The following is a 69,605-nucleotide window of genomic DNA, read 5'->3' as shown; positions in this document are numbered from 1 at the left end:
AGGGAGGCACTATTTCTGGAAGCTTGAACCCTGTGATGATACCCGTGGTTTTCAAAACACACACACACACACACACACACATCTTTTATTTTTGCCTCTATTCTCTGGGTTTATAAGCCCCATGTGAGGGGAGCAGGCTTAGAGAAAAATGTAGCTAGCTGCGTGGGAGAGGGAATTTGGGGTGCAGGACGTGACTCACCCCGTAAGACACAGACTTTGCTATACCAGAGGGGCCAGGTCTGAGCTTCTGTTCACATGAGAGCACCATGTAGAGGAAGCTTCAGAAATGATAGAGAGGTTCTCTGATGTCTCTCCTCTCTCTCTCTCTCTCTCTCTCTGTCTCTCCCTCTCACCTTTTATCTGGATAAAAAAAGAAAAGAGCAGTGGAATCTCATAGGCACAAAGCCCCCAGTGAAGCCCTGGCAACAAATAAATAAACAAATAAAGGGGCCGGATGGTGGCACACCTGGTTGAGTGCACACATTACTGTGCACAAGGGCCAGGGCTCAAGCTCCCATCCCCACCTACAGGGGGAGCTTCATGAGTGGTGAGGCAGTGCTGCCGCTGTCTCTCTGTTTCCTATCTCCCCTCTTCCCTACAGATTTCTGTCTCTATCCAATATGTAAGTATAAATAAATTATTAAAAATAATAAATATTAAATAAAATAAATGAAAGCACTGTCAGTGGCCTAAGAGGTGGCTCAGTGAGTTGAGTGTATGCTTTGCAATCCTGAGGTTCGATCCCCACCACTACATACAAGCATAGAAGTGCCCTGGTCTCCCATTCTCGTGCATTAGATGCCTTTTAGAGATAAAGTAATGATAAAACAGCCTCCAGTCCCCTGAATGGAAGTGGACTGGGGAGGGAGGTTGCCAACAGAGAAAAGAGGGTGACTGCATGCTTGGGACATGTCCCCTCTCTGACCACCCCCGGTCCCTGACTCTGAGTACCACAGAAAGGGATGCATGGAGAGAGAGAGAAGTGACCCACTCAGTCTCAGTAGAGAGGCCAGGATGCCGGTCTGCGGTGCAGCTGGGACTGAGCTCAAGCCTCTCCAAGCTGGCTCCCAGCCTCTAACCTCATTCACAGCCTCACTCATGGCTAGGGGCTCCCAGAGCAGAAGGGGAGAGGGGACCCCAGGGAGGCCGGAAGGCCCCGAGAGCAAACAGGGCCACCTGGCGTCTCTGAGTTGGTGGTTTGGAGCTCTCACAGAGCATCCCACAATCCTGTGCAGCACAGGAAGGCATCCAGAGACACCTGTTCTCCCAGGGTGACACAGAAGTCATGGGGGCACCTGGCCTGGGACCCAGCACACACAGGGTTCAGGCTCCGAGGTGACCTGCATAGACAGACACCTGTATATTTTTTTCCTTACATCTCTTTCAAAGGAGATTTGTATTTATTGGGTAGAGAAATTGAGAGGGAAGGGAGAGATATATAGGGAGAAAAACAGAGAGGCAATTGCAGACCTACTTCACTGTTCATGAAGCATTCCCCCCCCCCCCCCTGCAGGTGGGGTCTGGGGACTTGGACCTGGGTCCTTGTGCTTGGTAGCATGTGTGCTCAACTGGGTGCACCACCACCTGGCCCTTGAGTGACGACTTCAATGAGCACCACTGATAGGTGACATCAAAGACTAGGTGGCCTTCCTCCCTGACGCTCTGCACACCCAGCAGAAGTGGCATCTCGGGGGACACTGGGAGGCAGGGTAGGGGTGGCAGACTGAGAGTCATCAAGTCCTCCCTGACCAGGCCAGAGACTTGAAACAGAAAAGGGCTGCCTGTCTGTCCCTCTCCTAATCTTACAGACAGAATCGTGCATGTTACGAGTGAATGAGCGAACACAGAAGGACCGCAATGATGGCTGGAGCTGTGGCAGCCCTTCATGACCATGCAGTGGCCTTGATGGTGAAAGCCATGCTTGAAGGAGAGAGCAGAACACAAAGACAAGGAGGGCTGGCCCCTTAGGGGCAGGAACATGAGCAGGAGCCACCATGCCAGTCCTTAATTATCAGTATCACAACTTCTTTCACAGCACAGAAAAGTGAATGCTTCTCTGTCTTGTCCAAGCCACTAGGATCCATCAGTGAGCTGCCTAAGTGAGACACTGGAATTCTGGGTAAAGGGCTTAAACAGGATGTGTGTGTGTGTGGGGGGGGGCTCAAGATGCCAGGGCCCCTGTATCTTTTAAGGGACACTGGGCCTAGGAACCCCACCCTCCGCCAAGCCTCCCTGCTGCCCCCAGTGGCTGGAGGGGACACAGCAGCCGGCCCAGCTGGTCCTCTTCTGAGCTCAATGCTACCACATCCAGGACCATTTGGTCCCTCCCTGGCTGTCCTTCCTCCTCCAGGGCCTCTCTTAAAGGGACAGAGGCCCTCCCTCAAGGAGCACACCCCCTCCTCCAGGAGCAAGGCCAGTTGACACAGAAAAGGTCAGAGTGGGGGTGGGGGTGGGGGTGCTGATAGTGGCTGATCTATTTCTAGCCAGCTCCGAGCACCCCAACTCTGAGGAGATGCCCCAGCTCTGTGCTTCACTCTCTTTGAAGCCCACCAACCCACCCCAGAAGAGGGTGGAGACACTGTCTTTCCAGGAGCAGGTGGGAAATGAACCCACTTCGTGAGGGAGCTGAATAGGGCAGATATCCTTGCAAGAGAGGCAGAGAGTGTTCTCTGTAACCAGGCCTGCACGCCTCCTCTCATTGGCCAAGCCAGTGTCAGCCTCCCACTGGCGGGCAGGGCGCTGTGGGTGTGCACGGATGGGTTTCTACAGAGACTGTCGTCATGGCAGCGGGGGTGGGGGGTGGGGGATGCTGTCTCTGTTATTTCAAGAGAAGAAGGAACCCAAAGGTCAGAGGCAGAAGATACGCCCTCAGGCTTTTCAAAGTGAGGCTCTCCTTCCTGCTGGAGTGTGTGTGCCTGCAGGAGAGCAGACCTGGTTGGGGACTCCCCCCTAGGCCCCCAAGAGTCAAGTGCCAGGCTCAGCTCCTCTCTCCACAGCCTGCAAAGGGCAACAGGAACCCCGCTCTGCCAGGGGGGATGGTGACACTGACATCGGCCACCTGGCATACCCAGGCAAGGGCGGGGTCAGGAGTGGGGAGGGCAGACGGGTCCCCAACGGAGGGAGGGGGTGCCCGAGGAACCCGGAGCACTGCCAGGTCTGCACGTGGCGGGTGGGGTGGGGTGAGGCGCTCAAGGGAAATAAATCTATTTATTTCCCCACCCCCACCGGCCTGAAGGTGGAGCAGAGGAAGGACTGCCTCGGCTCAGAGCTGGGGCGTCACTAGTTCACATGCCCCTGAGGACCACACCTGGCCATGGTCTCTTCTCAGGTGGTGGCAAACCCCACCCCACCGCCCCTGAGAGAACAGGAAGGGAGTGCTTCCCTGTGAGCACTGGACATTACTGTGCACGCCTCTGGGCCCTGGGTTCTGACCCATGTCATGTGGGGCAGTGTGTGGGGGAAGCAGGGGTGTCTGTAGGGGCAGCATGTGGGGACAGCATGTGTGGGGGGCAGCGTGTGGAGGCACTGCTTTGGTGCCTCTCCCTTTCTCCTCAGTCTCACGAAATCCATAAAATTCGGACCAGGCAGGTGGCTCAAGGCACATGCAGGAGACCCTATGTTTGGTGCTCAAGACGGGGTGAGACCTGACAGATTCTGACGGTTGGCCAGTCAGATTCACCCCCTCAGGACTGGGGAGGAGGCAGAAGCCTTGTTGGGGAGAGCCAGACACTGGGGTGGGGGTGGGGGTGAGGGGCTATTTACCACAGCCCCTCCATAGGCGAGGCTCAGGGAGGGGAGGGAGGAGGGAGAGCCCTGCCGACCAGCTCCACCATCCCCCCAGGTCCAGGTATCCCAGTAGCCTTTGAGCTGGACCTGAGGGTGGAAGAACATTCTATGTGCTAAGTTTACAGAAGCTCCTTTCCCAAGTACCTGGCAAACGGGGACCGAGTGGGAACAACATTTAGCAAACCTCATTCTGCCTTCTGCAACTTGTGAGATGTTCACACTCAGCTGCTCTGTGCCTCCTTCAGTCCTCTCCCCCTGAAAGACGGGTGACAAGAGCTCTGACAGATATCTGAGGAGAGCACTTGTGGCTGTGCAGAATCCCAGTGCAAACCATTGTCACCGCCTTGGAAAGACGGGCTCTGCAGCGCCAGCCTTGCGCTTTTGCATTTTGTTCTGTGAGACACAAAGAGGAGCAGAATGTCACGCTGGCAGATCTGGTGCCAAGGAAGAAGCCGGGGGCTTGTGCGTGATACAGAGATTCTCTCCAAGCAGCCCACTTCCTTCTCCAGAATTGGGGCTGCAGCGTGGGTCTGACAGGCTGCAGCTGTGTCCCTTGCTCTGGGCCAGATTTGGGGGGGAGGAGACTAGTGAAAATGGCACACAGAGCTCAGCAGGGGCAGTGGGCTGCGCTCCAGGACAATGGCAGCCCCCCCACCCAGTGTCCAAGAATACGTGATGTAGGTGCCCTGGGAGAATCACCTGGAACCCCGGGCAGGTTGGGTTCTGGCTTGTGAGCGAGGTCTCTGCCCTCTGGAAGCCAGTGACGGGTTGGTTTTAAAGGGGCCTAGGGTCTGGTCCAAGAGCTGTTGGGTTTCTGGCTGAGTGCTGGGGGTGCAGGCCGGCACCTCGCTGAGCAGATGCGGTTACAGGCAGCGATGCCCAAGCTAGAGAAGGCCTGCCTCCAGCTTTCAGAGGCTCTGGCCCAGGCCTCACCTACATCCGGGCCTCTGGCTGCTGCCTGAAGCTCAGGTTCCGAGGCGGTGCTAAGCTGAGTTCTCCACCTGCCCCCTTGCAGCTCTGAGATATAAGCAGGCCCTGGTGGCCCCTGACACTGTCCCCTGGCTCTCTCTCCCCTGTGCCCAGCTCCAGCCACACTCAGGACTGAGCCAACACAGGCGACTCTGACCTTGGCCCTTTTGCTCTTCAGCTCAGGGGCTGCTCCCAGGAAGCAGAGCTCTGAGCTGCGCTGGCCAAGGTCATCTTTGTCAGACTGGGAGACAGCCCGCCATCCAACTACTTCTCAGAGCTGGAGAGTTTGGGACCCCAGAGGGACGGGTGCAGAAGCCAGCTGTGGCATAGCCGGCTCTGAATCCAGGTGCTCTGGGGTCTTTCTGTCCCCAGCCCCCTACCAGCATCATCCCTGCACGCTCTGGGATACAAACTATGTCCACACACATCCAGCTCCATAGTGCAAGGCTGCCTGGATTTGAAGCAGAGCAGGGAGCTGGATCCAGAAGCCTCCTGCCCTGCTGGGCTATTGTCCGCCTCTCTCGTGGTGCATTGTGGGTAGCTCCTCTGAGCCCTGGGAGGCCTTGGCAGTGAGCATCCTCCTGGAAGGCTCTCTACAGTGGGAAGGACGTCAGTCACTGCACCTACATTTCAGTCCACCCTTACACACCTGCCAAGCTGGAGGCCCAGGGCTCCCCCCCTCACAGGGAAGGGGAAAGGGAGGCAGGGCTTAGGGATTGTGAGAGCCCTTCTCAGGCACCCAGCTAGCCATTCACCAGGAAAGCCACTTGTATTATGCATGTTCTCCTTCTCCATTTATTTTTTTCTCTAAACACAGACCTGAAACCTGAACTATCATCCAGACAGACAGGCTTTTTTTTTTTTTCCCCAGAGCACTGCTGAGTTCTGGTTTGTGGTGGTGCAGGAGATCAAATTTGGAATTTTGCAGCCTTGGCATGAGAGTCTCTTTGCATAACTATTATGCTAGCCCCTATCCCAGATGAACAGTATTTTACCTACAAACAAAACCAAACCTAAAACTGGGCCAGGAGACACAAGATGGGAGGGGGAGGAGATACAGGAGACTTCAGACTCAAAAAGAACCGAGTTCAAGTCTCAGCTCTGCTGATCACCGGTCCTGAGCCCCTGAACACTATCCTGCCCAGCTTGTGGCCTCGGTCTACCCACCTGTAAAATGGGCACCAAATGCCCAGCTCGGGAGATGTGTGATGAGAAAGAGCTCTCACCACTCCTGTCAGCCGGGGGGTCACTTCCCAGCAGCATTTCAGGCTGCTTCTGCCCCAAGGAGGAGCCCTGAATCCTCACTGGGCCCCCAAACCTTGTGTTTCCAGATGAGGAAACTGAAGCCCTGAGACACAAATTAGAATAAGCATGGGGAAAAAAACAAGCATGAACGGTGCAGGCTTCCACTCACAGCGTCAAGCCCTGGAACACCAGCTCTGAGCCCCAGAGGCTGGTGTGGCCGGGCTGCAGGGCCAAGAAAAGCCATGGAGGCAGGTGTCCCTGAGGTGATGTCCAGGAGGGAACATTACACGGTCCCCTGAGAGGTCTGAGGCCAAGAACTGAGGAGAGAGCTCTGGGTGCTGCTGTCTGCCAAGGGAGGGTGGCTTCTGCCCGCCCAGCTCTGGGCACGGCCCTTGGGAGTCTGCGTCACTGGGAGGGGCTCAGTAAGGACACGGGGGGGGGGGGGGAGAGGAAGCGCCCAGTGACTCAGGTGTGACCCCCTGACCTAGAAATGCCAGTCTCACGTGTTTCTCCCTCCCAGCCTTCTAAATGACATACACAAACTTAATTATCACGGAACTCCCTGGAAATCAGAATCAACCTACATGTCCGTCCACTGGGGTCTAACCTGGTGGCAGAAGAGTCCTTAGAACAGATTGCACCAGGTGGAATCCTCCACCAACCTTGGGGTGGCGGGGGGAATCAGACCAAAAGAAGGCACCTGGCATCGCAAGCTACAGTTAGTGCAGGAATGAATACATGACACATGGGTGTGCACAGAACATGGCTAGAAGAACCCAGAAGCACTGACAGCACCAGCTGCCTCCTGACACGCCCCTCCACCCTCCATACACACATATACTTCTGGAGTAACCATGTCCAGAGCCACAGGTTTAAATCCTAGCCAGGGATATCCACCCTGGCTGCGTGAGGCACTGACAGGGAAGTATTCATAGCTCCCAGCATGCAGCCGTCACAGACCAACCAGCTTTGTCACTCTGCCATGCTCTGGGGACTCGGCAGCACCCCTCCCCCCTGAACCCACTTCTTCTTCTAGCGTTTGCCCTTCTTCCGTAGCCAGTCAACAGCGTCAGGTTGAGCCTGATGTAAAGTTTCGAGACCTCCTTTGAATCTGGAGAGGTGGCAGTCATTGACTATGTGGGTCATAGTCTGTCTGTAGCCGCAGGGGCAGTTCGGGTCGTCTCTGGCTCCCCAGCGATGGAACATAGCAGCGCACCGGCCATGGCCTGTTCGATAGCGATGGAGGAGGGCCCGATCATAGCGTGCTAGGTCAAAGCCGGGTTGACGCTTGCAGGGGTCTGTGATGAGGTGTTTGTTCTTTACCTCAGCTGACTGCCAACTCTGTTTCCAAGAGTCTGGAACAGAGAAGTTCAGTGTAGGCGTAGGAGACCAGATTGGGTGACGAGACGTCAAGCGTTGGACAGGGTGGGCGAAGATATCCGCGTATATTGGCAGGTCCGGTCGAGCGTAGACGTGGGAAATGAACTTAGATGATGCCGCATCCCGACGAATATCTGGCGGGGCGATGTTGCTAAGAACTGGCAGCCATGGAACCGGGGTGGAATGGATGGTTCCAGAAATTATCCTCATGGAGGAATATAATTTGGAATCAACCAAGTGGACATGGGGGCTACGGAACCATCCTGGGGCACAGTATTCTGCAGTGGAATAGCATAATGCCAGAGAGGATGATCGCAGTGTGGAAGCGCTCGCGCCCCATGAGGAGCTGGCCAGTCTTGCAATGATGTTATTCCTCGCGCCCACCTTTGCTGCAGTTTTTATGAGATGTTCGTGAAATGACAGAGTGCGATCGAGAGTAACGCCAAGATAGACTGGCTGGGCTTCATGCCGGATTCTCGTATCGCCAAGCTGCACATTAAGCTCACGCGAGGCCGAGGCATGGTGTAGATGGAAAACAGATGATACCTGAACCCACTGGTGGGGCTGGAAGGCAGCTGGAGGCAGGAAAAGAAGGAGGAGGAGGAGGAGGAGGAGGAGGAGGAGGAGGAGGAGGAGGAGTGAAAGGCTGGCAAGTCCCGGGGACCCTGACAACTTTGGTGAGGGTGGCCATGATCAGAAGCAGAAGATTCTGGAATAGTGTGAAGGCAGAGTACACAGACACAGAGTCCTCCTCAAAAGGGCTGGAAGTGACATAAACCAAGGATGAGGTCGAGGTTTCAGCCTGAGAACCTGCAAGGGAGGTGGGTCACTGGAGTTGGACCGGTGGGTGGTGAGGAGGCTAGTCTTGGGGGAGGGGGTTCGATCACCATGGGGTATGACAGTCATTGACTACAGTCCTGCACATCTGACACTGAGACAGCAACCGCCAAGAAGGATGGATGACTAAAGGGGCAGTGACAGTGGCGTCCTTGGATGGGGAGCCAGGAGGTGCCGAGTGGGGAGCACTGAGCTCAGAACCTGCAGAGCTGAGGGGGAGGACCCAGCACCTATTTGCAACAAGAAGCAAGTGGCCCTATCAGCCAGGTAATGAAGAGTTTCGAGTTCCCAGCAGCTGTGACCCAGCCAGGGACCTTCCCTCTCCCCAGGAGGGGCGACACTGATCTCCAGTCTCTGCCACCCCTGGAGGAGGGCATGGTGCCTTCAGCTGGCTCTACCTTCCCCACAGTCCCTGAGGAGCTCTGGTCCTGGGGCACAGAAAGGCTGGGAGGCTGGAACCAGGACTCTTGTTAGCTGCCCGGGACAGATAACAGATGGTCTAGAATTCCCCAATTTCTGGAGCTGGGGAGACAGTACTATGGTTCTAAAAAAAAAAAAAAAAAAAAAACACTTTCAGGCCTGAGACTCTGAGGTCTCAGGTTCAATGCCCATAACCACCATAAGCAAGAGCTGGGCAGTGCTCTGGTGTCTCTTTCTCTCTACGTTTATCTTTGTATCTCTCTCATTAAAAAATAAACAGGGACTGGGTGGCCGTGCACCTGGTTAAGCTTACACATCACAGTGTGCAAGGACCCAGGTTCTAGCTCCCAGTCCCCACCTGCAGAGGAGAAGCTTCATGGTGAATCAGGGCTGCAGGTGTCTCTCTTTCTCTCTGTTTCCCTCTTCTCTCTTGATTTATCTCCATTTCAATTCAATAAAAAAAATGAAAATCATTTAATATAATAAAATATTATTTATAAAAAATTTTTGAGTTTCTGGCCAAGCCCCCAGCCTAGGTGGAAGCTCTTTGATGCCTCAACTCTGAGCCCAGCCTGGGCTAGAAGGAAGCAAAATATGCAGAGAAGCAAAACATTCTCTTAGCTTACCTTCCCTGTTCTCCATCTATCCCTCCCTCCCTTCCTCCCTTCCTCCCTTCCTTCCTTCCATTCTTCCTTCCTTCCTTCCTTCCTTCCTTCCTTCCATGTTCCTCCTATGTCTTTGTTCCCTTCAGGGGTTCAATTGACTCAATGTACAGAGTAGCCATTCTTTGAATTCCCAGGGAGAATAAGCAGAGACCCCACTGCCCTCCCCCATGTTTCATGAGCTCACTGACTGGCAGAGGGGACAGGGCAGTGCTGGGGATGGACAGGGGCAGAGAGAGCAGGGGATGCCACTGTGATAGTCACAGTGTCACAGAATCACATCAGAAGCATAAACAAAACCCTGCTGGAGCCCAGATGATAAAGTCACACGTGTCTTGGGCAGTCAGAGAAGGCTGCGCAGAGAAGGTGACAGGAACCAGGCTTTGGAGGGTCCAAGGGAGTTTTCTAAGCAGGTCATACATGGCACTGGAATTCTGGGTAGAGGGCTCAAATATATACAGAAACGCACAGTCACAGAAATGTCCTTTGAAGGAGTGAACAGGACGGAACCAACCAAGTTCAAGGAAACAGTGACAGATCCAGCCAGTGTCAGAGTGACGTGTGCCCCTGTCAGTCCCCACAACACGCCACAGCACGGCTTTCCTGTTGTGCACATCACAGGGTGGCACCCTTGAGACTCAGGACCGTGAGGCCACTTGCCACAGGTGGTACTGCTGAGACCCAACCCAGGGCTGCTTCCTTTGCCCCTGCCGCTCCGTGTGCCAGGCTGAGCTGTCAGGCCCCGGACAGCCATGCCAAGGGATCCTGACCTCTCTCTCCCAGAGCCTGATGTGGTGGGCAGCGGCTCTCTCCAAGTTCCTCCCTTTTGTTTTCAACTCTATTTTGTTTGATAAAGCAAAGAGAAATTGAGGGTAGGAGACAGAGAGGGAGAGACAGAGAGGGAGAGAGAGAACTGCAGCACTGCTTTGCCATTTGTGAAGCTTTCCCCCTGCAGGTGAAGACCGAGGGCTCGAACCCAGGTCTTTGTGCACTGTAATATATGCACTTCAGCAGGTGTGCTACCTCCTGGCCCCTCTTCTGCAATTCTTTCCTTTGCCCTGCAGGTAAGGGCTGAGGTCTCGGACCTTGACATGGGCAGACCTCCTCTCTCTCCGTCCCTCCCGTCTGTGCTCTTCAGGTCTGGCCCCAAGTGAAGGCGGGCCCAGGGCAGAGCCCACACAGCTGGCTTGGTTTCCAAGGATGTCCCTGCAGAGAGGAGTCATCAGCCGGCAAGGGGCCCCTCAGAGGTGGGGCAGGGCGGGGCACTGACAGCCCTGGGTCTAATTACAGGCCGGCTGGTAATGAGAGGCGCCTGGCGGGGGACCAGGCATGGCCAGGGAGCTGGGAGGGCTCGGCAGGGCCACCAGCTCAGCGTCTAGTCTGGCTGCAGACCACACACAGGAGGGTCTAGAGAGGGGGAGGGGAGACAGGAAAGTGAGCGAGCCAGGCAGCACTGGCCCAGCCAGGGACTCTGAACAGCACTGAGAGACAGGTGCTGCGCTCAGCTTCCGGCTGCCGGTGGGGAAGCCACCAAAGTGCTCAGAGCTCAGCCTGTCAGAGCACCAGCTTGCACTGCTGAGGCCCTGGGAGGCTGCAGGTTCTGTCTCCGGCAGCACCTTACACCGGAGCTCACAGGGAGGAAGCATGTCCCTTTTAGAGTGAGAACCCCGTGAAGGAAAGTGGAGACTCCTTGCCTTCAGGCCAGGTGGGCAAGTCCCACCCCCATACATGCGGGGCAGTAAACAATAAGTCTTTAAAAATATCAAGTCCAGGGGCTGGGTGGTGGCACACCTGGCTGACTGCACACAAGACTCTGGCAAAAGACCAGGTTCAGGTGCAAAGACCCCGATTCAGGCCGCCCGTCCTTTCCTGCAGGTGAGGAAGCTTCATGAGCAGTGCAGCAGGTCAGTCTGCAGGTGTCTCTCTTGTCTCTCTCCCTCTCTGTCTCTCCCTCCCTTCTCAATTTCTATCCAGAATAAGTAAATACATACATACATAAGTAAACAAATAAAAATATTTTTAAAACAAAATCCAGACACTTGAACATGTTGCAATGGAGGTTGAATACAGGTCTGGGAGAAGCCCTGGAGTCGGTCTCTTTCCCAGCAGGAAGTGACGGAGGAAGCACGTCCCTTTCAGAGTAAGAGCCATGTGAGGGAAAGTGGAGACTCCTTGCCTTCAGGCCTGGTGGGCGAGCCCCACCCCCATACACGCGGGACAGGAGTTCATGACATCAGTTTTGGGTATTAAAAGCACAGGGTAGGGGGACCATGCAGTGATGAACCCAGTTAAGCACACATATTATCAAGCAAGAGCACCTGGTTCAAGCCCCTGCTCCCTACCTACAGAGGTGAGGCTTCATGAGCGGTGTAGCAAGTCTGCAGGTGTCTATCCTCCTCTCCATCTCCCCCTCTTCTCTCAATTTCGTTCTGTCCTATCTAATAAAAAAATTAGAGTGGCCAGACAGTGGCGCACCTGATTAAGCACTCACATTTCAGCGCACAAGGATGCAGGTTCAAGCCCCTGGTCCCCACCTGCAGGAGGAAAGCTTCACGAATGGTGAAGCAGGGCTGCAGGTGTTTCTTTGTCTCTCTCCCTCTCTATCTCCCATTCCCCTCTCAATTTCTGGCTGTCTCTATCCAATAAATAAATATATATTTTTTTTAATTAGAGAAATAAAATGGGGAAAATGGTGGCAGTGGATTCAAAGTGCCAACACTGAGCCCCAGTCATCACCCTGGTGGCAATAAAATTTTTTAAATTAATTAAAAAGTACAGGGTAGGGGCCAGGTGGTAGCATACCTGGTTGAGTGCATGTTACAGTGCACAAGGACCCAGGTTCAAGCCCCGAGTCCCCACCTGCAGTGGGAAAGCTTTGCAAGTGGTGAAGCAGGGCTGCAGGTGTCTCTCTGTCTCCATTATCTCCCCCTACTCTCAATTTTTGGCTGTCTCTATCCAATAAATAAAGATAGTAAAAAAATTTTTTAAAATAAGCACAGGGTAGCACTAAAAAGTCTGAATGGTCCAGAGACATCAAGTGTGGGGGCATCTCTAGTTTGCCTTACTTTGTATTTTTCTTTGCTCTTCTTTAGGACATCAGATCCCAAACTTCTAGACCCTCAAGTCAAGCTGCGTTTCAGGTCACTGCCCTCTGATGTCTCAGAAGACCCCCTCCCTCAAGTGTCTGGCTCCATGGAAGTTCCAGAAGGTTCTCTGGCTAGACAGCTCTGCTTTCCCACCAGGCCGGCATGGAAGGGACTCCAGTGGCCTCACGACATGTGTGTGGGCTGCCAAGTGCCGACTGACATCCCCTGGAAGGCTGGGGCCCCTTGACACACACAAGCTGCCACCACGCACAGCTCCTGATTCACTGAGGGGCCTGCCCACACCCTCTTGGGCTCAGATGCCCCCACTCCAGGTCTCTCCCTCCCCAACCCCACAAGTCCAGTAGGACTCTTCATGGTGAATTCTGGGCCTGTTTTAGAACCAGAGCAGACTTCCTGCTTGAAAAATGCTACTCATGGCTGGGCAGCACCTTTCGGTGCCCAGAATGTTCTTGCTTCCAGGTGCCCTGAAGGCCTGGCAGGTGAGCCAGGAGTGGAAGGCAATAGACTGGAGTTTCCGGCCTGGCTTTGAACTTCTTAGGCGACTGACTCCAAGCACCTGGAGGCCCAGCCTGAAGCCTCTGTTTCCTGGAATGTTGCCAGGCTAGCATGGGGGTGCCTCTTCCCGGATGCGTACTCTCTGGGTTGGAGAGAACTCGGCCAGAGCCAGCCTGGGCTGCTACTCACTCAGCCACGTGAGGGAGATGATTCAGGAACCAAACAGGTGGTGCGAGGTAATGCAATGTCTTTATTGTTCAGAGAGACAACGCTTTTATAGGATGGTACCGGAAGTGGCAAGTCAGAAACGGAAATGGCTAGGAAGGGGGGTGGAGAAAGGCAAAAGTGGGCTGGGAAGGTAGAAACTTCCTTAGCAACTGTTAGGAGGGTTTTAACTGGTGGGATTAATGTTACCCTGCAGGCGGGGAGGGTCTCAAGGTAGAAGGAAGATAGATCAAAGGAATGGAATGGGTGGGGACCTTTCAGGCAAAACAATGATTGTGTAAATAGGCCATAGTATCAGGAATGCAGGGTGGAGCAGGGGGAGCTGGCTTAATGCCCGACAGAATGTAACAGCCACCACTGCTTGTTGCTTATGGCTCTGTAAGCTCGAGAAAGATCTCGGGCCTCTGGACAAAAACATCCCAGCTGCCCTGCCAGCTGTGCTCTGTGGGAGCTCTTAATGGGTCTCGTCAAGTGTCAGTTTCCTCATCTACCTAGTGGGCGGAGTGGGGAAGGTCACAGGAGGGGATTCAGGGGCCACCTGCTGCCCTCCATGGGCTGACTCCAACTCAGGGCCCAGCTGAAGACAGACGCCTGAGAGGCCCAAGTCACTCCTCTGTCAGTCATTTCTAGGAATAGCCTCTGTTCAGGCACGAGCTGTAGTTCTCTTGGCTCCCAGGGATCATGAGAGAGGCTGTTGCCTTCTCTGCACAACAGCTCTTATTTTAAAAGGGGAACCTTCCTGCCATCTAAACGATGACAAGGCATGGGCAGCCCCCGGGTTTGGACTCCCCTGAACCAGAGCCAGGACAGAGCCTCACCTGTGCTGAGCCACAGAGCAAAGGAGGTGCCGTCTGCTGGGCTCAGGGTGAGCTGTGGAGTGAGGGGCTCGGGGGTGGGGTTCTGTGAAGCTGGCACTGGCGTGGCACTCCTGACGGCTGACATAAAAGTGTCACACAGCAGCTACACGGTGAGGGGCACTGGCAGATCCCCATTTTCACCCAGCTGAGTGTGCTAGGTTGTTCCAGAGTATTCCATGTAGGAAGGCACGTGAAAGGAGCAGTGTGTGTGTGTGTGTGTATGTGTGTGTGTGTGTGTTGGGGGTGGCAGGGGGGCTGCTGGGAGAAAGTCGGTGTGGAAGACCCCTTGTTGTCAGAGACTCAGATCACACCACAGCAGCCCCAGAAGCTGTTGGTGTTACCAGGGCAACGGAGGCCCATCCACATCCAACTCCCCCCCCCCCAGACCCCCTCCCCAGAATTTTCTATAACAACAGCAGAGCCACTGAAAACATGTTTGCCGAGTGGGAGCCACTCACATAAAATAACACCAGGGCCCCGCAGAAAGGGAAGCGTGCTCACGTTTCCTGCCTTGTTGGTGAGCCAAGAATGCAGCCAGAAAAAGATGACAAGACTCGGGCGCCTCCCAGGTTTGGACTCACTTGAGCAGAACCATGGCCGGGCTGAGCCTGTGCCGAGCCACAGAGCAGAGCAGGAGCTGTCTGCTGGGCTCAGGGTTAGCTGTGGGGCGAGGGCCCGGGAGACAGAGGCGAGATGGGGTCAGTTTGTCAAAGGGACGAAAGTGCCTGGAACACCTAGGGCTGGAAGGAGAGGCCTCCCTCCTTACATTTCTGAGACCCTACTTCCCAAAAGGTTCCAGGAGCACCCATTAACCATGGATGACAGGAAGGTGGCGCCACCCCATCACCCAGGCCACCTCCCAGTGGGTCCTATGTTCTCCTGTCATTTTACAGGCAGCCCTGGTTCACTTCCACCAGACGCCAGCAGCCAGGGAAGGAGGAGCAGGTGAAAGTCATTGTCACCGGTGACACTACAGAACTGAAACCAGCAGTCGTCAGCGACCAGCAGATTACGGCGTCATCACGTCAGCAAAGCCATGGCATCCCTCAAGCCCCACAGGACACCTCGGTTTGGAGGAGCACAAGCCAGGCACCAGAGGTCACACATGGATCTCAGACTGGACACTGCGGCCGCGTGAGGGCCCAGGGATGCTTCCCAAAGGCCTTCCCCTGGCCTGCCCACCTCACCTCCTCCCCAAGGCCCAGGCCACGTGACACGTGTCAGGCCCCCCAGCTGTCTCCTGCACAGTCAGTTTTGCTCTCCTCCAAGAGCACACACTTGCTCAAGCCCACCTGTGGCCTGCAGCTCCCTTCCCAACTCCCACAGCACCCAGGAAAGCTCGTCTTTGTCACCTCATCCATCTTCCCGGACTTGGCAAGAAAAGGGACTGACTCATTTGTAGGCAGGCAGGCAGGCACCAGATCATGCATGCCGGGTTCAGAGCTGGGCTGTTGGTTCCAGAACCTGGGCACCACAAGCAAGTGCCAGTTCACAGCCTTTGTCATCTGGACACTGTTTCATTCTACAAAATGAAAGCAAACCTGTGATCTTACGAGGGTGTGTGTGTATGTGTGTGTGTGTGTGTGTGTGTGTGTGTGTGTGTGTGTGTGTGTGTGCGTGCACATGCTGGAGGCTTGTCCTGGAGTCTCTGGGTAACTTACCTGCTTAGAGTTCACAGCCTAAATGGAGCCTGGGGTCAGGAGGGTCTGGGTGAAGGCCCTGACTTCAGCACCTTCCATCCAAGGATGGTTTCATCTCCCTCCCTCAACCCTCAGAGAGCTGGCAACATTCATTGCCACCCACGCCTCCAGGTTTCTCTCCGTCTGGTTTTGATAAACACTTACTATGACCCCTGTGACTTGCATTCTAGAAAGAGTGTCAGACAAACCACAGCCTGGGTGGGGCCAGAGGGCTGCGGAGGAGTAAAGCACGGGGACCCTGAGGAGCACGGGAAGACCCTTCCCTTGGGTCACAGGGCTCCCCCCCTCCAAAAAAAAAAAAAAAGGAGCGGTGCAGATGGTGTGAGGGTTGTGGGGGAGAGTGCCAGGCTCAGGCCAGTAAGCTCCTAGCACCCGTGGGCTTGGGGTGCACCCTCACGGTTAGCCTCCCCCTCTCTCCTTCCTGCCCACCTTTTGGGGTCTCCAGTTCCCCTCTGTCTGTCTGCTCCCTCTTCCCCTGGGAAGCGGGCCCCTCCCAGGCCTGACTGATTAGAGGCTTCCTGGAATCAGCCCAGATGCTCTCTGTCTCTGGCCTGAGGGCCAGGAAGGAAACTCATTAGCTGGGCAGAGCTGGTGGCCAGGCCCATCTGTCCAGGCATCTGTCCTCCCTCTCCTGCTCCCTTCCCTTCTCCACCTGCAAAGATGTGGGTGGGGGAGGGACATGATCTGATTGGTACCAGGACCACCAAGGCAATGGCTCTGCTGAGTCCCCAGGGTCCTGGGGGAGGAGCCAGCCAGGGAGGATGGGGGAGCTCCCAGGTCTGCATCCCAGCCCCCACCCCCCAGGCCTCCTGCCCCGACCCAGGAAGGAAGTGTTTTCCATCTGGACACAGGCAGCCACACAGAGGGGCTGACGGAGGGACTGGCCCTGTCCGCTCACACACAGAGGGTACCGGATCATCGGGCTGGGGACTTGAAAGCAGAAGGCCAGACCGGAGGGGGTTTCTGAGGCATTTCCATCTTCCACGGGCCGAGTCAGATTATCTGATGCTTTCAAAAATATGTGCCCAATTTTTTTTTATCCCTATTGCACCAGGGTTATCGCTGGGGCTCAGTGCAGGCATTATGAATCCACCGCTCCTGGTGGCTATATTTCCCTTTATTTTTTTTTCTACTTTATTTGATATGACACAGAGAAATGGAAATGGGGGAGGGGGAGGTAGAGAGGGAGAAAGAGAGACACCTGCAACCCTGTTTCACTGCTCACGAAGCTTCCTCCCCACAGGTGGGGAAAGGAGACTAGAACCCACGACCTCCTTACATGTGGTACTGTGTGTGCTCAACCGGGTGCCCAGCCCCTATGTTCCCTTTTTAAAAATTTTTTAAATGGGGTGCTGGCGGATGAACCCAGGGTCCTGCAAGTGTGCGGTAACACCCAGAGGTCAATCCCAGACCACATTTTCTGCCCTGTATTCTTAGAGAAGCCCCCAGACACTCTACCTTCTATGGAGCCCCCCTGGTTCTGTCCATGGTGGGCCCCTGTGGTGCCGGGGATGGAGCCCAGGGCCTCATACAACTTGCAGGTGGTTAAGGTGTGGGCCCTACCCACTGAGCTATCATCCGGCCCTATATTAAGAATTTTTAGTATAAGTTCATACCTCCCATCGCCTGCATTATGGAAGACGGCATCGCTTTGAATGACGTTTACATAAGTGTTGTGGACATTTTTCAAAGTGCAATTTGAGGGAAAGTGCTAAGTTAGAGTCAGTTACAGGAAGTGCACAGGTCCAGGAAAAAATATGCAGTTTGGGGCATGATGCTCTCAAAAGCAAGGAAGGGGCTGAGGGGAATGGCACAGTGGTTATGCAAGTGTCGAGGACGGTGAACAAACCCACTGTCAGGGCTAGACTTCTGCTGAGGCAAGGTCAGCCCCGATGAAGCAGAAAGCTCCACACAAGGACACAGCAGCCCTGGACCACGCTGCCCCACTCTGCGCGTGCGTGCACACACACACACACACACACACACACCCAGCAGGAAGAAGGTGCTGGAACAGAGATCACATGTGCATGGAGACCCAGGGGGTTAAGCAAACATGGCCTCAGGCCTTGGTAAAAGTTTAGCCTCAGTGGCTGACAGGCAGGGTGCCAAGGGCCCAGGTGTTCTGACCCTGACAGCTGGCACCATGAGGGCCAACCACTGGGGCGAAGGGGACGGGGAGAGAGGGCCTGGACCATCACCCCACCCCACCCCTCTCCTGACTCAGGGGCCAGAGGAACACAGAAAAGTCTGCAATTTCTTCAGAGATGGACACACACAGGCTAACCTGATCTATGTGTACCCCAGTACGTGGTTTGTACCTCCACACAGACATGGGACCAGACATGGGAACACACACAGAATTACCTAACAGCAACACATGTTCAAACACAGGCAGATGAAGAGACAGAGGCGGGGAGGTGGGGGGACATCCAGCATCAGACTGCCACACTGACACATGTTCCTGCTGACCCACCAGGACACACACAGATGAACTTGCATGTGTACACACGAGATGCAGATGCGTATGACAGAACACACACACACACACACACACACACACCACTACAGCAGGAACAGTCGTCCCTCCCCGCCCCCCAGTCCAAACTCTGCAGCCAAGAACGAGCGTCACTGCTGCCGTTGCACTCGCCATTGACCGCAAGGCTGCCCCATAACCAAATGAGCCTTCTGTTTGAGCCGAGCAGTGTTCCGTGTCCTCACCACAGAGCAGGTGACAGAAAGCGTCAAGAGAATCGTGACACAGGCTGACAGCATTGGTCTGCCTGCACTGATAGTGATAGCAAAAGCTTCCAAGGCCTGTTTACAAGGAAGTCAGGAGAGAAATGGGGGCGTGGAGCCGATGCCTAAATTGTTGAAGGAGCATCTCTAGTGAGATTCCCCCCTCCACCCTTCCATCCCCTGGGTGAGAGCACCTCCAGGTGGAGGGACCCCATCTGAGGATACAGACCACCTCCCCAAAGTGCTCCCTGAGGCCTCAGAGAGGCCAACGCCAGGCTTCCTTCCTCTAAAAATGCTATGTGGATTGCCAGTGCCTCCACACTGAGCATTTATTTGCTTCTTTATCATTTTATTGGGGGGGGGTAATGGGTAATGACTTACAGTCCAGCTGCTGACACATGGGGACAATTTCTCATCACGCTGTGACAGCTGTCTGCTGAACATTCTTTCCACCATCCTGCACCAGGACCCCAAAGTCCCTCCTCTCCCTAGCTCCCTCCCTGCCCTCCTTCCCCAGAGGCCTGTGATATGGTAGATTATTCCCTGTCCCTCCCAAGTTGCACTCAGTGATGTCCTCTTCTGTCCCTGTTTCTTAAGCTCCATCTAGAAACGAGATCATCTGGTATCAGCCTTTCTTTCTCCTTCTGGCTCATCTTACTTAAAGCAATTCCTTCAAGTTCCCCCCAAGATGAGACAAAGGAGATGACTTTAACAGCCGAGTAGTATTCCACCATGTGTAGGCCACAGCTCTCTTAGCCCCTCATCTGTCGCTGAGCATCTGGATGGCCTCCAAGTTGGGACAAATTGTGCTGCTGTGAACACTGAGGTTCACCGATCTTTTTAGAGGGGTGTTTTTGCTTCCTCTGGATAATTCCCAAAACAGAAATGAGCTTAAGAAAAAAAAAAAACAGTCTGGGGCAGGGTGGTAGCACACTCAGTTGAATGACCAAGTTACCATGCATAAAGACCTGGGTTCAAGCCCCCATGCCTGCAGGGAGGGAGCTTCACAAGCGGTGAAGCAGGATAGCAAGTGTCTGTCAGTATGTCTCCGTTTTTGTTTTGTTTTTCTTTTTACTGGGAGTTTATCATCATCATCATCCACTGCTCCCGGAGCCCCGCTCAGCTCTGGCTCGTATGTCTCATTTTTATCTCCCTCTTCTATCTCAGTTTCTCTCTATCTCTATCTAGTAAATAAATTTTAGAAAGAAAGGAAGGAAAGAAGGAAAGAAGGAAGGAATGAAGGAATGAAGGAAGAATGCAGAGTCTCAGGTCTGACACCACCTGTCTTTACTGAGAAAAGCAGGCCTCGCCCCAGCACCGGGGGTGAATCAGCACTCACTGCAAAGCAGAGTCCTCAGATGGGCCTGGTGGGGTCTGAAGATGTAGATGGCGGAGGGCCAGGCAAGCACGGAGATGCTGGAGGGGCACGCACGCGGGGGGGGGGGGGGGGGGCAGGCCAAAAGGGAACACAGCTGCTATCCCGTGGGCGCCAGACCCGGTGTGACCAGATCTTGATACTTTTAAAGAGAGGCCTAAATTTGAATTTTTAGAAGATATATACATATTTATTTACTTTGTATTTGCAGAAAGAAATTGAAAGAGGAGGAGAGATAGGGAGGGAGAAAGCGAGTCTCCTGTAGCACTGCTCTAAGGCTCGTGAAGATTCCTCCCTTGCAGGTGGGGAATGGGGGTTTGAACCTGGGTCCTTGTGCCTGGTAATGTGTGCCCTTAGCCAGGAGTACCACTGCCCAGCCCCAAGACTCTGCATTCTATCGAGTTCCCACGGAGGGTGCTGTGCTGGTCCCCACACGTCCGCTCCACGGCCAATCTGTAACATGCCCGTGACAGGCCAGGGAGGCTCACAGGCTCAGTGTCACCACCCCCTGCATCTTCCTGGCCATCCAGGGATTCTAGGAACCATTTCCTGCTAAAGGCATGAATTGATGTGTCAGCTGAGGGACCCCCAGCTAGGGGTCCCTGTTTCCACCCCCCCTACAAAGACCCCCTGGAGCCCACAAGTGGGGACCTCACAGGATCTTGGATTAACCCCATACAGCGGTGGAGGGGTGCCCAGAGTGCCTACATACCAGGCCCCAGCCAGCCCTCCTCAATAGCTCCCGCCTGCAAGTCCCCTTCTCAAAACAGCCTTCCAGATCAAGTTTATGTCGGTAGAGGTGGGTTATTTTTCCAGGTGGTGGGAAGGGAGTGGGCCTGTGCCCTCGCACGCCAGGGGATTTCAGAGGAAGCAGAGAAATCAAGAATGACACATGCAGAGCTGGCCCCAGGGGCTGGTCAGGCAGAGCTTGCTGGTAAACAGGAAGCTGCAGGTACACCCTGGGGTGGCCCAGCAGCCCAGGGGCTCATTCAGAATTCAGATAAACTGAGGAGGGCCCAGCAGCTAGGTCTGCTGAGAGCCAAGATTTGCACCCCACCTGAGGAGGGGCCAGGCAGTGGATACAGCCCCAGCTGGTGGGGTATGCCCCTCGCTGACTAGCCCACTGCCTCCCCCTCCCCTCCAGACCACCCTATCCCAGAGAAGAAACATTTCTCAGGGCCATGAAGGGTGGCGATGCCAAGCCCCACAGCTGCAGGCCCGGAGCAGCAGGGGAAAGGAAGCAGGGAGCAGGCGGGCACATTTTCAAAGAGTCCGAATCCAAAGGGACCCGGGGAGGCCAGAGGCTGGGGTCTGCCCGGCCTAGATGCACTGAAAGAGCCACAGACAGAATGTCCTTTATCAGCCTCAGCCTCTTCCCAGGAAGCATGGAGCAAAGTCTTCTCAGGGCCAGATGAGAAAAGAACGGCCTCACCCCACCCGGGGAGACAGCCCTCTCTTTCTCTCTCTGTCCCGGGCACGAACACTAGGATACTGTCCCTGTGGCCCACTGGGAGGGTCCCCGCTGCAGGACTCAGGCAGATGTCAGCCGGAGCCCAGTCTTACCCAGCAAAGGGGAGATGGTGAACAGGCGAGGTGGCAGTCCTTGACCACATAGGCTACAAGCCAGGGGTTGGCTTTCTGGGGTGGCAGGCAGGCCAGGGGGAAAATTAATGTCAAGTGGATTTGAAATCTGTTTTTTTTTTTCTTTTCCCTCACCAGAACCAGGAAAAGGCATTTCTAACTATTCTGTCAAGCAAATCTCTCCTGCTGGTTTATTTTAAGACTGGTCTGATTGGTTCTTGGTCCAGATGGCTTAAGACACCCACAGTAGATATGTCTTTTCTCTCTCTCTCTCTTTCTCTCTCTCTCGCTCTCTAGCTCTTTTCTTCTTGCTTTTGAGAACTGAAGTCCTTCTCATCTGCAGCTGTCTTGTTTTCTCTCTCCTAGTTCCGACTGCGATAAAAACCGTGACTTTCAAGGGCCATGGAGACAATCTACATCCCAGGAGACGTTAAGATTCCTTCTTATCAAGTAAGGCATAGGGGCTGCCCGCAGCCAAAATTAGCTCGTTTTATCGGGTGTGGACAGTGAGGGGGATCCTGTGACATTTGCCAGGGAATCTTAAAGCTGACGGGGTTTTGTTCTGTTTGGAAACATATTTCTGCCACTGAGTGGGATGAGCTCTTTATATACTTTGAACATTCACCTATTTTCACATGTTTGAGCCACCGCCTTTCTCTCCCAAGCTGCAAGCGGCACTCTCCCCATCAGCTGCTTCTCTCACTGCTCAGAAACTTCACGGCTTGAAGCACTGCCAGTCACTGGGTGTTACTTACCAGCCACTGGTCCAGAGGGATGGAAAGACAGGTGCCGCCAAAACCACCCACAGGCCCACGTTCACAGAAACATTATTTCTATCTTTATATGATATATGTCAAAAAGATGCACAATATGCTCTAGCCAATCCCGAGAAGGAGGAAGAAAGATGTGGAGCGGTGTCTACACAGGCACATGGTGGAATATAACTAAGCCAGGAGATAGAGAAGGCCATCTGTATGTGCCATAAAATGGCGGCATCGAAAGAACGTGACACTTGCAGACTTAATTCAAACAGAAAGACAAACAACACGGGAATTCCCATCCCATTATCGGAAAAACAGTATGTGCGAAGAAAACACAGATAGAAGCATACACGCTAGCAGAAATTCACTGGATAAGATTCGGAAAGATACGACCACTAAAGGGATGGGAAGCATGACATCTACATGATGTGAAACAATGAGAATGCACTGCTCCTGGAGGCCATTTTTTCCCATTTTGCTGCCCTTGTTGTTGTTATTATTGTTGTCATTGCTGTTGTTGTTGTTGGATAGGACAGAGAGAAATGGAGAGAGGAGGGGAAGACACAGGGGGAGAGTAGTGCAGGCACCAAACCCCAGCAATAACCCCAGAGGTAATAAATAAATAATAAATAAATATAAATAAATAAATCAAAATCTTGGGGCTGGGTGGTGGTATACCTGGTTGAGTGTACATACTACAGTGTACAAGGACCCAGGTTCAAGCCCCCGATCTCTACCTGCAGGGGGAAGCTTCACAAGCGGTGAGGTAGAGCTGCGGGCGTCTCTGTCTTCCTCCCTCTCTATTTCCTACTCCCCTCTCAATTTCTCTGTCTCTATCCAATAATCAATCAAATTTTAAAAATTAAAATAGTAAGAAAAAAATCAAAAAGAAGGGGGCAGGGCAATGAGAGGGAAACCACTCAGCCATGGCATGAGATTATGTAAGATTTAAATGAACAGGGGGCCAGGTGGTGGCACACCAGGCTAAGCACACACATCATTATGCACAAGGACCCGGGTTCAAGCCCCCTCGTCCCCACCTTCAGGGGGGAAGTTTCACGACTGGTGAAGCAGAGCTACAGGCGTCTCTTTTCCTCTTGCCATCTCTCTCCTTCTTTTCCTCTCAATTTCTCTCTGTCTCAACAAATAAACAAAATGACTAATAACAAATTTTAAGAAGACTTTAGTGTACAGAGCGGGGACCCTACCGCTATGCCGGTCACATGAGCCTGCAGTGGGTCTTTGGGCTGAGAAGCAGTGATGTGTGTTCTGAGCCCAGGTTGATCGAGCCAGGGGCACGTTTTCAGACACACCCTGTCGCCTCACACACCACCTACTCCCCTTATCTAAGCTGTATCCCTGGTCCCTGTAGGACGCAGTGACCCCCAGCCCTCAATCTGGCACTAGGGGTTTCCACATTGTGGGGGGGGGGGGTGCGAGGCTCAAAGGGATAGCTCCCACTTGCAGGCAGAGAATCCACACAGATGTTTGGGATGAGCTTACACAGGCTGACATTCCATCCATCTCCTTCCCAATGGGTCCTCCACCCCCAACCCCACCCCCAGCTATTTTTAATTGTCTGTGCAGAAGTCTGAACTGGGAGCCCCTGAAGATCCTTTCTGAGAAGCAGCAAGACAGGATCTTGGGGTTCTGTGCGTTCCACAAACTGACGGTCAGTGTGTCTTCCCTGGAGCCACGTCAGGAGCACCAGGCCCCGCCCCGCCCCGCACACCCCAGCTGTTCTGTTTGTCCTGAGTCAGCACTAACTAGAGCAGCGAGGGGGTTAGAACGAGCCCTGCCTGTCCCCACCCCGGACCAGCTGCGCCACCTGGGTCACCGTCACCTTGGCTTGGAGATGGCCTCCTTCCCAGAGTGAAATGAAGACATCGGTCAGATGTCAGGGCATGGTGGCAGTGGCCCTCCCGCCCCAAGGCTGTGGCACAGAGGCCATTGCGTGACGAGGGCTCAGCAGGCAGGTAGCGGGCTCCTCCAGCTAGTCACCAGATGAACCAGCACCCTGGCAAGGTGAAGGCTGTCTCCCAAGACAACATCCCTCCCCCTGCTTCTCCACTGGGGGTCTGCGTCCCAGATGGGGCCACCCCTCCGGGCAGTACCTTATGCTCTACAGTGAGCCCCCAGCGCCTCTGCAAACCCAGCCAGTGTCCATCTCTCGTGAGATGCTGAGGCGGCCCTGAGTCCTTCCTGGTCGGGCAGGGCTTCCTGCAGGTGACCTGAGCCCTGGCCAGTCAGCGAGCTCCCAGCCAGCTCCAATGTGATGCCATCTGCAGTCCCTTCTCTGGGCTCTGGCGTTCAAACCCCCATTGATCTAGGCAAGCCCTCGCCTCCCACCTGCCTTTCTCTAAACTGTCATCCGGGAGTCACTGCAGCCCCGATGGGCAGGAAGTGACACTGGCCTGGGGGAGTGAGTAGGATACTCAAGCAGCTACAAGCAGGGACAGACCTCAGTGGCGCTGGGTGATGGCTGTTGTCAGGGTGCCTGGGTACCCCCACCCTAACGGGTCCCCGCCTCTCTATTTGGTCAGACCAGGCCCCTCTCTGTGGAGCCTCTGGGGATCTTCCAAGAAGGCAGAGGCACAAGCTTCGAGACATCTAGAAGCCTGGCCCTGGATATCTGACAGCACGCCTTCTAGAACATTCCAAGAGCGAAAGCTAGATGCGAAACCAGAGTAAGAACTGGGACAATAGGAGCCCAGGCGGTGGCATATACGGAGCATCAAGCTGTCTGGCCACGCCTGCTTCCTCATTGCTTCAAGACCCCACATTGCACCCCTGCTCAGAGGCTTTGCAGTGACTGTCCCTTCACCTCAATGCTGGTCCCTCAGATCTCCAATGGCTCTTTCTCCTCAGGTCTTGCCTTGAAGGCCACTTCCACCGAGAAGTCCTCCAGTCTTGCCCTTTGAGATCCCTCAGCTCAACTGCTGACCTGCATCATTCTGGTCAGTTAGTTGTGCACCAATCTCTCCCTGTGAGAAAAGGGGTTCCAGGAGAGCCATGTGTGTGTGTGGGAGGGTGGTTGCAGACACGACCTTCCCTCCTTAGGTCCCTCTACAGGCCCCTCACCCAAACATACGCCATGTCCAGAGTCCTGGCCACAGCACCAGGCTGCCTACTAACGAGGGCTGTATTTTGTGCTCTGTGCCTGTGGAAACCAGATCTCACATGACAGAGAGGGTCCAGTGGGGGATAGGAGGGGACGGGAGGTCTTGAGAGAAGAAGCAGCCCTCCAGGGAACAGCCCCCCTGAGTCTGGAGCCCTAGGCAGCCATGCCCATGGGGAGTCCCCTGCCCCCCTCCTGGGCCCTGCCAGTGCCTCCGGGAATTTATTTCTCAGCCTCTGAAGGCCGTGAGGGCCCAGCTCGGGAGTCAGCAGGCAGAAGGCTCGGGAGATGAAATCAGATTTCCCTTCCCAGAACAAAGACAAACACAGGCGCCTCTCCAGCCCGTTCTGGGAGCGTCCTGGCGCAGGGCGGCTTCCGGGCCAGCCGTTCAAAGCCCTGGGCTCTGCTGGCAGAGCACAGCCAGGCTCTGCGCCTTTGAAATCTAATTGCCGGCCCAGGGCTCTGAATCCACTTCCAAAGGCAAAAAGGAAAAGAAAATATAGAAAGCAGTGGTATACCATGGGGGGTGAGGGAGGGATTGGGGAGGAGTGTGTCTGTGTGGGTGTCTGTGTGTGTCTGTGTGCATGTGTGCATGTCTGTGTGTGTCTGCGTCTGTGTGTGTGTCAGTGTGTGAGTGTCTGTGTGTGCATGTCTCTGTGCATGCAGGGGGAACCATTCTCACAGAACCAGCCCAGGAGAGCCTATTTAAGAGCTGACATGATACCTTCAGGGGAGAGCCATTTGAAAAAATAAATAAATAAAACCTAGCCTCAGAAGCTCCCATTTCAAAGAGAAAGATCCACAAATGCAACTTCTGTCAGTAATGAGAAAATGGAAATCACAAGCCAGGCCGGAGAACTCATTCCAGCAGAATCTTAATGATTTCAGAAGAATCGCACTGGGCCCTCAGATCCAGGGGAGGGTGGGGGCCGCGTGGGGCTCTCAGGCTACGGTCAGATGGGCTCGTGGTTTCTTTAATTGGGCTCCTTCCAAAGCTATGTGCCTGTCACGATGCCTTAATCCCTTCCCTGCCCCCCACCACACAAACGCCCCCCCCCTCCTTGTCTCCCTCAGACGAAGATAGGATTTCTCCTCACTGTGAGTGGGCCTGCCCCATGCGTGCAGAAGAGGGCTGTTTCCTGATGAGGAAGGGGAGGGGAGGAGTGCTGGAGGTCTCTCACCTTCTGCAAAAACACCTTCTGCTATGACCTCACCAATGTGTCCTGAAACCCCACCTCCCCAGAGCCCTGCCCCACTAGGGAAAGATAGAAACAGGCTGGGGGTGTGGATCCACCTGCCAACACCCATGTCCAGTGGAGAAGCAGTTACAGAAGCCAGAACTCCCACTTTCTGCACCCCATAAATTTTGGTCCATACTCCTAGAAGGGGAAAAATGTTAAGGGAAAATGACCAGAAGGCTCTGGACCCCAATTCCCTTAGAATCCTGAAAGAGAAGAGGTGGGGAAGGAAAGACATTTGGAAGTAATAACAGATGTAGGCGTGACTTAGAAAGGAAGAGAAGGCAGGACCATAGAAAAAGCAGATAGATAGATAGATAGATAGATAGATAGATCGTTATAGAAATAACAGTCAGGGGGGCAGGGTCGGGCAGTAGCGCAGCGGGTTAAGCACACATGGCGCAAAGATCCCAGTTTGAGCCCCTGGCTCCCCACCTGCAGGGGAGTCGCTTCACAAGCGGTGAAGCAGATCTGCATGTGTCTGTCTTTCTCTCCCCTTCTCTATCTTCCCCTCCTCTCTCAATTTCTTTCTGTCCTATCCAACAATAACAATAATGACAACAAGGGCAACAAAATGAGAAAAAATAGCCTCCAGGAGTAGTGGACTCGTAGTGCAGGCACTGAGCCCCAGCAATAACTCTGAAGGCAAAAAAAAAAAAAAAAAAAAAAAAAAGGAAAAGAAAAAGAAACAGAAATGATAGTCAGGCTGGGTGGTGGTGTGCTGAGTTGAGTGCACATAGTTCGAAGTTCAAGGACCAGCACAGGGATCCCAGTTCGAGCCCCCAGCTCCCCACCTGCCGGGGAGGGGGGTCGCTTCACAAGCGGTGAAGCAGGTCTGCAGATGTCTATCTCTCTTTCTCTCCCCCTCTCTGTCTCCTCCTCTCTCCATTTCTCTCTGTCCTATCCAACAACTATAATAACAGCAACAATAACAACAATGGAAAAATGGCCTCTCAGAGCAGTGAATTCCTAGTGCAGGCACAGAGCCCCAGCGATAACCCTGGAGGCAAGAAAAAAAAGAGGAGGAGAGGAAAGAGGAGGAGGAGAAGAAGAAGAAGGAGAATGAGAAGAAGGAGGATAGGAAGAAGGAGAGGGAGAAAAAGGAGAGGAAGAAAGAGAAGAAGGAAAAGAAAGAGAGAGAGAGAGAAAGAAAGAAAGAAAGAAAGAAGGAAGGAAGGAAAGAAAGAAAGAAAGAAAGAAAGAAAGAAAGAAAGAAAGAAAGAAAGAAAGACCCCTATCTGTGACCTTGGGTGAACCACTGCAGTTGGAGAGAATGGGGACACAGGACTCTGGTGGTGGGAATGACCTGGAATTGCTTCTCGGTTATCTTGTAATTTTGTAAATCAACATAAAATCACTTAAAAAAAAAAAAAAGGAAGGAAGGAATAGAAAATGCCTTCTGCCTCATCTCCCTGAGAGAGAATGGCAAAGGAAGGAAGAGGCTTTCTCTGGGGAGGGTGATTTGACCCATCTTCATGGGGGGTGTTGGCTTTCTTTGAGGGCCCTGAAGAAACAAAACCCTCTGACAGGAGTGAGGCTGCTCCCAGCAAATGGCAGCCTTGCCCTTGCGGGGTAATGATCGCCCGGCAGGGGAAAGCTCAAAAGACGACGAACAAGTGAGAGATGGAGCCCCTGTGGCTGGGCAGGAGTCAGCCGACTGTGTCCAAGGAGTGCAGCTTCACGGGAAGAGAAATGAGAGTGGGGGAGGCTAGAGAGCATCATGGTTCTGCAAACTCTCATGCCCCAGGCTCCTAAGCTCCAGGTTCAATCCCCTGCATCACTGTAAGCCAGAACCAAGCAGTGTTGTGCTAGAAGGAAAGAAGAAAGAAAGAAGGAAGAAGGAAGGAATGGAAGATGGAAGGGAGAAAGAAAGAAAAAAAGGAAGAAAGGAAAAGGAGAGAGAGAGAGAGAGATGGGGGGCAGGAGAGAAAACAGGTGTGTCTTGGACAGCCTGTGCACACCCACACTCCCACCTGTTTGCACACCTGTGCTGGGGTCTGGCCTGGAACACGCCTGCAGGCAGAGCTGCACCCCCCCCCCCCGGGTCTGGTGCTGAGACTTGGTGCTTTGCTTCCTCTCAGAAGAAAACCAGGCGATTCTTTCCCCAGGTCTGAATGTCTGGCCATTCTGGAAACACCTAGAAGCTTCCATTTCTAGGCAGCCCCTAGTGCTGGGCCTGGAGTGGGTATTGCTGCCCCCTTCTGGTGGCCGTGAGCTCTGCAATGCCCACAGGTTCTGTGGACAGTGGACGCTTTCTGCAAGCCCCTGGCCGGCCTGCAAGGACAGACAGCCATCAGGTCACCTGGCTGACACTCTGTGTCAGTGGGAGGGGCGCTGAGAGAAGGACATGGAATTCTGGGACCAGATGATGGTTCCTGACACCCCCCCACACCTGATGGGGGTAGCTCCCCTGACCTGGTATGGGGTGCCTGTGTGACCAGTCCACCCACAGTCTGCCAGCTGTCTCCTCTGCAGCACAGACATGTCACCTGGGCACTGCACAATCTAGAACCTTCTAGGACTCTCGCTGGCCTCAGCTTGACTCAGGCCCACTGGTGTCCAACCACGCCCCCAAAATACACGTTTATCCGGTCAACACATCCTCTCTGGGTAGCTCAGGACAGGCTGGGGGGGGTGTTGGATTCCTGTCCCCAAGCCCATGGCAGCGGCCTGTGGCTATGACCACAGCTCTAAAGACGTCTGAGGCTTCCACCACGGTCATTATCACCTGTCCCTGTGACCCTGGTCTATTCCGGACAGATGGCAGAACTGGGTTCCTCCAGCCCAGGGCCCCTCTGGTGCCAGTCGACAATTGGTATCAAGTCAGCCTGGGAGCCTGGGGCTGTCAGCTTCCAGGAGGCTCCTGACTGCACCTGGCCTCCCCAATGGCAAAGCAAAATGAAGGGCTCACCTCATCTGGAAGCACCGGGTGGGTCATCCTGGGATCACAGGTGGCATCTGTCTGTCTCGGGGACCTTAAACTGGCCCCGGAGGCCCATGTCTCCTGGGGTGGGGGTGGGCTGAGAGCAAAGAGAGGGCTCTGCTGGGGGTGGAGGGAGAGGAGAGAAGAGAGAGGAGAGAGTGAGCAGCTGTGATACCATGGCAACGCTGAACACTCCAGGATGGATTTGACCTAACAAATGTTAAGAGAAGCAGGAGAAACGTCTTCCAGAGGCTCCTGACTGTAACTGGCCAATCAGAGAGTCGGGTTAACAGCCTATATGGTTGGCACATGATGATGTCCCAAGGGCCACAGCCGGGCATGCAAGAGGCTCCGTCCCCCAGGTCTGCCTTACCTTTTGACATTCACGCAAGGAGGAAGCCTCTTAAAGTTGGCCTTCTCAGATCAGGACCACAGCCGGGCATGCAGGAGGCTCTGTCCCCCAGGTCTGCCTTACCTTTTGACATTCACGCAAGGAGGAAGCCTCTTAAAGTTGGCCTTCTCAGATCAGGACCACAGCCGGGCATGCAAGAGGCTCTGTCCCCCAGGTCTGCCTTATCTTTTGACATTCACTCAAGGAGGAAGCCTCTTAAAGTTGGCCTTCTCAGAGCACGTCCCCAGCACTGGCTGACACGCAGCCACGTGCCAGGGTGTGTGCAGAAGATTCTAGGCAGCACAGCACCACAGCCCTGGACTCGAAGCGGCCCCTCAGTGGGGACACTGGTGGGCAGCGCACACCTTGGCTTAAATCAGGGGCTGCTGTCTCCGGGGACCCTACTCACTGGCCCTGAGTGCAGGAGAGCACTGGGTCGGGGTTAAAGGCAGGCTCTGGGTCTTTTCTTTTTGCCTCCAAGGTTATCACTGGGGCTTGGTGTTGGCACTGTAAATCCACTGCTCCTGGTGGCCATTGTTTCCATTTTATTGGATAGGACAGAGGGAAATTGAGAGAGTGGGAGAAGATAGAGAGAGAGAGAGAAAGACTGACACTTGCAGACTTGCTTCACCGCTTATGAAGCAACCCCCCTGCAGGTGGGGAGTCCAGGGCTTATACTCGGATCTTTGCACTTGGTACTATGCACACTTAGCCGGGTGCGCCACCGCCCGGCCCCTGGCCCTGTGTATTCTCAAAGCTATTTTGATAGCACTGGTGGTGGTGATGGGAGGGGTCAAGGAATCTGATTCTGGAGAGCTCCTCTGTGATTCACATCTCCCAGAGACTTCCTGCAGCTAGAAAGATGTGTGCCCACAGCATGGAGCAGAGAAGGCAGGCAGCTCTGCTGGGCGGTGACAGGCAGCGGAATGGGCGCCCCAGGTGGCAAAGGGCCCCGTCCAGGGCCCTCTTCTGCTGCCATAGTCACCTCCCTGGGGTGCCTCCACTGGAGGCCTGGACTCCGCGTGAGGTCACCCACTGAGATGGCGTCTGGCAGGTAGCGGCACCTGGGGCCACCTCTCTGTCCCTCCACACTGTGCTTCCTGGGCGGGGGGCTCAGGCCAGCCTTTGAGAGAAGCTGCCCACCCCCCGTCACATGCTTCAGGATGACAAGGTCTCAGAGACTCACAGTCAGCCATGGGGAAAACGGGGGGCTGGGACCCCAGTGAACTCTCTGAACCAGGCGTGGGCACATGGGTGCGTACTGTGAACACTTTCTGGAGCTTGTAGAGAGAAAAGAAAATCCCTTTTCTGTGACACAGAAAGTGAGCCTGTCTCTCTTCTGAAAGTCTCAAGGGTGTGTGTGTGGGGGGTTGTCTCTTGAAAGGAAGTGCAAACTTGGGGTTCCAGGGTTCAGCACAGAGCTAGAAATGTCTCCCACCAGCCCATTTCCTCCTGACATAGCCCCAATTGAGGAATCTAACTTTTAAATATTTTTTATAGGACAGAGAGGAACTCAGAGGGCAGGGAGAGATAGAAGGAGAGAGAGACAGAGATGTCCCTGCAGCCCTGCTTTGCCACTTGTGAAGAGTCCTCCCTACAGGTGGGACCTGGGGCTTGAACCTGGGTCCTTGTGCGTTGGAATGTATGCGCCCAACTGGATACACCACTGCCTGGAAACCGCCGGGTGGAGGCTCAACAGTCTTGCCAGTGGGCACGTGCTTGGGCCACGCTCCCCCCCCCCCGCCGCCCCCCAGCCTGCCATCAGGCACAAGGTTGAAGAGGCCAGGCCACCAGTACCTGCTCTGACATGGGCCTGTCTGAAGCTCAGCCTGCATCTCCCACCCTGGACCCAGCCCATCAGGGAGTGAAACCCAGCTGATGAAGCTCTTTGCTCTTATTATTCTGGAAACAGTCCCAGGTAGCCTGGGTATCCAGAGCCCCAGAAGGTACCCCAGGGAGGAGGGAGCACACAGGGAGGCTGTGATCATACACAGACCCTGCTCCATCCCATGAGCGGGGCCTGAGCATCTGCATTCTGGTCTCAGGGGCCAACCCCACATGGGCAACGAGCACAAGGGATGCTGGGTCAGATCTCACATCCTCAGCTGCTGAGTCTCTGAGCGCAGTGGGGCTGTGGGTCGGACAGTCTGCAGGGTCAGGGCTGTGTGACCTCAGGAAAGACACTGCATGTCTCTGAGTCTGTCTCCAGAGACGTGGGGAGGAAACATTACTATTGGTCAGTCCCCATTTTATGCTTCCTGGTGTGGAAGGCTGACTGGGTGTTTGTCCAGCTGGCACCCTGGGCTCCACTCTATCCCAGATACACGTGTGTGTGTGTGTGTGTGTGTGTGTGTGCATAGTAGGGCGGGAACACAAAGGAGGCTTGGCCACAGCACAGAGCTCCCCTGGTGCTGTGGTTACGTCCACAATAACTGTTGCTATTGTTGCTGTTGCCAGGCTTCCAGGCTGCACCGTGACACCCTCCCCGTGGACTGTAGTTCCTTCCTTTTCCTTTTAGATAGAAAGAGGCAGAAAGGACGGCCAGCAAATCAGGTCACCTGCACAGTGCGTGGCTTTGCCTCTGCCGTGCCCATGAACCCCCAGGTCCGAGCCTGGCCCCCACTGCACTGTAGACCTTCAGCGCTGTGGTCTCTTTTATTCCGTCTCTTTCCATCTGAAAAAAAAGCTGGCGTGGAACAGAAAAAGCCTTAGTGAACAGAGGGGAGGAGGGGAAGGGTAAAGGAAGAAGGAAGAGGGAGAGGTGGAGAGAAAGACAAGAGGGGAGGGGAAAGAGGGATGGGGAGGGGAAAATGAGGAAGAGGGAGAGAAGAAAGGGCAAGAGAGAGGAGGACCCCGTCACTTGCTTATCAGAGGGTCACTGCTGTCCAGCTGCTCTGAGTCTAACAGGAGGAGCCCACGCGCAGCTTCTGAGCCCCGTTTGACTGTGATCAGAGCAACAACAGAGGTGCTGGGGTGGAGTGGGCTGGCTTTCTCAGAGGGAGTAGGGAAGTTCTGGGATAGTTCCTGGAGGAGGAACTATCACCCACAGCCCTGCCACGGGTATTAACAGAGTGTGTGTGTGTGTGTGTGTGTGTGTGTGTGTGTGTGTGTGTGTGTGTGTGTGTGTGCGCGCGCGCTAATCAGAGGCACCAAATCGATGAGCCTTTTGGGGGGGCTGTCTCTGCACTCCCCTACAACAAGGGGACCTTAGGCGCCCAGGGACAGAGAGAGGTGATCAGACTGTTTCTGGGCCTCACTTAGACTGGTGGAGATCTTCAGGCTGCCCCCAGGAGCCCCTGGCCCCCGAGAGATTTCTAGCCAAAGACTCGGTGATGTGACTTCACTTCAAGCCCAGACCTGAACCACTGCACGCACCCCTTTCCCCCTCCCACCAACAGGTATGCTGCCATTCAGTGCAGACACTGCTCCACCAGGGCTGGGAGACTCGGAGCAGACAGTGATGTGTCCCCTTGGTCCCAGCAACCGGGAATCTGGTTGGGAGAGTGGGGGGTTCTGGGAACCCAGATGCTGGCAGAGGGAGCTGTCCATGCACAGAACTAAGGTAAGGCAAGCTGACTCCAGGGCATTAGGGAAGCATTCCAAGCAGAGGACACTCTGGCTGGGGTTCTGGAAACCAAGTAGGACTTCACCGAGCAAGGTAGATGAGAACAAGGGTGTTCAGGTGTGGGAGGAGGGAACTAATGCCCAAGAGGGTGGGGTCCTCACGTCTACCAGGAACACAATGGCTGGGAGATCTGGGGAGAGCCACTGGGACCCTGCTGGGAGGGGGGAGGAGCTAGCAGTCACATGGACAGGAATCTGGTAACATCTGCCCCAAATTTTAAAAGACACAGGGTATCTGAACCCTCCCCCCCAAAAAAAAACTTTTCGAAATGAAACCTCTTGAATGCTTAAAAAAAAAAAGACACAAAAAGGGGCCAGGCAATGGTGTACATGGTTAAACTCATACAGTGTGCAAGGACCCAGGTTCGAGCCCCCAGTTCCTACCTGCAGGTCTCTCTCTCTCTCCCTATCTCTCCCTCCCCTTATGATTGCTCTCTGTCTATAGCCAATAAATTAATCAAATTTTTTAATAAATTAAATAAATAAAAGTTGAAAGATGGAGCAAAAACACAAGCATCAAAGGCTGTTTTGGGGCTGGGAAGACAGCATAATGGTTCTGCAAAAGGCTTTCATGCCTCAGGTTCCCAGGGTCCAGGTTCAATCTCCAGCACCACCATAAGCCAGAGATGAACAGCACTCAAGGTCTCTCTCTTACCCTCTCTCTCACAATATATTTCTCTCTGTAGATCTCATTAAGAAATAAATAGAGGATGTGAGGGCGATCTGGCTACGACATCTGTCACCCCACTGATCTCTAGGGTTGATTCGGCTGATCTGGCTGGCTAGGCGGGTGTCCCCTTCCTCCCTCACCACTCCATGTGCATCCCTCCCGAAGCTGCGCGCTTGGTTGAAGAGGAGACGGCCTTCCCCGAGTAGAGACGGACCGATCTTCAGTCGAGGGTGTATGAGTAGCTGCGCTCTCCTGCTAGAACCTCCAAACAGGCTCTCAAGAAATAAAAGGAATAAAATATTTGTTTATTTGTTTTAAAGATTTGTTTATTTTTGATAGAAACTGAGAGAAATTGAGGAGGGGAATAGAAAAGGAGAGAGAGAGAGATCTGCAGCACTGTTTCACCACTTAGGAAGTACCGCCTGCAGGTGGGGACCAGGGGCTTGAACCGGGGTTCTTGCACACTGTAACATGTGCACTCAATCAGGTGCACCACCACCAGCCCCCTAAATTAGACATTGTTTGAAAAAGGCTATTCACACTAAGGCTGTCTGCCGCATTGACCGCCCTTTTATGGGGAGCTCAAAAGGATACCCTCCCCCATGGCTGTGGGTCAGAGCCTGGTGAAATAAAGCCAGTGGCTTCTGTGCACAGGATTCTGCAGTGCTGAAAAGGCTGAGCAGCTCGCCGTGCGCAGAGCAGAGAAGAATGAGCTGGTGTTCTGTTCTCTACCATCAGCAGAGTCCCAGGGCCCTGAAAACAGCTCTAGAGGTGACCGGAAGTGCGAATTCTGTAAGGCCGACACCTCCAGGTGAATGCTCACTCGCCTCTCTCTGAGCTCAAGCTCCCTGGGCACCGTCTGAGAGGTGGAATTCCAGGCGCCTTGTCTCATGCAAACCAACTTCTGCAACACGCCAGCTCCCATCTGCATCCTCCCTGCTTGTTTTTTCTACCACCAGGGTTATTTCTGGGGTCTGAGGCCTGCACTGCGAATCCACTGCTCCTGGAGGCCATTTTTCCCTTTTTTTTTTTTGGACAAGACAGAGAGAAATGGAGAGAGGAGGGGAAGATAGAGAGGAGAAAGGTAGAGACACCTGCAGACCTGCTTCACCGCCTGTGAAGTGTCGCCCCCTGCAGGTGGGGAGCTGGAGGCTCGAACCTGGATCCTTATGCTTAGTACTACACGTGCTTCACCAGGTGCACCACTGCCCAGCCCCCCTGCAACCTGTCATCTTTAAAATAGAAGGAGAGAGGGCCGGACGGTGGCACACCTGGTTAAGCACACAGGTTACCGTGTGTGAGGACCTGAGTTCAAGCCCCCACCGCTCCCCACCTTCAAGGGGGAAGCTTCACAAGCAGTGTCTCTCTTTCTCTCTCCCTCCCTATTTCCCACACCCCTCTCAAACTCTCTGTTCTGTCAAATAAAATAAATAAATAAATAAATAAATAAATAAATAAATAAATAAATAAATAAATAACAGCGGGTTAAGCGCACGTGGTGCAAAGCACAAGGACCGGCACAAGGATCCCAATTCGAGCCCCCGGCTCCCCACCTGCAGGGGAGTCGCTTCACAGGCGGTGAAGCAGGTCTGCAGGTGTCTGTCTTTCTCTCCCCCTCTCTGTCTTCCCCTCCTCTCTCCATTTCTCTCTGTCCTATCCAACGACGACCACATCAGTGGCGACAATAGCAATAACGACAATAACAAGGGAAACAAAATGGGGGGGATGGCCTCCAAGGGCAGTGTTTGTAGTGTAGGCACCGAGCCCCAGTGATAAATAAATAAATAAATAAGAAGATAAGAAGCTAATTAAGAGGGAGGATTTAAAGGTGGTTTTAGAGCGACCCGGCACAGAACAGGTTTAGGTATGCACAGCTTCTTTCCTTGAACAAGACCCTGTCCCAACTGGCAGGTGAGAGCCTCCCCTTGGGACGTCTCTTCCAAGCCCTGGGAAGCTCCAGGGCGGCTCAGGATGTGTCTTGGTCACCAGAACACAGCAGAAGTGCTGCAACAGATGCCCGCCCCTGGAGAAGCTGTAGGGGACTTTGCTGCTATTGTTGGAAGTCCGCACTCCCCTCCCGAGAGCCGGTACCAACTGCCAGACAGATGAGAGATGAGCATGGCCAGTGAAGCCCAGGCAAAGCATCTCACCTGCTATACTCTTACCTTTTAGGTTCCTGATTATTAAACGGTTTGTTCTGCTTTATATCTTAATGTTTTTTCAGCCACCAGGTTGCAGATGCTATCATGACGCCAACCTGACTTCCCTGGGCAGACAACCTCACCAATGTGTCCTGGAACCCCATCTCTCCAGAGCCCTGCCCCACTAGGGAAAGATAGGCTAGGGGTGTGGATCCACCTGCCAATGCCCAGACCCAGTGAAGAAGCAATTACAGAAGCCAGAACGCCCACCTTCCGCACCCCATAATGATCCTGGGTCCATACTCCCAGAAGGATGAAGAACAGGGAAACTTCCAATGAAGGGGATGGGATGTGGAACTCTGGTGATGGGACTCGTGTGGAACTGTGTCCTTCTTATTGTATAATCTTGTCAATCATTATTAAATCAATAAGAAAGGAGGGAAGGAAGAAAGAAAGAAAAAGAAATACGATGACAGAGAGATGCAGGTAGGACGATCCCATTTCTTTTTTTAAAAAATATTTATTTATTCCCTTTTGTTGCCCTTGTTTTGTTGTTGTAGTTATTATTGTTGTTGTTGTTGATGTCATTGTTGTTGGATAGGACAGAGAGAAATGGAGAGAGGAGGGGAAGACAGAGAGAGGGGAGAGACAGACAGACACCTGCAGACCTGCTTCACCACTTGTGAAGTAACTCCCCTGCAAGGGGCTCGAACCAGTCCTTGCGCTTTGCACCATGTGCACTTACCCCACTGTGCTACCGCCCAACTCCCGGACGATCCCATTTCTGAAAGACTATCACATATTTCTTCCTACTTGAGTGAGCATGGAGAAAATTCTGGAAAGACACACACTGGACGTGACCACTGCAGCCTTGAGGACTAGAAGTGGGAACAAGAAGGAAAGTAGGAGAGAGGCTGCAGCTTACCATGAAGGGAAACACATCAACGGCACCTCAAAGGGATCTGGGGTACGAGCAAACCTGGCCGTGAACAGTAAAGGTGGAGTGGACAGCAGAAGCTGAGAGGGCGGTGAGGGGCTCTAAACCTGAGCTTTGTGAGGTTTCTGAGGGCAGATGCCTTGTCTTACAAAACCGGGTGACACCACAGCTGCCTTGCTCATAACAGATGAGCGGTAAATAGGCATGAGATGAGATGACAGAGGCTCTGTGGGCAGGGGGGTGAGGGAGGCGGTGAGGGGGTCCCCCCTCCAGATTTCAGCAGCGTGCCTCAGGACAGAGGCATCACTGGGAAGTGTAAGGGGTCATGTAATTAGCCCAGATCACCCAGAGGTCAATAAAGCTTGGCCCTAGACCTACGTGGTTAAAATGCTTCCATGACATTTAACTTTCTTTATGATTCTGTCCCCACCTGACACCATCATACAGCTGAGCCTTGAACAGAGGGCCTAGAGACGCCCCGCCCCCACTTGACCATCATGGAAACTCCAATTATGACCCCTGTCTCCCCCAGACTGTGACTGGTTTCAGGACCCTTTGGAGACCTGAGTCCCCAGACACTGCAAGTCGCCTGCAGGTGGCCGCTGTGAGTCCTGTTCCCCTCTGAGGAGTCAAGCTACTGACTCCATGGTCAGGTAACTCTGTTTGCATACACACACACACACACACACACACACACACACACACACGAATGATGAGATATTCATTCACTGGGGGGCGAAAATCCAAGTATAAATGGATCTGGGCTGTCTACACTCATGCAGGTCAGGAAAACTGGACCCCAGGGGCAGCGGGTGCAGAAATCCTGTGTTCAAAGAACACCCAGTCAGCTTGAAGAACTTGAAGGACATTGAAGCCTCGCAGAGGCAGGGCTGCATTCCTGCTGAAGAAGCCTTTGGGGCACACCTGGAATGGGATGAACTCACCTGTGGATGGCTTAGTGGTCTCCAGTGGAGAGCCAAGCTGAATGCTACAAAGTCCAGAGACCGCACTCAAGAAGCCAGTACACAAACGTTCCTGACTGCTGAGCTATAGAACGGCATTCCCCCCTCTCACGCCGCCCCCCAGACCCCACACCTCCTCAGCCAGGACACGGCACCCAGGGAGCTGGTGGCTCGCTGGCTTGTGACTGAAACGTTCTCACATCCAGTGTCTGTGCGGCTCTGTGAATCAACTCAAAGCCATAATGTGCACTTGGAAGGGTTGGGGACTGGTACCCCCCAAAGCAGGGTCACAGCACATAGCAGGGGCATGAGAGGACCCCCGGGCTCAGGACCGTCGCCCTGGCACCCAAGCCCGCTCCTCCATCTCTAAAGTGACGGACGCTGTGTCCGGCCCTGTGACATCATCGGCTTTCCCTGGTCCTGGGGACCAGCTTCTGCTGCCCTCGGGGAGGAAGCAGTGGAGGCCGGAGACAGAGGGTGACATTAAGGTGTCCTCGGGGAGTGGGCAGGGTCGGGTGGGGAGGGCCAGGGGTGCAGCAGGACAGATGTCACTGGGGACATATGGCTTCTCTGACCCCTGTCCCCAGCCACCCCAGTGTCCCCTGAATGCTTCCTCCACCCTCCTCAGCGCCATGAGAGAGTAGCTCATGTCCACCTTGGTCCCTGGCAGCCAGAACAGTGTCCTGTGCTTAGTGGACACTCAGGATATCCTTGTGGACCGGCAGGTGGCCTGGGGAGTGAAGAGGAAGTCACCAGAACGCAGGCCTTATGGCAGACAAGGGATCAGAACACAAGGGATGGGGTGGGGGAGGGAGGGGAGCAGCCCCCATGCAAGGCTCCTCCTCACTGGGGGGTAGGGGTTCAAACCACAACTGAGCCCCCCCCCCCCCAGTTGGCTCCAGTCTCTGAAAAGCCCCACAGCTCCCAGTAGGCTCAGTGCAGTACTTGTGTTGCTATAGTAACTGTCGCCATGGCACCACAGGCCTGGCTCCAACTTCCTGTGGTTCTGAGGCCCTGAGCCCCTTTGCCTCTTCCCCAGTATCCTCCATCCTTCAGTCCCCCTACCCCACGCTCCTCCGCCCCCCACAGGCAGGAAGGAGACACGGCTGGGGGCATGTAAGAAGGGTGGCAGCCAGGCGGTGTCACCTGTGTCCGCCTAGGGTAATGGCTGGGCGTGGGCCTCGGCCTTCATTCTGCAAAATGGGAGGGGCACATGCTGCCATGCCAGGTGGCAGAGACAAGCGCCTTGCCTGACACCTGGAGGGCGCTACATAGTTAGTGGGCAATCGCTGGGGCCGCGTGGTGGCGCCCCTGGCTCAGCACACACACTGCAGTGCACAAGGGTCTGGGTTCAAGACCCGGGTCCCCATCTGCAGGGGGGGAAGCTTCTGGAGCCGTGAAGCAGGGCTACGGACTCCATCTCTCTCTCTCCGCTTTATCTCAATTAACCTGTCTCGTTTTTAAAATATGGATTTAATGTGCTAAAGGAGACTGAGGATGAAAAGAGAGCTAGAGAGACACCTGCGAGTGAAGCTTCCCCCACCTTGCAGGTAGGGACCAGGGTTTTGAACCCGCGTCCTCGTTCTTGGTAACGTGCACTCAATCAAGTGCACCACCACCGTCTCTACTCAGTATATATATATATATTACTGTGGTGAGTGGGCAAATTCACAACTAACATGAAGCACGAATGCATCTGTTTTTGGAGAGAGACCACAGCACCACTCAGCCCTGGCATATGCGAGCCTGTCTGCCACCTCAAGCCCGCAGACCTGTGCTCTACCGCTGAGACCTCTCTACCCCCAGCCCCTGCTCCTGTCACTATCCTCCCAGCCCCGTGGGACCACGAGCTCCCTTCTGCCTCCGCCTCCCCTCTGCCCTTGCAGGGGCAGGGAGATCACAGGCTTCTGATTCAGTGACTGACCAGCTGGCCTTGTGACCCAGGGGGAGCTGAGTCACTTCTCGGCCACCTGCCCCTGTGGGATCTTCTTTGTAGCAAGAGCAGCCCACCAGGAGGCTCACAGCAGGGAGGGGCAGCAGAGCGGCAGCACTACGGATGGGGACCCCCCCCACACACACACACACACACTCTGCGTTCTCTCACAGCCGCCATCCCCTGGGCCTGTGCTGGGGGCACCACCCAGGTCCCCGTGGGTACTAACCCTGATCCTCTGGCCTCAGCAGTGGTGGCCAATGTGCTTCTCACTGAGCCCTCCCCTGCGGCTAGGCTAGCCTGAGGGGCATCAAGCACCCTGAGGTCCTGCCCCCCGTCCCCTTTCCTGGGGCAGCAGAAAATCAGAGCTTCAACTCCGGGCAGTCCCAAGGGCACCCCAGCGCCCCCTCCTGGCATCCTCTGGGAGCTCAGCTGAAGCCACCTGGAGGTCCAGCTTTCCTTTCACTGACCTGTTCCTTCCCTCCATCCCTCCCTCCTAGGTGTGGCTCCTGAGCCCGTCCCCACCATCTGTCTTGGGATCTACTGGCAAGGAAACCCCACCTGAGCTACCTGACCAAGGCGTGCGCCCCCAGCTGTAGCAGCAGCCCACCCACGGGCCCCACCCCTACGGGCCCTCCCCAACCAACCAAGACCAGAGCTGAGGGGCCCAGGTGTGTCCAACCTTCTAAACTGGCCTTGGTGGCACCAAAGACGCCAGGGCCTCTCAGGCGGAAGCCTGGGGCTGTGGGCTTCCTGTGCGGTTCTCTAGTCCATTAGCTAATAAGCTCGGATGAATGACCTCCTTCTAGTGGCAGGCTGTTCTAGGGGACGGCGTTCTTTCTCAGGGTCCCCAGGGTACGGTTGTGGAAGGAGAGAGGAGATGCATACAGGGCATGAGGGCAGGATCACTGCCCCACCTCACCCCTCCCCACCCTCCAGCAAAGAAGGTGCTTCTAACACCCACTCCCGACCCCTCAGGAGCCCCAGAGGGAAAAGGCTTCTCAGTGGCCAAACTCTAAAATCAGCTTCCTTCGCCCCAGGAGTGACCCCTGACATTTCTGAAGTGTGATGACAAGTGACCGTCTCAGAGATTCCATGGGCCGCCCACTGGGCCCTGCCCAGCTCAGGCAAGTGGAATCAGAATGGGGGTGGGCGGGCGTGGGATCCCCCTTTCTACAGAAAGCTGGTGGAGTGGTCCTGTGGGCAGAAGCGCCAAGGTCCCTGGGTCTAACCCTGAATGGAGACCCAGCCAGCCAGTCAGCGCCTATTAAACTCTTTGGTGTGACTGTAATATATATATATATATATATATATATGCATCTGCCATCTGACCTAGCAGTCCCACTCCTAGATATTGCTTGCAAAGATTTTTTTTTTTTGCCTCCAGGGTTAGTGCTGGGGCCCTGTGCCTGCACTACAAATCCACTGCTCCTGGAGGCTATTTTTTCCCTTTTATTGCCCTTGTTGTTTATCATTGTTGTTGTTATTATTATTGTCCTTGCTGCTGTGGTTGTTGTTGGATAGGACAGAGAGAAACTGAGAGAGGAGGGGAAGACAGAGGGGGGAGAGAAAGACAGACACCTGCAGACCTGTTTTGCCGCCTGTGAAGCGACTGCCCTACATGTGCTATAGGATAGCGTGTCCTCTGGGACAGAATGGACGGAACTGGAGGAGAGGGTGCTTAGCGAAGTAAGTCAAGAGATGAAAGGCAGCTGCCAGGTGGTTTCTATCATCCGTGGGATCTAGAGATCCGATGTACATGAACTTGCCAAAAAAAAAAAAAAAAGTTCAAACAGAACAGAAGCAAGCAAAGTGTAAGACTTGTGAGAACGCTGCTGGTGATCTTTGGGAGGCAGGAGGGTGGGGACACAGAGCTCTGGTGGTGGGTGTGGTGTGGAGCTGTACCTTGTCATCTTATAGTCTTGTGACAACATATTAATAACAAACACAACAGTCATTTCTCTATATAAACAAAAACTGTTATCATGGGAAGCTTTCGCTCAGCAGTAAAGCACAGGACTTGCGTCCTTGGGGGTTCAGGTCTGATGCCAGACACCACCTGATGCCTGAGCTGAGAGGTGCTCTAGTCTGCCTGTCACTGTCTCTCTCTGTCTCTCTCCCCTGCCGCCCTCTGATATATGATTTAAAAAATATTTTTTAAACAAATACACAGGGGTCCAGGTAGTGGCACACCGGGTTAAGTGCTCACATTATAGTGTGTGCAAGGATCCAGGTTCAAGCCCCGGTTCCCACTTGTAGGGGGAAAGCTTTGCAAGTGGTGAAGCAGGGCTGCAGGTGTCTCTCTGTCTCTCTCCCTCTCTCCCTCCCCCTCCTCTCTCAACTTCTCTCCATCCTATTCAATCATAGATAAATTAAAATATTCTAAAAACCCACAGTGAGGGAGCTGGGCAGTGGTTCACCTGGTTAAGCGCACGTATCACCACGTGCAAGAACACAGGTTCGAGTCCCTGCTCCCCACCTGCAGTGAGGAAGCTTCACAAGCAGTGAAGCTGGTCCTCAGGTTTTTCTCTTTCCCTCATTTAAAAAAAAAATATTATCCTTATTTATTGGCTAGAGACAGCCAGAAATTGAGAGGAACGGGAAGACAGAGAGGGAGACAGACAGACACTTGCAGACCCACTCCACCACTTGTGAAGCTGTCCTCCTACAGGTGGGGGGACAGGGGTTCAAACCTGGGTCCTTGTGCATTATTGTAACATGTGCACTCAACCAGGTGCGCCACCACCTAGGCCCTCTCCTTCCTCTCTCAATTTCTCTCTGTCCCATCTAATTAAAAAAGGGAAAAGAAAGAAATGGCCACTGGGAGCAGTGGATTTGTAGTGCTGGCACTGAGTCCCAGCAATAGCCTTGGTGGCAAAAGCAAACAAGCAACAAACAGTGGGGAACGATAGCATAATGGTTACGCAAACAGACTCCTAGGACTCCCAGGTCCTAGGTTCAATTCCCAGCACCACCACAAACCAAAGCCAGAGCTGAGCAGTGCCCGGTTAAAACAAACAAAGGAAAACCCAAAGCAGCATTGCCTCTATCTAATATGTAAGAAATGAAAAATTGGGAGTCAACCCAGTTGAGTGCGTGCGCACGCACACACACGTACACACACACGTACACACACACGTACACACACACATGTTTCCAAGCACAAGAACCCCAGTTTAAGTTGCAGGGGGAAAAAACTTCACAAGCAGTGAAGCGGGGCTGCAGGTGTCTCTCTTTCTCTCTCCCTCTCTATCTCCCCACCCCTCTCAAATGTTCTGTTTCTATCCTAAATAAAGAAATGAGAAACTAGACAAATGTTCAATTATCCATTCATTAAAAACGGCAACAAACAGTTCCAGGGACTCTGAACAGAGGACTCTTCCTGAGAGCATGGAGCCATGTGGCCTGTGCTGAGCCTGGCAGGCCGACACGGGCAACCCTGGGCTCACGGAGGCCGGGCAGGGTGCCAGCATGATGATCCCATCATCATCTTCTTCCTCACTGCTGACGAAGACCCTTGGGGGTGCAGTGGGGGGGGTGCCCCCCACAGCTCACTCTGCTTGTTCTCCTCCCAGCAGTCAGGCTCCCGAGCCCTCCAAGCCTGCACCCACCAAATTCCAGCCCGCTAGCCCTGTGGCATCCCTGACACTAAGAGCACCCAGGCCTCATGCCCGGAAGGCGGGCTCTGGGCCAGCTTAGCCCCCTCCCGGCCCGCACCCCAGCTCTGGGTTATGCACAGGCCCCGACTGTGTCCTCTGGTGTCCCCAGCTCGGAAGTTCCCATCGGAGAGGTTCCCATGGAAGCCGGAAGCTGCCAAGAAGGAGGACAGTGGGCCATTCATTCCTCCTGCTTTGTCCTCACGGGACCCAGAGGCGAGTGGGGCCTCACATGGACATGGACAGGCGGTGCTGACCATCTCTGCTCTCCAGCGGAAAGAGAGGGCCCCTCTCCACTGCTGCTTTCTCCTGCTACTGAACCCCAGATCAACGGCAGAGAAATGCAGACTGGCTGGAGCTGGGGGGAGGAAGGGGAGGAGAGAGGACACAGGAGAAACACTGTGGAGGAGGGGGGGTGTGGAGGGGAAGAAGAAAGAAGGAATGAGCAGAGAGGATGAAGGGGGGGGGGCCTTGCTTTAGAATGACATCCACCCGACTTGAAACCGAAATGGGTACCAAGTCAGACGGAGACAGAAACAGCACTCTTTCTCATATGTGAGTTCTTTTTTGCCTACTGTAAAAAAAGCCTTTCCTGTCGTGCCACCTCCCCCACCCTGGCAAAGAGGGGAGTGGGGGTGGGGAGACTCCACCCAGCTACTCTGGAATCAGGGCTCAGCTCTGATCCTCACTGCAGGCCTCTAGGTGAATAGCCCCTCCTGTGACTTCCTGGCTGTTTCCAGATAGGCCCCAAGCTCCTATGACCCTGCCTGAGCACCCTCAGCCCCCTGCTGCCTGCCCCCTCCAGTCTGCCCCTCCCTCTGAACCTCTGTCCTCTTGCTCCCTGGGACCCTATGCCCTGGCTCCCTCCTGCAAGTGAGGCTTCCACGCAAATGTTACCTCCCACAGGAGGCCTTCCCTGACCACTTTCTTGAGCCCCAAATGACTCTGACCTTGGTGTGGGGTGCTGGTGAGCTCCAAGAACCTTTTACTAACTCCTCTAGCCCAGACCCCAGCACAGGGCGGCACTGGGAAGAGCAGTCTGGAGAACTCTCAGAAGGCTAGAAGTGGACCTACCCAGTGACCCTGCAATTCCTCTCCTGGGGATATAGCCTAAGGAACCCAACACACCCACCCAAAAAAGATCTGTGTACACCTATGCTCTTAGCAGCACAATCTGTAGTAGCCAAAACCTGGAAGCAACCCAGGTGTCCAACAAGAGATGAGTGGCTGAGCAAGGTGTGGTCTATATACACAAGGGAATACTACTCAGCTATTAAGAATGGTGACTTCACCTTCTTCATCTCCTCTTGGATGGGGCTTGAAGGAATCATGTGAAGTGAGATCAGCCAGAAGGAGAAGGATGAATATGGGATGATCTCACTCATGGACAGAAGTTGAAAAACAAGATCAGAAGGGGAAACATAAAGCAGAACTTGGGCTGGGTTTGGCGTATTGCACCAAAGTAAAGACTCTGGGGTGGGGGGTGGGGGTTCAGGTCCTGGTGCCTGCTGGTGGAGTAGGACCCAGGCGGGGGAGGGGGGGGAAGGAGTTTTGCAGAAAACAGAAGAATTCTACACATGGACCAACAACTATATTTACTGCTGACTATAAACTAATAATCCTCCCCAATAAAAATTAATAAAAATTAAAAAGTCATACAAAACTGAAGAAATAAGTGATTCAATGAGATGATGGAGCCCCCCCCCCCCCACACACACACTCCCCGCCAGAGGGGGCGAGCTCTGCGTCCAAGCAGGACTGACAGACTTCAATTTCCATAGAAGTCAGGAGTTTCCTGAGGTTTCACACGTGGTGCAGGTGAACCCAAGGCCCCTATTTCTTCCCCGATCCTTTGAGGAGGAGAGAGGGAGAGACACGCAGCACCACTCCACCACCCTGCATGGCAGAGAGCAAAAGCCCGGACCTCACACAGAACGAGGGAGACGCTCTACTCTGTGAGCAGGCTGCTTCCTGTTCTTTATTATTTCCTTTTATGGAGCACTGAGCACAGTCACCCACACGTTCCGACCTTCTGATCTGGACGGGCTGCACTGTGGCATGGAGCCCACACCCCTACAGCCCAGTGGCACCTCAGCACCTAAGGTCAGTCTCCCTGAGGTGCATGAAGTAGCCCCGACATCGGCTCCTCATCTTCCTCCTCCTCCAAGAAGTCCTCCTGCACTAACTGCTGCAGTGAAATGAAGAAGCTTTTTGGAGGGTAACGCACAGGGTGACACTCCTGGGATGGAATCACCCTTTGAGTGAGTGACGTGAGTGACGCAGGACGCTGGATGGCAAAGGCCGCAAGGGCGCCTTTATAATAACACCCGCTCTCTGGAAGCAGTCACTGTGGTGATCCCCATGTCACCAAGCAGGAGTCCAGATGTCACAGGCCCAGCCTTCGGAGTCCCAAGGTCATCACCAAGGTCTCCCAATTCCTTGCCGGCCTGGGCCCAGCGGGGCAGACCTGCAGGAGGAAAAGCTTGTCCTTATTCGTCTGTCCAGCGGGAGCCCGCCAGGCCCCTGGCTCTGTGCCACCTCAGAGGTCAAGGGCTGGGGACCCTGTGATAAGGGGGAGACCCTCAGGAAGGAGGAGGGAGCCGTAGGACAGCCGGCTGACAGATTCATTAAAGACCATCGGTATTCCTAATCAATGCCCCTGGAGCACTGGGTGGGGGGCAGAGTGGGTGTGCCGTCTATTCAGGAGTGATCTGCACTGGGGGTGGGGGCTGGGGGCAGTCAGACAGCAAGCTGGCTGGGCAGAGGGGCCAGCCTCCCAGGGATGGAACCAAGCCTGACTCCAGACTCCCAGAGGTGGGGAAGCCTGGTGCCTAGCTCTGCAGTCCAGAGCAAGAATTCTTAGTCTAAGCCACAGCCCACTGTGGCCTCCACTCTGCATTCATTCACTCATTCACTCATTTACTCATTCATTCGTTCACTCATCTGTGGCAGCAAGCACCTCGTCCCTGCCTCCCGAGGCCCATTGGTATTCGGGCTGCAGCCCAGCCCACTGTGGCCTCCTGAGGGGGGGGGGACAGGCTCCCTCCCCCAGATGCTGCTCAGACGGAGCCACAGGCGTGAGGAGACTCAGCAGCCTCATCTGAGGGGTTGTCAGGACAGAGCCCAGCACTGCACCAAGGATTCCGGGAGCAGCCCGTGATCTGGGGCAGGGCAGACGAGAACAAGGGTACACTTCAGCCTGGTGGGGGAGGATGGGTACCTCGGATGACAAAGTTCCCTTCCTCCAAACAGCTTTGATTTGCAGCCTGTGCTGATTTCAAAAGAGCAATTCAGCGATTTTTTTTAAAACCCTCTACTTCAGTAAAGTGTTTTAGATGGCTAAGAAAAGGGGGGGGGGGCTTCTAGGGGAGGGTGAAAGTAAGTCCATAGTAGACTACCATAAAGCGGGGGGTCAGTCATTGACTGGAGGGAGGGTTGTCATTAAACCCAGGGACCTGCATATAAAACAGAGCGTGGCCTCCTGGTTACTTATTCCTTTTTTTCACCAGAACACTGCTCAACTCTGGCTGATGGTGGTGCTGGGGGTTGAAGCTGGTACTCTGGAGCCTCAGACAGGCAAGAGAGTCTCCTAGCGTCACCATTATGTGATCCCGCTCCCATTCTATTCTATTCTATTCTATTCTATTCTATTCTATTCTATTCTATTCTATTCTATTCTATTCTGTTCTGTAGAGACAGGCAGAGACATCACAGCACAGCTCCACCAGTCAAGGCACAGCCCGCCCTGCGCTGTCCATGGTGCTGCCATGCAGTACCAGCTCTTGTTACCCTTGAGTTCCTCGGCTTACAGAGCCAGAATATCACCAAGCAACAGACATGAACCCAGGGCCCTGTGCATAGTCAGACTCACGCTCTACCACCGGGGGAGCATCTTCAGTGCCCCCGAGCCCCCATCTCCAGCCCCCCTCCAGCTCTGGGTCAGTCGTTTAATTACATGAACCTGATCCTCACTCTGTCAGTCCTACTCAGAACTGGACACTGCATGAGGAAGCTCCATGTTGCAGCTCCCAGCATACCTTGCAGCCCCTGGGCACACACCTGGGCTGCCATCTTAGATGAGACGGCAGAGGGTGCTGGTGGGGTGGGGAAGGGGGTCGGGGGAGGAATCTTGGGGCCCAGGACAACTGTCCTCTATTTCGGCAAGTAGCTTTACTGTGTGGCCCGGCTCCCAGCAGTGACCAGCTGTCTGTCACAGAGCAGAGGACAATGGTCACCCTCTCCCCTCTACAGAGGAGTGGGGAGCTGGTTAGAAGTGTGACCCTCAGAAGTTGGGCGGTGGCGCAGCGGGTTAAGTGCACGTGGCGCAAAGCACAAGGACCGGCAGAAGGATCCTGGTTTGAACCCCCGGCTCCCCACCTGCAGGGGAGTCGCTTCACAGGCGGTGAAGCAGGTCTGCAGGTATCTGTCTTTCCCCCTCTCTGTCTTTCCCTCCCCTCTCCATTTCTCTCTGTCCTATCCAACAACAACGACATCAGTAATAACTACAACAATAAAACAACAAGGACAACAAAAGGGAATAAATAAATAAATATTTTTTTAAAAAGTGTGACCCTCTAGTGTGGATAAGCCCTGTGGTGCAAAAGGCAGCCTGGAGTTGGGTTTGGGAGAAGGAGCTGGGATTCCACCCATCAGACAGAAGGTGAGGGTACAGGGGGCAGGGGGCAGTGGGGATGGGGAAGGGAAGAGAGAGAGAGGACAGGTGGGTGCACTGACATGGAGAAGGACGTGACCATGACTTGCTCAGGTCACTTGTGCAGGAAGGCCTCCAGAACAAGAAGACTGGACGTAGCAGCGGCAGTCTGTCTATACCGTCAGCACTAGAGAACACGGCTTCTGGGGCTGGGCAGTGGCGCACCTGGCTGAGCGCACATGTTACAGTGCACAAGGACCCAGATTCAAGCCCCCGGTCCCCACCTGCAGGGGGAAAGCTTTGCGAGTGGCAAAGCAGGGCTGCAGGGGTCTCTCTCCCTCTCTATCACCCCCCTTCCCAATCCATTTCTGGCTGTCTCTGTCTGTAAGTAAAGATAACAACAGAGCCCAGGTGCTGAGCTTCCTATGAAAATCCACACCCCGCCAGCCAGGTGATGGTGCACCCAGTAAAGGGACACATCACCATGTGTGAGGACTTGGGTTCGAGTCCCCACTTCCCATATGAGCAGTGAAGCAGGCCTGCAGGTGTGTCTCTCTGTCTGTCTCCCTCTCTGTCTCCCCTTCATCTTTCAATTTCTATCTTTCCTAATCAAAATAGAAAGGGGAAAGAAATGGCCGCCAGGTGCAGTGGTATCACCATAGTGATAACCCCGGTGGCAATAAATAAATAAATAAATAAATAAATAAGTAAATAAGAAAGGAAAGAAGAAAGAGAAAGGAAAAAAGGGAGAGGCAGGAGCTTGGAAGCAGAGGGGGCCTGGGCTGAAGGGCAGGAGGATGTGGAGGCGGAAAGGCTTGGTCTCTGGAGGCCGAGGAAGGACCATGGGGGTGTGGGGAGGGCCGAGATGGGGTGACAGTCTCAGCCAGGCCCCAGATCTCAGGAACACTGACTCCTGATTCCTGCCTCCCCCGGATCCCCTCACACCCCAGCTCACCCCTGAATGTGAACCACGTCCTCAGTGAAACCCACGGCCTCCTCCTCCTCCTCCCCGAGGTCAAGCTCAGCCTCCGAAAAGGACACGTGAAGGCCCCGGCCAACTTCACCTACATGCTCTCCTCACGGGCCTCCACGGACCCCACCACACACACACACACACACACACACACACACACACACACACACACACACACACACACACGGGCTCTGCTGCTCCACTTGCCTCACGAGACTTCAAACTATTCCCAAGCACATGCCCAGCTGGAGCCCAGGGGCCTTTACTACAGCAGCCCCTCAGCCTGGGACCCCACGCGGCCCCCTCCTCTGCTTAGGATGGGTTTGTGCCCTAGGGGAAGTAAATTCTGGAGGCTCAGTCAGCGTCAGCGGGCACAGCACAGGATGTGGGGCGGCTCTGAGAACAGACTTCGGCTGGCCATTGACGAGGTCAGAAGCTACACTCCAGAGCAGAACACTGGCACCCCGTGTAGGGACAGGCAGGATGCAGGAGCCTCTGATGTCCCTATGCATCTCAGGGCGACCCACACAGGACATCCCACAAGCTCCCGGTGGCTGGACCCTGCCTCCCCTGGCATGGGACCTGTTTCCCCATGTGATAGCTGATCTATCAGAAAAGCACAGCCACCTCTGGTGACTGGACACCAAGGCCACATAGGGGGGCAGCTGGGACATCAGGCCCCAGGACTGCAGGCAAGAAGGGCATCAGAGGCACGTCCAGAAAGTAGGTTGCAGGCCTGCTGCGTTCCATCGCACCCTGGGGGAATGCCAGCTTCTGTGCCACATCCCCAAGGCTGCCTGAGCCCCCCGTGAGCCCCTGGCACCCACCTGAGTCCTCAGGCACTAGTACATCGAGGCCCCTCCAGGCTTGGAGACCCTCTAGGACATGGGCCAAGGCGTGGCCTGTCTCTGTGTGTATATGTCTGTCTCTGTGTGTGAGTCTGTCTCTGTGTGTGTATGTCTGTCTGTATGTCTCTGTGTATGTGTCTGTCTCTGTGTGTGTGTCTTGCTGTGTGTGTGTGTCCGTCTCTGTGTGTCTGTGTGTGTGTCTGTCTCTGTGTGTGTGTCTGTCTCTGTGTGTGTGTGTCTGTGTGTGTGTCTCTGTGTGTCTGTCTCTGTATGTCTGTCTGTGTGTGTGTCTCTGTGTGTGTCTTTCTGTATGTGTCTGTGTGTCTGTCTCTGTGTGTGTGTGTCTTTCTGTGTGTGTGTGTCTGTCTCTGAGTGTGTGTGTCTTTCTGTGTGTGTGTGTCTCTGTGTGTCTGTCTCTGAGTGTGTGTGTCTTTCTGTGTGTGTGTGTCTCTGTGTGTCTGTCTCTGTGTGTGTGTGTCTCTGTGTGTGTGTCTGTGTGTGTGTGTGTACAGGGGGTGACTGTCCCCAAGGGGCAGCAGTGATGACTGGGACTTACCGAGCAGTAGTCCTTACGCCATCTCTGCTTTCTATTTACCTGTGCAAAACATTCTCTACTGTGTAACGCTGGCAGGTGGGGAACATGATCACAGCAATGCCACCGGGGTTCACTCTTGAAAGCTTAGACTCCTGTTGCTTGGGCTGTGGGAGCTAGCATAATAGTTGTGCAAACAGACTCTCATGCCTGACACATGAGACTCTCATGTCTTCATGTCCCAGGTTCAATTCCCCATACCACCACGAACCAGAGCTGTGTTCTAGTGAAAAGAAGGAGGAGGAGGAGGAGTAGGAAGATGAGAAGAAGAAAAAAGGAGGAGGAGGAAGAGGAAGAGAGGGATGAGAAGAAGGAGGAGGAGAAGAAAGAGGAGGAGAAGATGGAGAAGGAGGAGGAGAATCCTGCTGCTGTCACAGTAAGGCACGTCATATCTACACAGTTTTTGACGGAGGGGGGCACCCCTCACATCTATGTTGTTCAAGTGTTGACAATACTCGAGACCAAACTTCTCACTCGTTCTCTCTCCCTTGTTTCCATCCAACCATCAGGTATGTCCCATGAGCCTGCAGGTGGCAGGCACTGCCAGGCATGAGGCAGGCGACCCCCACCTTGGTGGAGCTGAGAGACCACTGACAGAGAGAAACACACACCCTCCCTGGGCTGGTGCACCTGTGTGGCTAACATGTTACTGGATGTCTGCTCAGGACCAAGAATTGTCTTCAACGGAGAGTCAAGATGGTGGATGGCTGGTCCTTTCCAAGGTCCCCAAGGGCTGAGACTCTGTGGGGGCCAGGGGCTTGAAGCTGGGTCCTTCCTTGTGCGTGGTAATGTGTGCGCTCTACCGCGCGCGCCACCACCTGCCCCCCCCCCCCATCTGCCCCTTTTCCTCCATGGAGATCTGAACTTGGGGCCTGTGGAGTTTCCACCCCCATGACATAAAACACTCCAGCTCCTATTTATGGGCAATTTGCTGGGCTCCAGGAACCTGTCAGGAATAAGTCTTCACACCCAGAGCCAACAAGGACTCCTCCCTAAGGGATACCTGGAAAGGGGCTCACTGCCTCTGCAAGAGTTCAAGCATCAACTCCCGCCTAGAAATAAAGGGCCGAAGGGTCAGAGTGATTAGTACAGCGACGGCGCCTCCTGGTGGCCAGTCCTGTGTACCACGCGTCCTTGACTTGGGGAGTGAGAGAGAGCCTGGAATAAATAAACTTCCCCTAGCCTTGGTCACCTTCCTCATCCTCTCCACCCCACCCCTTTCTCATGGACTCTAGAGGCAAAGTCATAGGTCCAGGCTGTACCCACACCAGCAAGGCCTCAATAAGACAAGATCCAATGAGACTACCAACGGATGACCCATCCCCCGAGGCCCCGGGATCACCCTGTAACTCCTGCTCTAACACTTTGGCTACAGATGAACCCCCTGCCTTCCCACCCCCACTCCCCCAAGCCTTCCTCCATGCCCTCTGACCTCATCCCGTGAGCCACAGGAAACAAACAGGAAATCAAGCTTTCACACAGAGCTCCGTCGTGTGACTCTCCCATGAGGTCCCAGCTCTGACCCAGAAAACAGGAAGCCAATCAGCCTATTGATGATTTGCTTTTCATGGCAATAGTTGCTAAGAGAGCAAAGCTCTGAGTCAGGACCAAGATTAGTTTTGGGAGTGAGCAGAGTCCCTGAGAAGAGGCAGCCTGATAAGCCTACTACTACTACTACTAATCATCATCATCATCATCTTCTTCTTCTTCTCAAAGTGCCCGGGGTTTGGAGGGTGATGAGTGTGGAGTTTATGACACACTAAGGAGATGAACTGAGCTGACGCTTAAGGGTGCCTGTAAACTAAGAGTTCTGAACCTTCCTTCTGACGGTTGATTTAAACACCCTTGAATAGAAGACACTGGTGTGGACTCGGATGACTGCATAGTAGGGGTTCAAAGGACTCTCAAGCCTGAGCATCTGAGCTCCCAGGTTCAAGCCCCAGCACTACCATATGCCAGAGCTGAGCAGGGCTCTAGTTGAATGAATGAATGAATGAATGAATGAATGAATGAATGAATGAAAAGCTGGTGTGAAGAGCATCCCAGATCTCTTTTCTGCTTCCTGCAAGAAATCTACACCATGGAGCCACCACCATCATCACCACTATTGCTTATATGAGGAGACAATAGCAGGTGAAGTTAGCGGGGATGTGGGCAGAAATTGAGTCCATACTAGATAAAATGGTGAGAGGAAAAGAAGAGAGGACAGTGGTGGTTGGGAGAGGGGCATTTGATTTGAAGCTACAAATTAAATCAGTGTGAAGCCTTATCACAAATAGCCTTACCTAGTCTAGTATAAGACGCCAGCTAGATCCCACAATGTAGTAAACCTTTGATTAAATAGTGTAGGATTCGGACATGAGAAACCCAAGTTCAAATCTTTCTCTGCTGGGTCTGTGTGACCAGAGGTCTAACTTCTCGCTGCACCTCCACTGCCCCATCTGTAATGGCAATGCAGTATCCTCTGCCTTCTCGGTCGTGGGGAAGCAATGTGCAGCCGTCTCTAGCGCACACTTAGCACATTCCAGTCCCTCAGTAATCGTCTTTGCCTTTTTCTTTCTTTCATCGTCATTGACTGTCTACTTAGCACCTAGGAGGAAATTCACACACATGAGCGTGAATTCGGGGAGCTTTTTATACTCTCTTCTTCACAGCTCTGCATTACAGTCCGTCTTCTAAAGTAAGCATGCAAAACTCGGGCTCAACCTAAGTGCCCATGGGCAGGTGACTGCATGAAGATGTGTGCCATATATACTCGATGGACTATTTATCCAGTCATTAAAAATATGAAAATCCTACCCATCAGACAGATAGAACTCAAAGAGATTACCCTAAGGAGAACAAGGAAGGAAGTCAAAGATAACCAACTGCCTGTGGTTTTAGTTACTTGGAACAGAAATAAGTAAAGCAAACAAGCTTGGGGAAAAAAAACAATAATAACCAAAATGGTTTAGACTCTGAGAAGGAGCAGGGAGAGGTGTAAAAAATCTATTCTAAACCTGATAATACTGTAACTCATGCTAAATCAACAAAAATTGAATCGGCTGGTAGTACACCTGGTTGAGCACACATGTTACAAGGCACAAGGACCCAGGTTCAAGCCCCCGGTCCCCACCTGCAGCGTGAAAGCTTTGCGAGTGGTGAAGCAGGGCTGCAGGTCTCTCTCTCTCTCTGTCTCTCTTTCCTCTATCTGCCCCTCCCTCTCGATTTCTGGCTGTTTCTATCCAGTAAAAGCAAATGAATATAATTAAAAAATTAAGATCAACAAAAATAACTGCAAAAAAAAAACCCAAGCATGCATAAATATTAAAACAAGGAGGGAAATACAATGGTTGAATAAGTAGAAATATGGCTAGTAGACTGTTTCCCAAATTCCCCGGATCTTAGCGTCCAAGGGGAACGACCATATGCATTAAAAAAAAAAAAAGATTCTTTGGCTTAGAAAGAGCGAGTCGGGATGTCCGAGGGCTAAACCCGCCCTGCTATACCTTCCAGTAACCCGCAGGAGACTCACAAGCCGCACAGCTGACACGCGCTAGTCTGGAGCCAGGGCTGCCACCGCCCCTCCCGCTCGCGCCGAGCGAGCCCGGTGCCTGACGGGAGTTGTAGTTCCCGCCGGCCGAAGCGCGCCTATAAGAAAGTAGGAGCGGCGCACCGAGAGCCTCCCGCCCCACAATGCAAAGGCCGGACGTGACGTCATGTAGAGAGCGCCCGGGTTCCAGTGGGCGGTTTCTGCCGCCAGCAGGGCCGTCCCGGCGGCAGTGCCGGAGCCGCCCCTTCCGCAGCCTTCTCGGCACCTCGCAGCCGCCGCCTCAGCACACCCAGGCCCCGAGCCCTGACCAGCAGCTACCTTGGGTGTCTGCCGCCTTCGCGGCCATGGCGGACGGTGCGGGCGCGGGGGGCGCAGGGGGCGGCGGCGCGGGCCCGGCGGGGGCGGCGGGGGGTGGCGGGGGTCCCCTCAACCCCGCCTCGCTGCCCCCCGGAGACCCGCAGCTCATCGCGCTCATCGTGGAGCAGCTCAAGAGCCGGGGCCTGTTTGACAGCTTCCGCCGAGACTGTCTGGCGGATGTGGACACCAAGGTGGGGCGGGGGGCTCCCTGGGAAACATGGGGGGCGGGAAACGGGGACGGTCCCCGAGAGCATGGGGGTCCCCGGGCGCATGGAGGGGTCCCTGGGCGCATGGAGGGGTCCCCGGGATCATGGAGGGATCCCCGGGATCCTGGAGGGGTCCCCGGGATCCTGGAGGGGTTCCCCGGGCACATGGAGGGGTCCCCGGGATCCTGGAGGGGTTCCCCGGGCACATGGAGGGGTCCCCGGGATCCTGGAGGGGTTCCCCGGGCACATGGAGGGGTCCCCGGGCGCATGGAGGGGTCCCCGGGATCCTGGAGGGGTCCCCGGGATCATGGAGGGGTCCCCGGGATCATGGAGGGATCCCCTGGATCATGGAGGGGTCCCCGGGATCCTGGAGGGGTTCCCCGGGATCATGGAGGGGTCCCCGGGATCATGGAGGGGTCCCCGGGATCCTGGAGGGATTCCTGGGATCATGGAGGGGTCCCCGGGATCCTGGAGGGATTCCTGGGATCATGGAGGGGTCCCCCGGGATCATGGAGGGGTCCCCAGAGCGGAGGGCCAGGCCAGAGGGACCTGAGCAAGCCCCCCATATTGGGGGGGGGGTGCGCAGCAGGCTCAGGGCGCTGCCCACGTGGGTCCGGCCCCAACCTCGTGTGAGCTGTGATTTCGCTGAACTGAGTACCTGGCTTAGAGCCTAGAGCTGCTGCTTTTAATTAATTAATTGTTTTATTGGGGGGGGGTGTTAATGGTTTACAGTAGGCAGCAAACTCAGTAGTTGGTCCATGTGTACCATTTCTCAGTTTTCTGCAAAACTCTCACCCCCAGCCTAGGTCCGTCTCCACCATCATGCACCAGGACCCAACCCCTTCCTCTCCCCAGAATCCTTAACTTTGGTGCAGCAGGCGCCCCCAGTCCCCTCAGCACCTCCCCGTCTGTTCAGAACAATGGAGGAGGCCCAGGGCAAGCAAAGGCAGCATCAGAGCTCGAGGGCGCTCCCTGTCTTCCTTTCTTAGCTCAGTGATGCACTGGAGGAGGGAAGAAGACCTACAGATAAAAGACCAATTAAGAGGCAAGGAAGGGGAGCTAGAGAGGGGGAATGAGAGGCCTGCAGCCCTGCTTTACTGCTTGTGAAGCCCCTCCCCCCACTTGCAGGTGGGGCCTTGAGCCTGGGTCTTTGTGAACTAGAAAAGAGAAAGAGGGAACTAACCACACTGCTGTAGGAAGCCCAGATGTACAGAAGATGAGCCCCAGACCCATCTGGCAGGAGAGCACAAGGCCTTGAGGAAGCCCCCGACACACACAGTAGTGGATCTTGCCTCGTGAGTCGTAAGATTTCTAAATCCTGCCCATCTCCAAGGCGGCCGCTGAATACTACAGGGCTGCATTTTCTGTAGACTGATGTCTCTGTAAATCCCAAGACCACCCTTCCCCCAGACCCAACTATGCAGGGAAAGATACCAGTGATGGGGGGCGGGCTGTAGCACAGCGGGTTAAGCGCCTGTGGTGCGAAACACAAGGACCCGCTTAAGGATCCCGGTTCGAGCCCCCAGCCCCCCACCTGCAGGGGAGTCGCTTCACAGGCGGTGAAGCAGGTCTGCAGGTGTCTGTCTTTCTCTCCCCCTCTCTGTCTTCCCCTCTTCTTTCCGTTTCTCTCTGTCCTATCCAACAACGAACGACATCAACAATAACAATATTAACCACAACAAGGCTACAACAACAAGGGCAACAAAAGGGGGGGGATGGCCTCCAGGAGCAGTGGATTCATGGTGCAGGCACTGAGCCCAGCAATAACCCTGGAGGCCAAAAAAGAAAAAAAAAAAAAGATACCAGTGACTAAGACTGCCAGAGCCAGACCCCGAGCAGTGGAGTGAAGATTCCCACCCTCCTAACCTTTTGAGTCGGCTTCTGTGACGATGCTGTCAGGCCTGCCGCCCCCTAGCTAAGCTGAGCCTTCCCTTTGCCCAGGGCCCAGACTTGTTGAGCACGGGCTCTGTCTGCAGCCCGATCATGTCAGTAGGCTGTGTTCCCCTCACACTCCTGGGATCTCTCTTGACTCTGCTGCAGGTAGAAGTTCTGCCGGAACATTTGTGCATGGTGCTGCATGCACTTAATTCCTTTTCTCTGTGCAGCACTAGTTGCCTGTTCAGAGGCTGTGGGGACAGTGCTCAGAGATTGAGCTTGAGGGGAGAGAGAGAGAGCTGTGATGCAGGCCCTGTGTACTGAGCAGTGCGCTCCCTTATCGGTGCTCTCACGCCGCGACTGGAGAAGGAAGCAGGGAGATACAGGCCTCGGGCCCTGCTGGCAGGTGTACCACCCACTCCGTGCTGCCTCTCAGGACCCGGAACTCTGGTGACTAACTCCTGACGCTTCCTTTCTCTCTCGTGTTCTAGCCGGCTTACCAAAACCTGAGGCAGAAAGTGGACAATTTTGTGTCGACACATCTGGACAAGCAGGAGTGGAGCCCTGCGATGAGCAAGAACCAGCTGCGGAATGGGCTCCGGCAGAGCGTGGTTCAGTAAGAGGGCGGGGGGCAGCGCCTCCCCTACATCGTCTTCTCTCCCTGTGACCTCAAAATGAAATGGTCTTGAGGCCAGGTGGTGGCGCAGTCAGTAAAGTGCAAGTCACCATGGGCAGAGGCACTGGTTCGAGCCCCCAGTCCCTGCCTGCGGCTTCACAAGCGGTGGAGCAGGGCCACCTGTGGCCCCTCTTTCTCCCTCCTCTTCCCTCCTCTCTCATCCTATTTTCATCTCTAGCATAAATCTAAAAAATATATATATGTGAAAAGTTGCTTAAAAATAGAAGAGGACTTTTACTAAGTAAACCTAACACGTTGCATATGCCCCGTGAGTGCCAGAATGGGAACCTTTTAAACAAAGCTAGACTTTATAAAACTGCCTGAGTTAAGAAAGAAGCTTGAGAGCAAAGGAGGCCTGGAAGGCTGGGGAGCTCAGCTGAGAGAGTGCCTGCCTTGCCACGGCCCAGGTTCAAGCCCTTGCACCACAGGAGAGGGCTGCAGCACCAGGGGAAGCTCCATGCTGTGGTATCTGTCCCCCTCTGTCTCTTTCTACCAAAAGTCTCAGCCTAGAGGAGTGACGCCCCCAAAGTCCAGAAAGATGCCTGGAGCCTTGTCTTAAAATCCTCATCCTTCTCTTCTGGGGAGTAGACTGGACACATCACTTACTGAACAACTGCCCCATCTATGACACAGTCCTTACAGTGACGTGACTGTCACAAAAACCCGAGTCGAACGTCAGACCCACTTGTGCGTCTGAAGGGCAGGTGCCCGTGTTCACATCCGGGAAGGCACCGTGCGAGCTCGTGGGAGCCTGGGAGTGCTCCTGGGGACGCCGGCGGCCATCGAACTTCTGCTGATGTGTCCTTGGGTACAGAACAGATGGGCAGCACAGCCTGAAGGAAAGACTCACTGAGGGCGCCGCCACCCCACAGCGTGAGGCACCCGGCCCTGAGGCTCGCCAGCCGCCGCCCCCCTGGGTCCCCCGCCACCGCCACCCCACAGCGTGAGGCACCCGGCCCTGAGGCTCGCCAGCCGCCGCCCCCTGGGTCCCCCGCCACCACCACCCCACAGCGTGAGGCACCCGGCCCTGAGGCTCGCCAGCCGCCGCCCCCTGGGTCCCCCGCCACCACCACCCCACACTGCAGCCAGGCCCCGCTGTAACCCCTCGAGGTGACTAACGAAACTTAGCCTTTTCACGCGGAGCCAGAGAACGGCCGTGTGTGGCCCCACCGGGCAGCCTTCCCAGCCCAGGCTTCCCCTGGATTCTCAGCAGGAAGGAAGGAGTAACACCCAAATGCCAAAGCACCAGTCCCCCGGTGCCCCCGGCCAGCGTCAGGATTCAAATCTGGGCACGCTCCCTGCGGAGCCACCCCCAGCCCCACGAGTGAGGTGGCTTTTAACTTCATTTTGCCTTTTTATTTTCCCCACTAGGGTTATGGCTGGGGCTTGGTGGCCACACTGCAGATCTGCCTTTTTTTTTTTTTTTTTCTTTTTCCTTTCTTAACAGAGAGAGACACACCTGCAGCAGTACTTCAGCAAGTATGAAGCCGCCGTGCAGGTGGGAGCAGGGCTTTGAACCTGGGTCCTCGAACACAGGAACCTGTGGGCTCAGCTGGGTGTGCTGCTGCCCCGCCTCCTCATTTCCTTTTCTGCTTTCCGGTCCAGCTGAGGTTCACTGCTGGCCGTCTAGTGCACACCTGCCTGCAGTGTGGGGTTACTTGGCGCAGGCTGGGGGGGGGGCACTGGGCTCATCCTTTGTTTCACCCGCCACCTGACCACTTACCTCAGGCAGCCTGCTGGGAGAAGGTGCACCCCAGGTGGTCTTTGAAACACACTTCTGTGAGGATGTCGCTTCAGCTTGAACCCACGGGGACCCTCCCAAACTCTTGCCACGCGCCTCCTGCCACCATTGTCTTCCTCTGCTCTGCCCCAGGAGTCTGAAAACGGCACTTGGAGGCATTGACGTGTTCATTTTTTTAAGTTTTATTATTGGATAGAATCAGACATTGAGAGGGGAAGGGGAGCTAGAGAGAGGGAGAGAGACAGAGACACCTGCAGCTCTCTTTCACCACTCGTGAAGCTTCCCCCCTATGGATAGGGATCGGGAGCTCGAACCCGGGTCCTTGCGCACTCAGTGTGTGCCCTCAACCAGGTGCACCACCGCCTGGCCCCGTTGACTCGATCTTGGGCGATATCTGGAAGGATCTGGAGCCCGTTTCCAGCCTCCGAGGCGCTTAAAGCCAGCATGCTTCTAGCCTGCTCCCTCTTTCCATTCCTTTCACATTTGTTGGCTGAGTGTGTTGGGGTGTCACGGCCATGGCTCAGGGCCCTGCTGGCGGTGTCATGAAAGGCAGGGCCGGGGGCCAGCTCAGCACCCTGGTGGCTCTCCGTGCCCATCTGTTCCAAGACAGGCCACCACGTTGTGTCAGGTTCCCTCCAGGAAGCTGAGGCTGCGGGTCGGAGACTGTAGGCAGCTGCCTGTGGCTGCCCTGAGCCGGTGAAGGCTTCATGGCTCAAGTGAAGAGAGAAGTGTCTGGAGGGCCCCAGTTTAAACCCTCCTGGGAGTATCAAAACTAAACAGTCGGCTCTGTCTCCTCAAGGTCTGGGATGCTGGAAGCCGGTGTGGATAGAATCATCTCGCAGGTGGTGGACCCCAAGCTGAACCACATCTTCAGGCCACAGATAGAACGAGCGATCCACGAGTTCCTGGCGGCCCAGAAGAAGGAAGCCGTGCCAGCGCCCCCTCCGGAGCCTGATGGCCAGGAGCCCTCGGCGTCGGCCCAGGACGCTCCCTAAGCCCGGTACCGGCCTTGCATTTGGTTTGTGGGCAGAAGAGATGGGGGCCACCGTGGGGGTGGGGGGCACATTCCTCTTGTCTTTGGGAAGGGATCAGCTGTGGGTGGACCCAGCCGAACCAGACACAAACACCAGGGCTGAGAGATGCTTAGAAACCGGCCAGTGCTCGGTGTCCACAGGGAGACCCACTGGGGCCTTGTCTTTCTGGGAAATGCATCCTGGACATGTGTTGATTTGTGCCGGGCTAGCGTGAGGGTGTTTCTTCCCGGGCACGTGCTCTCTGGGTTGGAGAGAACTCGACCGGAGCCAACCTGGGCTGCTGCTTACTCAGCGATGCGGGAGAGAGACCAGGAACTCGTGGCAGAGCGGGAACGCAATGCATCTTTATTGATCAGAGACCACGCTTTTATATATTTTGAACCGGAAGTGCCAAGTCGGAAAAGGAAATGGCTAGGAAAGGGGGTGGAGAAAATGAAAGAGCCGGGAGGTAGAAAGCTTCCGTAGCAGCTGTTGTGGAGGTTTTAACCGGTGGGATTAATAAATACCCTGCAGGCAGGGCGGGTCTCAGGCAGAACAATGATTATCTAAATAGACCACAGCATCAGCGAGGGAGGATGGAGCAGAGCAGGGGCGGGGGTGGCTTAAGGCCCAACAGATTTGCACTTTGGAGATTAAAATCCGGCTCTCTGAGGCCAGTGATTGGAGGAGCTTCAGGGATTGGGCGAGAGCTGGGTTGTGTGGGAACAGCAGGCGGGAGAAGAAGGCCCAGGCCCGGCGGGCACCCACTGGCAAGTCTTCTCTAGTCTGACCATACAGTCCCTCGGAAATACCGAGTTAAGTCCACATGGTCTGGAAAGCTAGTGCTTTGACAGGGTGTCTCTCTCTCTCTTCAGAGCAGGCTTGCCGTCCTTCAGGACCTTCCTCAAACTCATGAAGCAGAGCGTTTCGGTTACAGAAGGGAACAAACTGAATGAAGACGGGCCCCTAGCATCATGGACTCCAAGACTCAGCTCTGAGGGGTGGGGGTCAGGGGACAGTGCCAGCTGGGGGCCAAGGCAGGCAGCACGATGCCACCACCCTGCCCACGGGGACAGCTAGTCAACACTACAGAGGCGCAGAGAAGCACAGCAGCCCGAGGCTGGCCTGAAGCAAGCCTTTATGTTTGGACTTGAGAATGCCAGGGGCTCTTGGGGTCTGTCCCCTCCTCAGGAGTGCGGCTCCAGTGAGCCGGCTGGGGTGGGCGTGACGGGCAGGACTTGGCTGCTGTACTTCTCAGAGGTGCAGGCTGCATCAGCTCCCTGACTGAGGTGTTGTTGTTTTATTTTGTTTTATTTTGGATCAGAGCCCTGCTCAGCTCTGGCTGATGGTGGTGCTAGGGCTTGAACCTGAGACCTCAGAGCCCAGGGTGTGCAAACCCTTTGCATAACTATTGTGCTGTCTCCTCAGCCCTCACTGAGCTTTAAAGCGGTTGTGAGCCTCTGGTCCGGGAGTCCTGCCGTCCCCGGACAGTCCTACCAGCGCCAAGTCTCTGGGGGTTTCACATGTAGTTTTCGGGAACGTCGAAATAAAGGCTTATGGTTTTGTAATAAAGCCCTCAGCTGCTCTTCTCTGAACCTCCCACTGATCTTGGGTCCCGGCTCTGAGGCAGGAGAGCTCTGATAGTTCAGACTCTTGAGTCTGATATCCTGTTGGGCATTCTGTTCAGCTTGGACCCAGTCATGTTCCTCAGATGCCCTTCTCCATCGCTGGGGTTGTCATCAGTCAAGCTGGAAGCCATTAATGAACTGATTCGGCAGTTGGGCGGTAGCACAACAGGTTAAGCACAGGTAGCGCAAAGAGCAAGGACCGGAATAAGGATCCCGGTTCGAGCCCCCGGCTCCCCACCTGCAGGGCAGTCGCTTCACAGGCGGTGAAGCAGGTCTGCAGGTGTCTATCTTTCTCTCCCCCTCTCTGTCTTCCCCTCCTCTCTCCATTTCTCTCTGTCCTATCCAACAAGGACGACATCAATAACAACAGTAACTACAACAATAAAACAAGGGCAACAAAAGGAAATAAATATTTAAAAAAATGAACTGATTCATTTTACACCAAGCCCCTCATCTTAGAGCTCCCTTCTGAGACAGAGGGCCAGGCAAACGTGGCAGTGAAAATCGAGGAAGCACCTTTCAGCCCTTCAGAGAAGGATCACCTGGAATTAACTGTCTCGGTGAAGGCAGAACTTGGAGAAGACTTCGTTCCAGAGCTGGCTGTCTCAGATCCGCTGTCATCCAGCCACGCCCAGCAGCCAGATGCCTATAGTGACTAGATACGAGGACTGTCCTTCCTTGCTTGGCCGCACGTCCTCTGCTTGGTGTAGACCACTCTTGGGATGACAGTTTCGCCAGTGAACTCTTTCCCCAGCTGATGAAGTGATCAGTTTTCCTTGACCATCACACTGCCTGGGAAATAGCAGAGGAGCCTCTCTGCTTCATCCAAGATCAAAGTAGAAGTCGCACAGTCCTAGAGAATCTTCAAGAGTCTGTCCAAACCCAAGGTCACCCAAGTGTTGTCTTGGCACAAGACAAGTAGCCCAGGGCACTTAACGTCACTACCATTCAGGACGGCAGCTTTTGAGGGTCCACCTTTGGGGTAGCTTCTCGGCCTAAAATTGGGTAAGGGTTACCTGTCAAGTGTTTAGACACAGAATTCACCAATGGCCACAGCATCCCGGGCTGGTCTCCAGTTTGAGGTCCTTTGTTCGCACAGACAGTGAACCAGCTGCGGAGGCTACACTGCCTTCCTGTACGGTTCAAGTAAAGATCAAGAATCTTTGGTAAAATGATAGAAACTGACTATGTAAATGCTTGATGATATCTTTCCCATTGCCCACAGCAAAGGGGACATCAGCCCCAGCTCCAATGGTGGCCGGGGCCGGGTGACCCTGGGTCCCCAGGTCCCCAGCCAGCAAACTCCATCATCAAAGCACAGACCCTTGGGAGCCAAGGACTCCCTTGGGGCCACGCAGACTTGGTCCTCTGCAGCGTTCTGGGCTGCCCCTCTGCAGTGGTGATAATAATAATATCCACGTCTGTATTTAGTAGCCAGATGCTGGACTTTTCCAAATGGCCTTGGCTTTGCATAAGCAGCTCAGCAAGAAGACTGCCTCTTTCTCCCCCCCCCTAAATATCTATTTACTTATTATTGCATGGAGAGGGAAGGGGGGCAGAGACAGAAAGACTCCGGCAGCCCTGCTTCACCACTTGTGAAGCTTTCCCCCTTCAGGTAGGTACCAGGGCCTTGAACCCCCGTCCTTGCGCTCTGTAACCTGAGTGCTCAACCCGGAGCGCCACAGCCTGGGCCAGCTGCCTCCTTTCATGGGAGAGTGAAAGATCCAGGGGCGGAGGGGAGTCCCAGGGCCCGTTCAAAGAGGCCGCCCAGCTTGGCTTCTCCGGAGCTCCCGCGCAGCGCTGCCAACGGCGGCCACCAGGGGGCGCGCGAGGAGCGCGGGAGGCCGGGGCGCCCAGGAGGCTCCAGGCCGCAGGGATGCTGGCGGTCCAGGCGGGAGGCCGCCTCCTGGGAGGACCCGGGCTCCTGGATCCGAACCGCACCCGCACGACTGCGGCCTCTGCACCGCGCGGCTCCGCGGCTGTGTTTCCGCCACCAGGGCAGGGCTGAGACGCGGGGCCTCCGGGAGCCCCAGTCCGCAGAGAGCCCTTCTCAGCTTCTCGGGGTCCTGGGGGGCTGGGGGGGGGGTCCTGAAACCACTTCCTGGCAGTTTTTATTTTATTTATTTATTTTACTTAAAAGATTTATTCCCGGGAGTCGGGCGGTAGCGCAGCGGGTTAAGCGCATGTGGTGCGAAGCGCAAAGACCCGCGTGAGGATCCCAGTTCGAGCCCCCGGCTCCCCACCTGCAGGGGAGTCGCTTCACAGGCGGTGAAGCAGGTCTGCAGGTGTCTGTCTTTCTCTCCCCCTCTGTCTTCCCCTCCTCTCTCCATTTTCTGTCCTATCCAACAACAATGACATCAATAGCAACAACAATAATAGCTACAATAAAACAACAAGGGCAACAAAAGGGAATTAATATTTTATTTAATTTTAAAAAAGTATTCCCTTTTGTTGCCCTTGTTTTATTGTTAAAGTTATCGTTGTTGTTATTATTATTGATGTTATCATTGTTGGATAGGGCAGAGAGAAATGGAGAGAGGAGGGGAAGACAGAGAGGGGGAGAGAAAGATAGACACCTGCAGACCTGTGAAGCGACCCCCCTGCAGGTGGGGAGCCGGGGGTTCAAACCCGGATCCTTAAGCTTTGTGCCACCTGCGTTAACCCACTGCGCTACCACCCGACTCCCTCCCTGGCAGTTTTTAAAAAAATGTTAAATCATTATTTCATTAGTAATTTAATATTGATTTGCAAAATTAGGAGATAACAGGAGTATGATTCCACACCATTCCCATCACCGGAATTCTGTGTCCCCATTCTCTCCATTAATTTCCCCAAGGTCACAGATATGGGTTGACTATTATTTCTATGACTATCATCTATAAATATACATATTCGCGCCCCCACCCCCCTTTTCCCCCTATGGTCCTGCCTTTCCTTCCTTTCTAAGTCGCACCTAAACCTCTAACTACTTCTGAGTGTCCTTCCTTTTTTCCTCTCCTCTCTCTGGGTCCTGATGGAATTGGGGTTCAGAGCCCTCTGGTCATCTTCCCCTAACATTTCTCCCCCCTCTGGGAGTATGGACCAAAATTCTTTTCTGGGTGCAGTAGGTGGGAGTTCTGGCTTCTGTAATTGCTTCTCCACTGGACATGGACATTAGCAGATGGATCCACCCCCACCCCCCCCCCCCAGCCTGTTTCTATCTTTCCCTGGCGGGGCAGGGCTCTGGGGAGGTGGGGTTCTGGGACTGCTGGTGAGGGCATCTGCCCAGAACCATCCTTGGCAGCTTTGCCCACATGACAAAGGCAGCTCTGGGCAGAGGAAAAACATTTACACTCATCTACTGTATGAAGGACTTTTTTAAAAAAAATTCATTAGTTTCATGTATAAGAGACAGAGGAGCCAGAGCACCACTCTGGTATATTGGGCATCATGTGCAGAAGCCGCAGACATGCAAGTCCTGTGCCCTCCCAGCCGACACCCCCCACACACACACACACACAGAGATGTAAACCCCATCAACTGGGACACGTGTATGAGGCCTAAAGTTGACATGATAACAGAGCTTCCTCATTCATGCGCTTGACTCTGGTCAGTGGGCTGGGCTGTGTGGGAGGTGGAGCCTCATGCCTGCAGCTTACTTCCAAACAGCTCTGAGAGACATGGAGAGAGAGAGTGATGAAGTGGGTAGGGCAAAATACAGACAGACGATCCACCCACTGGATAAAAAACGGGATTCGGGCGGTAGTGCAGCGGGTTAAGCGCACGTGGCGCAAAGCGCAAGGACGGGCGGAAGGATCCCAGTTCGAGCTCCCAGCTCCCCACCTGTAGGGGAGTCGCTTCACAGGCGGTGAAGCAGGTCTGCAGGTGTCTGTCTTTCTCTCCCCCCCTCTTTCTTCCCTTCCTCTCCTTTTTCTGTCCTATCCAACAATGATGACATCAATAACAACAACAATAATAACTACAACAACAATGAAAAATATGGGAAATAAAAACTTTAAAAATATGTCTAGAAAGTATGACTATTCCTGCAACTTTTCAGTCAGCTAAAAATTATTTGACAGAATCTGTGCTGGGCCCGGGAGCGAGCTCACCTAGGAGAGCGCAAGCTTCATCATGCAGGGACCTGGGTTTGAGGCTCTGATCGCCACGTGGGAGCACATGCACTGGAGTGGTGTCTCCTCGGTGTCTCTGTTTTTCACTCTCTATAAAAAAATTAATAAAGGGCCCAACAGGAGTGGCGGGGTCGTGCAGGTGCAAACCCCCAGCACAGACCCTGGTGGAGAAAATAAAATGAACATTTTCAAAAAGACATTGTGTTGGTATGCTTCTAAAACCCCTTCTGTTTCATTAGTTTAATCCCCCCTGCTTAACACTATTCTATTTACATAACCACTTCATTCTATTTACATAACCACTGTTAACAAGCACCACCCTCCCTCCAGGGCATTGGTGGTTCAGTGCTAGAATTCTTGCCTGCTCTGCCCCCTCTCCTTGTCACACCCTGATTTTCACCAGTCACTTTTCTCTCCACCCTCTCTGCGTCGCATCCTGTTCCCACCCTACTGGGCTAGTATATTTATAAGGACAAGATTGTTTGTAGTTTAGCTTAGCTTAGCTTGGTATAGATTGCACTGCGTCCTGCATGAATAAAGAGATACTGCGTACAACCCAGCCATGAGTCCCGGGTCGTCTGTTACCCGCCCGTGAAGCCAGCCCGGCGAAAACAACAACATTGAAACTGTTTTGTTGTAGTGGGGGGTGGGCAGGTATGAAGCACATAGCACGAAGCACAAGGACCGATGCAAGGATCCCGGTTCAAGACCTGGCTTCCCACCTGCAGGGGGTCATTTTGCAAGCAGTGAAGCAGGTCTGCAGGTGTGTGTCTGTCTCTTTTTTCTCTCTCTCTCTCCCTCTCTGTCTTTCCCCTCCCCTCCCAATTTCTCTTTATCTTACCCAATAAAGAAAACAAATTGGCCTCCAGAAGCAGTGGATTCATAATGCAGGCACTGAGCTCCAGCAATAACCCTGGAGGCAAAAAGTAAATCTGTATTTTGTCACATGGGCTCTTATAGTGTTAGAATCTTCTTTAGTGATAATACTTTGTGTCACCAGAAGTTTCTGACTGGAAAGGCAAGGTGAGCGAGGCGAGGAACCCCACGTGCCGGTGAGACGTCGATCGTTAATACTGGGTCTTTATGTTTTAATAGACCATCACTCTTAGGGCTGCTGATACTGGAATCATGTTTAGTTCTAGAGTTGCAAGGAATGGGCCATTGTCTCCTCTATTATTTTCCTCACTGATCCTTGTAAAGCTTCCAGTAGTTGTCAAATCACAGGAAGCAATTCTACTTACTGTTAACTGATCATTCCCATCCCTGGGATTGACGTGGTTAATATTCTGAGTGGTTCCTGAATTTCAAGGGACCCTCCCATTATCCCTGAGCCCCCACTTGGGTCCTTTTCTGTCCTCTTGGACATTGATCTTCGCCTCAGAGACTTGGGGGAGCCCTTATCCCTCCCGCTGCAGGCAATACCCTCGCTGTCCACGAGAAGGCACTGCAGTGCCTCTTGTGGGCACCGCCTGCTCCCAGCCCCAGGCCTTTCGGCAGATGCAGTACCTTCTCTGTCCACACGAGGGCGCCAGCAGCCTTAGGGCCAAGACCTCCTCCATATAGTTGTTCACCATCTGTCACTTGCTGTGTCACCTGTGAGCCTTGCACCTGCCTGTCCCCAGGGGCATGTGGTTCAGCCAGCTGGACTCACAGGGAAGTCCGGCCTTCTCATCCCAGGAAGAAAACACCCAGAGGTGTCAAGGTCTGTGAGAACAGCTAGAAACAGGCCCTTCCTGTTCTTTTTTCTCTTGCTGAGTTTGAGTGAGCTCTTGATCTACGTTGGTTATTAGCCTTTAGTCTCTGAGCTGTGCAGAAGCTTTTCCATTTAATGTGGTCCTGTTGGCTCGATTTTGGTTTTGCACAGTTTTCCTTGTGTTTGGGTTTGAGCCATTGGAGATGCCTCTGAAACATAGGTTGCAAAGAGGTCCCCTGGTCTTTTCCTCTAAAGAGCTGATGGTTTCTGGTCTAACGTCCAGGTTTGATCAATTTGGAGTTTACATTTGTGTGTTGATGAGATTCAGTAGTTCAGGCTGAGTGGTGGCACTCCTGGCTGAGTGCACGCATTACAGTGCATGAGACCTGGGTTCAGGGAGTTGGGCGGTGGTGCAGCAGGTTAAGCGCACGTGGTGCAAAACACAAGGACCAGTGTGAGAATCCCGGTTCGAGCCCTCTGTTCCTCACTAGCAGGGAAGTCACTTCACAAGTGGTGTAGCAGGTCTGCAGGTGTCTGTCTTTCTCTCCCCCTCTCTGTCTTCCCCTCCTCTCTCCATGTCACTCTGTCCTATCCAACAACAATGACATCAATACCACAACAATGTTAAACAACAAAGGCAACAAAAGGGGGGGGGAAGACCTGGGTTCAAGTCCCTGGTCCACACCTGCAGGAGGGGAGCTTCACAAGTGGTGAAGCAGGCCTGCAGGTAACTCTCTGTTCCACTCTCCCTACTATCCCCACTTTCCCCTCAATTTCTCTCTATCTTGTCAAACTTAATAATGAAAAAGTCTTAAGAAAGATGTCGTGGTTCGGTTTCATTCTTCTGCATGTCTCAATGCAGTGGGTTGGGTGTATTGCACAAAACCGTAAAGTGTTGGTATGCTTCTAAAAACCCCTTCTGTTTCATTAGTTTAATCCCCCCTGCTTAACACTATTCTATTTACATAACCACTGTTAACAAGCACCACCCTCCCTCCAGGGCATTGGTGGTTCAGTGCTAGAATTCTCAACCTGCTCTGCCCCCTCTCCTTGTCACACCCTGATTTTCACCAGTCACTTTTCTCTCCACCCTCTCTGTGTCGCATCCTGTTCCCACCCTACTGGGCTAGTATATTTATAAGGACAAGATTGTTTGTAGTTAGTTTAGCTTAGCTTGGTATAGATTGTGCTGCGTCCTGCATGAATAAAGAGATACTGCGTACAACCCAGCCATGAGTCCCGGGTCGTCTGTTACCCGCCCGTGAAGCCAGCCCGGCGAAAACAACATATGGTGCCCAACGTGGGGCCGGACCTGCGCAACTCCCAGATAAGTGAAGACTTTGCCTACCTATGCACTATGGTCTTCTCTTCTACTTATGAAAAGGTTTGCCAAAGCCTCTACTGTTTCATCATGAGACAGTTTCTCTGTCTCTGGAACATTTTGCTCTGGGCCACACTTTGTTTCCCTGACCGGGAACTTTGGTTTCTTGTGACCCTAATCATAGAGCTTGGGAGATGCACTGAGATTTCTCCTTGGACTTTCTGGATTCCCTCTCCCATGTTTCCTGAGGAAAAGGACTACATTTTGCTCTGGGCCACAATTTGGTTCTTTATGACCGTGATCGTAGACCTTGGGATATGCATGGGGATTTCCACTGGGACTTTCTGGACTTCTTCTCGCATGTTTCCCATGAAGAAGGACTACTCTAATTTGAGGAGTGTTCTCCAGTACCCTGGCAGTCCCCAAAAATGGAGACACGTGGTTAGTTCTACTCTCCAGAATGGATTCTTTCTTCGATGGGAAGACGCTTTTAAAAATGGGTGCCTGAAGCAATACAGCAGGAACAGTCAGAAGCACCCTAAATGGAATTTCGAGGAGCTTTTTAGACTAGGACGCCCTCTGAGGACTCTTGATCCTACATGGTGAGATCTGTTTTGTAAGAGAGTGATTTAAATGACTGAATTTTTGTTTGACATTG

General features: G+C 54.0%; 1 protein-coding gene and 2 long non-coding RNA genes across 3 annotated transcripts; 2 read left to right on the top strand and 1 right to left on the bottom strand.

Moving 5' to 3' along the window:
• Positions 1 to 10,665: 10,665 nt before the first annotated feature.
• On the top strand, positions 10,666 to 15,523 carry LOC132540133 (uncharacterized). The gene is made up of 3 exons (XR_009551384.1): positions 10,666 to 11,203; positions 12,392 to 13,137; positions 14,877 to 15,523. It is a non-coding gene; the product is annotated as an uncharacterized LOC132540133 (long non-coding RNA).
• Positions 15,524 to 46,017: 30,494 nt separating this feature from the next.
• On the bottom strand, positions 46,018 to 50,256 carry LOC132540331 (uncharacterized). Its single transcript, XR_009551482.1, has 2 exons — positions 50,181 to 50,256; positions 46,018 to 46,196 (listed from the first exon to the last, which is right to left on the bottom strand). It is a non-coding gene; the product is annotated as an uncharacterized LOC132540331 (long non-coding RNA).
• A 4,292-nt stretch (positions 50,257 to 54,548) lies between these two features.
• Positions 54,549 to 61,765, top strand: BOD1 (biorientation of chromosomes in cell division 1). Its single transcript, XM_007520858.3, has 4 exons — positions 54,549 to 54,873; positions 57,255 to 57,379; positions 59,980 to 60,180; positions 61,069 to 61,765. Exons 1-3 carry the CDS (start codon positions 54,670 to 54,672, stop codon positions 60,173 to 60,175), a joined length of 525 nt encoding a protein of 174 aa, XP_007520920.1. The 5' UTR covers positions 54,549 to 54,669; the 3' UTR covers positions 60,176 to 60,180; positions 61,069 to 61,765.
• Positions 61,766 to 69,605: the final 7,840 nt, after the last annotated feature.

This window comes from Erinaceus europaeus, chromosome 9 (assembly GCF_950295315.1).
Source record: "Erinaceus europaeus chromosome 9, mEriEur2.1, whole genome shotgun sequence".
NCBI classification, from domain to species: domain Eukaryota; kingdom Metazoa; phylum Chordata; class Mammalia; order Eulipotyphla; family Erinaceidae; genus Erinaceus; species Erinaceus europaeus.
The sequence above is the reverse complement of the archived record's forward strand: the minus strand, read 5'-3'. Positions and strand labels throughout refer to the sequence as shown.

Excerpts from the sequence above, each read along its gene's own strand:
- BOD1 (XM_007520858.3), top strand. The coding sequence starts at position 54,670 with ATGGCGGACGGTGCGGGCGCGGGGGGCGCAGGGGGCGGCGGCGCGGGC. Across the intron at positions 54,874-57,254 it reads TGGCGGATGTGGACACCAAG|CCGGCTTACCAAAACCTGAG; the intron begins GTGGGGCGGGGG and ends CTCGTGTTCTAG. Across the intron at positions 57,380-59,979 it reads CTCCGGCAGAGCGTGGTTCA|GTCTGGGATGCTGGAAGCCG; the intron begins GTAAGAGGGCGG and ends TGTCTCCTCAAG.